Genomic DNA, 72,089 nt, shown 5'->3' on the forward strand with positions numbered 1-72,089 from the left:
ACAATAACCTTTTTATTTCTCAAGTTATCATGATGAAATTTTTAGGACAGGCTCATGACATTAACAAATAAACAACCACCAAGTTTCATAAAATTGTGCATGCTAGTTCTCAAGTTACAGAAGCATATTAAATTGGTTTGTATAGGTCCTTTATATCAGGCCTGGAGAAATTGCGAAAGGCACTGGCATTGTGCAATTTGTCATGCTGATTCCTAGATAGGATCTTCAGGGCAAGACAAACCCCTTTTTCTAAATTTTCTTGCTGAAAAATACTGTCGAACCCGGATATATCGAACCCGAAGGGGATCACGAAATAGTTCGATATTCGATATACAGAAATCAGCTTGTGGCGGCACTTACAATGCGAAAAAACGATACCGTATTTGTCGTGTAACCAACCCACTCGCATAATGAACCCACCCTCCACTTTTGCACCCGAGAATTTGAAAAAAAAAAAATTCGTTAAGGCCAGCTCCCTCACATGCAAGCGATCTCAGCGACGAGCGGCAGCGACAGAGCGAAAGATTTCAAACTTGTTGGAACTGCGTCCCTCTCGCCACTTGAGCCACCGCTGCAGCTCAAAACAAGGTTTCTGTGTCGCCGCGGCAGAAATCGCGAGCGTTTTCGCTTGCATGTCGATGGCGCGCGTCACTCCATTTCAGTCGTCTCATCGACAGCTCATCTCTTGGCAGCGTGCCAAGGTGCTGCGCAGCGATAATGTCGGGGCGCGTTTATCTTTTGATAACTCTTGCGGTGACCAGAAGCGAACTTGGCAGAGTGCCCGTGATGGCTTGATTGCACAAGCCTGGTTTGATTTATCACGCTGCGCTTGGGGCGGGCGTCATGATTGCAGCAGCTGACAGCGTGCTTTCGTTGATTCATGCATGCAAGGGTAAACGACTCCCGCCAAAAAGAAAAAAAAAGAACCTGCCGCTTCTTAACGTTCGAACAGCACAACGATAAGAAAGGATGACTCACAAAAAAAAAAGAGAAAGAGAGCTGCCGCTTTTTAACTTCCGCGGGCGCCATAGCCATGTCGGCCGGGTTCGCAACACACGCTGGAGAAAGTGTCCGACGTCTGTCTGAAAACGGGCTGAGCTGGCCTGGTGCATGCGTAGCGCGTGCTGAAGGAGAGAGCTTGGCAAAAGAATGGGCACACTCATGCACATGGCTTGCAAACATCATGTGTTGGCGCGCGGGAAACGATAACTGCTGACGCATGCCTTTGGGGAATGGGCGCGGCGCTGCCAAGACCAGCCGTCGCCGAACTGTCCCCTCTCATTCCTTCCGCGCGTGGCTTGAAAATGTCACGCGGCAAACGGCCAAGGGTGATGCGATATCATCTTTGGGGAAGGCACACTTTCCAGTGCATGGTGCGGAGTTCAATATATCGAACGACCGGTGAAATTAAGTTCGATATATGAAGTGGCTTTTCTATACTTTTACATGGGATTTTCAAGGGGATATTCCGTGAGTTCGATATAACCAAAATTCGATATATCCGGGTTCGATATAACCGGATTCGACTATAGTAGCATAGCACTGGATTTTTTGTTATCAGTTAGACCTATGTTGAATAATCAAATTAATTATGACAAATTCCAGACATAATATTTTGAATACATGGGCTTGCCTTGCCCTCAAAAATTTATTCAGGTACAGTCGAGCCTACTTATAATGGCTCCACTCAAGATGAACACTTGCATATCACGAACACGTCCGATGCGACTGACAAAATATACATTATGGCTATGGCGCTCTGTCTCGGGTACAACGAACATCTGTGCGGCTAGCCGATCGGCTACAGCGAACGCCTTGGTGCCACGGACCACTTTCCACATGCTGATATTCGTCGATCCTGTGCTCTGCAAGCCACGACAATCGGCATTCTTGATTCCCCCGCGGCATTTCGCCCGAGGCATGATGGGTGGTGCAGACGCAGCAAGCAGCTTCCTGGTTTATCTCTTGCGGCATTTGGCCGGAGGAACGAGGAGTGGCCCAAACGCGGCAGGCGACTTCCCGGGTTATCTTCTGCGGCATAAGCGCCGAAACGAAAAAAAAAAACGCTAGCCAATCCTGCACTGAACGTGTGTCACATCTCGAGGCATCGTGAGCGACATTTGTAATTAGGGGCAGTCAATTAAAATATTGTTAAGTCAGGTGTAAATTTGAACACTAAATTTGGGGCTGTACTAAAATTTTTCAGAGAGGAAATCTGGAAAAAGGGAATTGTCTTGCTCTGTGGAAGCTATCCAGGAGTGACCATAACAAATTTCACATTTTGCAAATTCTCCAGGCCCGCCCCTAGGGACCTATGTAAACTATCTTGATATACTCCTCTAACTTGAGAACAGATGAGCCCAGCTCCATGAAACTTGGTAGTTCTTCAAATATGTGTACTATGATCATACCCTGAACATTTCATTCAAATACCTCAAGTGTACTGTGATAGTCATCGCCATCGACATGCACCTGTGCGTTGTGCGACGAAGAAGAAGTACGCTGGGCTCGCCGTTGCAAGGTCCTGTCCTCACAGCTCTCCATCTGAGCGTCAATAAACGCCCTATTACAATTAGCGGAGGTGCCGGAAACGATCCCACCCAAACTGGAACTGCGAAGCCGTCCACTACCCTCTACGACCGCCATGCAAGACACTTCGACGCAGCCGGCCGTTCCACCCACGATCATGTGTGCTGGCGTCGTGCGCCAGCGTGACCCTTGCCTGTTCAGCGGCACGGCCGATCAAGATGTCGACGACTTTCTGTCATCCTATGAAAGAGTAAGCACCTACAACAAGTGGGATGACTCATACAAGCTCAGTAACGTCATATTCTATCTGACGGACGTGGCGAACCTCTGGTTTCGCAACCATGAGGCTGACCTGTCATCTTGGTCGACATTTAAAAAGAATTTCGCGGAAGTGTTCGGCCGCCCGGCAGTGCGTAAGCTTCGTGCCGAACAACGTTTACACGATCGTGTTCAGCGCGCTGATGAGACCTTTACCAGCTACATAGAAGACGTCGTTGATCTCTGCAAACGAGTCGACCCGGCCATGCCGGAAGCAAACAAAATCCGCTACATCCTCGAGGGCATTTCTGAGGACGCCTTCCAGATGCTGGTAGCGAAAGATCCCACCAGCGTTAGTGAACTCGTGAAGCTTTGCCAGAGCTACGACGAGCTCCGCAAGCGGCGCGCTTCTAGGCGCCGCTCCAGTGTGTGCGACGAAGGCGTATCCGCATTAGCCCTGGGTGGTTCGCCAACTTCTGAAGGGAGCCCGCTGAATCAAAAGATCAAAGATTTTATTCGTGAAGAGGTCGCACGTCAAATCTCACTCCTTCCCCATTTTCAAGACTCGGGCCGCCTCGTTCCTGAACTGGCTCCATCTTTGGCCCCTGCTATACGCCGTGTCGTGCAAGAACACGTCGCTGATGCCTTGCCGTCCAACCCCGTGGTGCCGCCTGTGACGGCACCTCTCACGTATGCCCAAGTAACGGCTAGGCCACCACCTTCGCCCACGTCTGGCTCCTATGTGCAGGTCCCTGCCTACCGTTCACCGCCACATGCTGAGCCTTCGTTTCAAGCCCCACCCTCAAGGTTCCGCCCACATCCTATGAAACCTTGGCGTACTACGGACAACCTTCCGATTTGCTATGCCTGCGGTCGGCCGGGCCATGTTGCGCGCCTTTGTCGCCAGCGCCTCCAACCTTCACAGCCTGACATTCGATTTTACCCGTACGATACCGACTCACGCTCGCAAATGATTCCGCCCGGTTCTCAATTTGTCCCACAAGATCGCCAAACCTATACCACTCGTCGATCACATTCTCCTCGGCGCCGATCGCTTTCTCCAATGCTGCGACGTTCTACCAGCACCGTTGAGGGAAACTAACAGTCGCAGTTCCGGGGGCAAGAACTGCGCTTGTTTCGAATTCCTCAAGTCCTCCATGCCGTCCCGCTAATGTTATCAAAGTTTCTGTAGAAGGCGTCACAGTTCTCGCTCTCGTCGATACCGGTGCAGCCGTCTCCGTCATCAGTGAAGCGCTCTGCCGTCGAATTCGCAAAGTGACCACTCCGATTTCCGACTTTTCGCTCCGCACCGCCTCATCACAGCACATTCACCCCTCCGCATCTTGCACAGCCCGTGTGCTCATTCAAGACGTCTTCTACCCCATCGAGTTTATTGTTCTGCCGGACTGCTCGCATGATATCATCCTCGGATACGATTTTCTATCGACTCATCAAGCCGTTATTGACTGTGCTCGTGCACAAATTGCCTTCGCCCCCCTCTGTGATGCCCCCTTCTGTGATACCCCTCCCCGCACTGCAAAACTTCTCGTCGCCCATGACACCGACATTCCTCCGTTCTCTGCTGCCCTCGTACCACTGTCTTGTGAGTGGGTAACTCCTTTGACTGCGATTTTTACACCTTCCGAAGCCACCTCCCGTCATCCCTGCCTCCTTTTTCCGTTCGCTGTTCTCGAAATTCAAGACGGCAAGAGTGCACTTTACGCCTCGAACCCATTTTCTTGCCCAGCAGTCCTGCTCCGTGGCGAATGCATTGGACGTCTTGAAGAGCTTGATCCCAGTCATATCACCACTCTTGCTGACTCAACCCCCTCCTTCGACGTTAGTCTGTGCTCTTGCGATGTTGCGACCGCTTCGACGCCCTCCTACGTTTTCCAACATGCTATTGATGCTGATCTTCCACTTGCGCAACGTGATCAACTTGTCGCCCTCTTGCAGAACTTCGCTTCTTCATTCGACTTTCCTCAAACTGACTTGGGCCGCACGTCTGTCGTAGAGCACACCATCGACACCGGTAAAACTGCACCTTTGCGCCAGCGCCCCGCCCCTATCGCGTGTCGGCTTCGGAGCGCCAAGTAATTGCTGATCATGTGGACGACATGCTCCGTCGGGGTGTCATTCGGCCATCCCACAGTCCCTGGGCGTCTCCAGTTGTGTTGGTACCTAAGAAAGATGGCTCCTTCCGGTTTTGTGTCGACTACCGCCGGCTCAACAAGATCACGCGCAAGGACGTCTATCCTCTGCCACGCATCGATGACGCACTAGACTGCTTGCAGGGCGCCGAGTTTTTCTCCTCGTTGGATTTACGATCTGGCTACTGGCAGGTGCCAATGGCTGACGCTGACCGCTCTAAAACTGCCTTCATCACACCAGATGGATTATATGAATTCAACGTCATGCCCTTTGGGCTTTGCAACGCCCCGGCCACATTTGAACGCCTCATGGACACTGTGCTTCGTGGATTCAAGTGGCGAACCTGTCTTTGCTATCTCGATGATATCGTAGTCTTTTCTACCGATTTTCAATCCCACCTGCTCCGACTGAAGGACGTTCTCACTTGTCTCGCTACAGCCGGCCTCCAACTGAATCTGAAGAAGTGCCGCTTTGCTGCTCGCCGACTAACAATTCTAGGTCATGTCGTTTCTAAGGATGGCATTCTTCCCGATCCCACCAAACTTCGTGCAGTTGCCGAATTCCCACGCCCAAAATCACTGAAGCAGCTACGAAGTTTCATTGGCCTATGCTCCTACTTTCGCCGCTTCATCTTAAATTTCGCCTCTATTATTGCTCCTCTCATCCAGCTCCTCTCCGGTAGCTCCGACCTCTCCACATGGACACCTGCTTGTGATGACGCCTTCAACACTTTACGCCGTCTTTTGGTTTCGCCTCCCATCCTCCGCCACTTCGACCCGAATGCGCCAACTAAGATTCACACTGACGCTAGCGGTATTGGGATAGGCGCCGTTCTCACCCAACGCAAACCTGGTATCCGAGACTATGTGGTGGCGTACGCAAGCCGCACCTTGACCAAGGCAGAGTCCAATTATTCTGTTACGGAAAGAGAATGCTTGGCCATTATTTGGGCCATCGGCAAATTCCGTCCGTATGTCTATGGCCGACCATTTTATGTGGTCACTGATCATCACGCTCTGTGCTGGCTGGCGTCCCTCAAGGACCCGTCCGGCCGCCTTGCTCGCTGGGCTCTTCGCCTCCAAGAGTATGACATTCGTGTCATATATCGCTCAGGCCTCAAGCATACTGACGCGGACGCTCTTTCGCGCTCACCGCTGCCTCCCTCTTCGTTGCCTGATGAGATCTGCGCCTACGATTTGTCTTTGCTTGCCACTATTGACATGGCCACGGAACAGCGGCGCGACCCGTGGATATCTACACTTCTGGACTTTCTTTCAAGTCACTCTCCAGGTCGTCTGTCTCGGGCGCTTGCCCGCCAAGCTCACCATTTTTCAATTCGTGACGGGCTGCTCTATCGCCGCAATTATCTTCACGACGGAAGGAAGTGGCTTTTAGTCATCCCCCGTCATCTCCGCGCCGAAATTTGTGCTGCTTTCCATACTGATCCCCAGTGCGCCCACGGCGGAGTGTTGAAAACCTACACGCGCTTGCGTCTACGCTTCTTCTGGCGTGGAATGTACCGCTTTGTCCGCCATTTTGTCCGCTCCTGCCAGTCTTGCCAACGCCGAAAAACTCCTCTCAAGTCCTCTGCTTCGTTGCAGCCGTTGCCCTGTCCTGCCCGTCCGTTTGATCGTGTCGGCATAGATCTATACGGTCCCCTTCCTACAACTTCAGCTGGCAACCGCTGGATTATCGTGGCAGTGGATCATCTAACCCGCTACACTGAGACATCATCATTGCCCTCTGCTTCCGCACGCGACGTGGCTGCCTTTATTCTGAAAAACCTGGTTCTTCGCCATGGTGCCCCTCGCGAACTGCTCAGTGACCGCGGACGCGTTTTCTTATCAGACGCTCTTGAGGCTCTCCTGAAAGAATGCCGCATCATACGCCGCACCGCTACCTCGTACCACCCTCAGACGAATGGACTGACAGAACGTTTTAACCGCACTCTCGGTGACATGCTGGCTATGTACGTGAACACCGACCATTCCAATTGGGACCAAGTTCTACCGTTTGTTACTTACGCATATAACACCGCGACACAGGCCACTACTGGATTCTCTCCATTCTTTCTCCTTTACGGGCGCGAGCCACCCTGTACTATGGACACACTTTTTCCCTACCGCCCTGACGTTTCCGAATCTTCCCCGCTATCCGATGCCGTCACGTACGCAGAAGAATGCCGTCAGCTCGCCCGCTCTCTCACAACAGAAAATCAGTGGCAACAAAAATACCTCCGTGATACCGGCGAAGCTTCGCCATATCTCCCGGACACACTGGTGTGGCTCTGGGTGCCCTCCACAACCCCTGGCCTTTCAAAGAAGTTTCTTGCTCGCTACCACGGGCCATATAGGGTCCTCCAGCAAACATCTGCAGTCAACTACGTAGTTGAGCCCGTCACGCCCTCTGCGGACTTGCGTCGCCGTGGTCGTGAAACAGTTCACGTGAACCGATTGAAGCCATTCTATGACCCCGCTGTGCTTTCCGCGCCATAAGTCGCCAGGATGGCTCCTTTTTTTTACCCGGGGGGAAAATGTACTGTGATAGTCATCGCCATCGACATGCACCTGTGCGTTGTGCGACGAAGAAGAAGTACGCTGGGCTCGCCGTTGCAAGGTCCTGTCCTCACAGCTCTCCATCTGAGCGTCAATAAACGCCCTATTACACAAGAAATAAAAAAGTTGGTGTTCAAGGGTAGCCTCCCCCCTTAAGGGGGGGCACGGCTCTTACGAAAAACTCGATGGTTTGAAAGTGACATTTTCAGAATCTCTAGCTATTATTCTTTTAATTCGCCAGGTTTTATATCTCGCGGTGCAGTATTGGGGCCACAGAATCAATTTATAGCATCACTGTCAGCTGAAATTTGCGAAAAAAACTTTTTTTTCCGAGGCGCGTAGGTCGTTTTCTGCACGCGCGATAGCAGCCATCTTGGTCTTGTTGGAAAGAGCGCCTTTTCCCATTTCCCGCCACCAAGTGCCTCCGCCGGCTTACTGGTGACGTTGAAATCTGAGCATAAAAAAAGTCCAAATGCGCGGTTCTATTCGTCGAGCTAGCACACGTGATTGAAAAGCGCGCTGTGATTGGCCGCGCAAAGTTCCCGTCGTCTGCTTCTCTGCAGGCGACGCGTTTCTCCTTGTTCAGTCGTAGGGTTGTGACGAGTGCAGCACGATGTCGGAAGCAACGCCGAAGTTTGCCACTAGTCACGAGTTTGGCAAAAAGAAGAAACGATCAGCCTACAACTTCAAGAAGCGCTGTTTCTTCGGCCGGCGTCGAGAATAGTCCGTTGCCAACAGCAAGTGATGCCGAAGCCACGGACAGTACCGAAGTGGACTTAGGCCTAACCGGATCGCCGACGAGTGAATGCATTCCAGACGACAGCAGCCGCATTCGGCGCGACATCGAAATATTGCAGCGTACGGAGTTGTTGCAGAGAGAAATGGAAGCCCAAGAAAAGCTACAAGTTCTTTCTTCAACACCGGCCACCAAGCGAAAGATGGATTTTTTCACTCGCGCTGACGACGTTGCAGTTGCGCCATCGGACATCGAGACGGGCTTCGTTGTCGTCAGTTTGGACTCAGTGAACGCGTTGATGTCGTTTGTGAAGTGCAAGGTGTGCGGCGGTAGCGTCACGGTAGGGAAAGGTGAACATGAATATGGCCTCGTCATTAAGATTATTATCGAGTGCGCGTGCTGCAGTGATGTTGCGTCGGCGTGGAGCTCGCCCCGTGTGAACGGAAAAGAGAAGTGCATCCCGTTCGTTGTGAACGTCCTTGCTGCGCGCACGATGCAAGCCACCGGGAATTGACAAATGGCACTCAATGCCATTTTTGCACCATGAACATTTCGCACTGTGGCATCCACAACAAAACTTGGCAAAGGTACGGAAGAAGAAGCTGACGCCCGCGGCAGCTCTTGCTGCCGAGAAGCAAACATTTGGGTGTGTGCAATCGGTCCGGGATCTATATGATGAGTTGTAGCTTGCGAATCCCGGAAACATTGCTGTGTCATACGACGGTTCCTGGATGACGCGCGGCCACTCATCCTATATCGGCATCGGCACGGTCATCGAGCTGTTACAGGACTGGTTCTCGATTACGTGGTCCTGAGTAATTTTTGCACTGGTTGCAAGCGTGCCCCAAGCGAAGATGCCCCGGCATACAAGGCTTGGAAGGAGACCCATGCATGCCAGAAAAACACCACCAAGAAGGCTGATGAAATGGAAGTTGAGGCTGCTCTCACCCTCTTCCAGAGATCACTGCAATGGCACAACCTGAGATACACCACCCTACTATCAGATGGTGACAGCCGTGCTTTTCTTGCGCTGCAGGATGCCCGGGTGTATGGGTACATTTCAGTTGAAAAGAAGACTGTATCAACCATGTACAGAAACGGATGGCCATGAGCTTGCAAAACCTCATCACAAAACATAAGGGCCCTGGTTTGGAGAGCCTTGGTGGTAAAGGCAAACTGACCGTGGACCTAGTGGCAAAGTTGACAAGCTCTTATGGCTGGGCCCTGAAGTCTCACAAGGGTGATGTGCAAGGAATGAAGAGAGCAGTGATGGCCACTTATCGCCACATAACATCAAATGACTTGGTGTCAGACCACAGCTATTGCCCACCAGGACCGAGCTCTTGGTGCCGGCAAAATGCAGCAAGAGCTAAGGGTGAAACAGCTCCTAAGCACCGCTACAGTCTGCCTCAGCATGTATGTGAGGCCTTGTTGCCCATTTTTGAGCGCCTGTCTGATGAAAGGCTTCTTGAGCAGTGCCAACGGGGCAGCACTCAAAACAGCAATGAATGTCTCCACTCCCTAATATGGTCACTGGCACGAAAAGACAGCATGCCTCACTGTTCACGGTGCAAGCTGCTGTGGCTGAGGCTGTTATGAGATTTAACGCTGGTTGCCAAAACTCCTCTGCAGCAATATTGAAAGAGCTGCACCTCAACCCTGGGACACCAAGCATGAAGCGCATGGCAGAGAAAGACCACCGCCGAGCAGTGGCATCTGCAAACAAGTGCAAGACCACTGCGGACATGCAACACGCTTTCAAAAAATGGCGTTTGGGTGGCCATAGTCAGTCTGAGTACATCCCTGGTGCCTTCTAGTCACTTACATTGCAAAATATCACAATATTTTCTCGGCATTTTTGATTAAAAGAGAGCCAATCTCTTTTCTCTCGTTTTCTCAAAACACCGATTCTTGACTTCTTGCTTATTTGCAGAAGCGATATCTCTGCCTTCATTGGAGGTAGAACCATAATTTTTGTTGTGGCATGTAGCTAAAAGTGCAAAGCACACAATGTTAGGAGCAGATTTTGCAATTTACGTTTTAAAAATTTTTAAATTTTGCTCTAGGTCAGACAGTAGGGCACCCACATTTGAATGGTGTACTTTGAAATGCTATAACATCGCTAATATTTGTTTTATCAAAAAAGTGCTCCTAACATTGTATACATTATGCTTTCTAGTACCTAGCAAAGTGTCAATATGTATTTTTTTTTAGTGTGGTTACTTTTTCATTGTTTATACAAATTGTGAACAATTAATTTTATCTATCTTTTGAACTAATTGGCCAATTGGAAAAATAGTTACATTTTTGAAATCAGCACAAGAAACGGAATCAGACTACCTAGTTTTATCAAGTTTGGTCGAAAATTAAGAAAAATAGCTTTAAGCGCCATGTCCCCCCTTAAAATATTTTGTTGCGTTTTTCTATTTTGCTATTTAAGTCATTTTTCTTTTTTCGAGGTTTGACATTTGTCAGTAACGCTCAGTTGGTTTTGCAGCTTATATATTGGATACTTTAGTGTAGCACCAGCTGAACTCAGTAGTGACAAAGGAAATGCAGAGGTACAAACATTGAAGTAGTTTCATGTTATTTTTACTCTCAAACTTATTTTGTTCATAGTACACTTTTCCATAGTAGGATAAACCTGAGTTTTCTAAACAAAGTTTGAAAAAAATATGTTAAATCTAACTGGTCAGAAATTTTGCTTTCCCAGGACCAGTTTTAGATTCAAATCGATCATTGCAAGATATTGTCACCACTATCGAAAAGAGCCATTTTTTTCTCTTCGAGCTGTCCCATAGTGTCATTTATTTGATTTATTTTGAGCACTTGACCATGACATCACCACGCTTGTGATGCTATAGTTGCTGGAGTATAGTTTTAAAAATCACCATGTGCTGACCATTTGGCTCAGAAATGGAGAAAAAAACATGGTTTTCAAAATTAATTACAAGTCGCTTCATTGTAAGTTGTACTTTTGGCAAATAATGGTTCGGAGTGTTGATTCTACACACTGAACACATTTATAAGCAACCTCTAAACCTATTTCTTGTTCTCTTTAATCCCCGTAAGCTTATAAACCAGTTCTGAATTGTTGCATTTCTCATTTTCAGTGCCTAAGTTTAATTCAACTCCCTCAGGCTCTTCTCTGCAGGCAGGTTTATTTTTTTTGTGAGTGGGAAGGTGGAGGCAATCCTTGCCGGCAGTATTCTTGTCTTGAAATAACAGACCAATGCCACTTGTTCCTGAGGAGGCTTAACCGTGTATCTGAAAAAAGGCTGCATCTACACCCTCTAGGGTGCCGTAGCGAAGTTACAATCTATGCAGAGAGCATCTGTGAAGGGCAGAAAGAAGTCCAGAAACTTCAGTCATTGCTGCTCTTTTATTGTCAGTGTACGATTGCTCTGCAACTGATTTCATATCTGCTGATCTTTCTGATTTGCCTGGAAGACTTCCATTTTTTGACTGAACTTCCCAATTGTGTGATCGCTGCCCTAAATCTATCAATAAGTCACCTCTGCCCTCATAAGAATGCTGTGCAGGTTTTGACTGGTGACGGTGTGGTGGTTGTTGGCTGGTGGCAGTGCGCAACTGTATGTCGGCCTATATTCGGTGCAGCCGCAGTAGATGCAGCATCTATGCTGGCCTTGTTTTTGATCTCAATTGAATAGTGGCCTCTCATCATGCTTGACATGGAAGGGTTGTTTCCATGGCATTGCCCAAAGCACATGCCACCTAATTCTCCTGTATCACATCCTGCTGCATGCCTCATGTTACCGAGCTGCGCTATCCCCAACGATGGTGGGATAGCTCATCTTTTGGAACCATTGTGGCCAACACCGGTCGTGGACAGAATTGTGTGTAAAAGGGCTAGTAATGGTTTTACATTAAATAACTAAAATGGTGCACTAATGGCACTGAGAGAACACAGTGATGGCGTCGCGCAAATCGATTGACTGCAGAGATGTAGTAAGAACATGCAGCGGCAGCATGCAGATATCTCGGTGCAGCACACCTCTAGGACTCACGTTTATGCTGCCTGTTGTTCGTTTGTATATTTAGGTTGGGACTCATTAGACACTGCCTGATAGTCAAAGTCCCCCCCGCCTCCCCCCTCTAGAATGCTGAATCATTAAAGCAGCCTCCCCCCTGTAGAAGCCGGCAAAAATCTTCCAATTTTCGGTCTCACCAGGTTGCCAGATACGCAGACAATCACTGCTGGAAGGTCTACACATGACTAGGAAATCTTAGACATGTAAAAAGCTACCTGAATTAACTGCTCTGCCTCTGTCATTTGGGTCTAGCGAATTTCAAAATGCATATGGCTCCAGTGTGAGCTGACCTTTTGAAGCTTCAGATTTTCACCTTCATAGAGCAGAAATTTTGATTGATGGGGTTACATCCAGCAAGGAGACACCCGCCTACTTTTTAAGGCAAAAGCCTTTCTAGCCTCATGGACGAAATTGTGGGTGCAAGGGCTGTGTGCGAGATGTGTGCGGGATCTGTGCACTAATGTATCACTTGTCAGTCATCCTGATGACATCAGAAAATAAAAATCCTGTGTCCACCAGGAATTGAGCCTCTATCCTTCAGATCCCTAGCCGAGTGCTTTAGCCAACTGTGCCATGCCCGAACTCATGAAACACGCATCCTATTCCTCCTTGTATACCATGAGGATGATAGTAGCAGTGGCAGTGATGTTGCAATTAGTGATAATGACAGTGATGGCAGTAGCAATGATAATGATGCATTTAGTTGGTAATGATAATGAGAGCAAACATGATGGACTGTGTGCAGTAGCAACACTCTGGCTTTTGGATGCCTGCAGCATAGATTCCAGTGTGCTCCTAATGTTTTTTTTGTGCTCACACTTTGTGACCAGATGTGGCCTTTCTGTGACTCCCAGCTGGAAGCTTATTGCCAAAACTGTTGGTTGGTAAACCATTTTTTTTTGGTGGTATTGATTTTGAGGCATGAAGTGCTTTCAGTAGTGATGCCACCGGTCGCGCTGAAGGTGTCTGTCTCTACCACCACCTTGAGCATGTAATTGCTGCACAGTGCCAGCAGCTATGGTTTGAGGGCTAGCTTCTCCTCAAAGGCAGCCACCATGCACTCCAAAGTAAAAGACTGCTTGCCTGGGACCCCTAAATGATACCTAGAGAAGGTTTTGAGACACTTGGCAGCAATTTTTTCTGGCACTGCAAAAGGAGCTGCTGAGCCAAAACACATCTCTTCCTCTGCAGTGGAATATAGTCGCTCTGCTTCGTCATTAGTTTTCTCATAAAATATTAGCGTATCTACGGTGTTTGTTATTCAAGGCATTATTGTTTCTAACACAACGGCCAGCTTTTAACTTTACGAAGCCTCAAAAACCAAGAAGGAGCACTCTTGATTACAAACAGTTTGCCAGGCACATCTTATAAGTAGGTTCCATGGATGGTGTCAGCTACACCAGTGACTGAGTTAAGCTGCCAAGGAGATGGCAGCTTGCTAGGCAGACAGCTGCACCTTTGTGTGGCCAAAGTGTATGCCACAATGACACAGTTATGAACGCTCCATCTAATCCTTACAAAGAAAACATCTCGGGGAATACAGCATACGATCTGGGTCATCTTCAGCACTCAGGTTCAGTGGCTGAATTTACCTGGGTACCACAGTGACTTATTGCAAGACTCGCTAAAACACTGCTTGAGCACCATCACCCTAGGCTCATAACTAGCAGTCACCAAAAGAAGGCTTAGGTTATAGCGATTCACTGCACTGTTAATTGGCGGCAGGGTTGCTGAGAGAAGATGGGTGCCAGGTATCTTTTTCACACCTTGCCAAAAAAACTTCCTGGAATGTTCCATTACTGCAGGGTTATTGTTCCATTAGAAATCAGACAGTGAATATATGGTTGCCTGTGCTGTCATGTCCTGCCGTGGCAGCAGTCTTTCTCTGCTGTGCTCACGTTGTGAGTGCATGACCTGTTCCTTAATGGTGCAGGATTGTATAGAATTTACTGAGATGCAGACATGTGCAAAACATTGCTTGGTAGTGACTTCCAGAGCGTATCAGCATATCTGCAGTGGTGCCTCTCCACTTTGAGACTGGACTTCTAAATACACTAGTGTTATTCCAGGAGCTTGTCAATTTGGTTTTGTTCTTGCTGGCTTCGACCCCGTTATGTGTTCAATTTCTGAAACATGTTTGAGGAAACAGCTGTTTTTTGTGTCAGCTGTGTTTCAATGAGTTGTTTCTGCTCAGTTAGTGGATATTAATTGTATGAGAGTTTAGACAATTTTCTTAAAGAAGTGTGCCTATTAGAGTGTATGGGCAGGATTCACCTGGCCTGTTGATTTAGCCTGTTAAAGGATTGCTATGCTTGATCCAGCCATGGTAATCTTGGAATCAATTTGGAAGCAGTAGCAAAGTTTATTTTTCCTTCTCTGACATGGTTTACATGAAAGGTTTCCCTTGTACTTTTAATCGGCACTCTTTTTTTTTTTCTTCTCTCGACCTTGCCTGGATTGTAGCACTAAATTGAACATTGTTTTTATATGCAGTTTGCACCTAGCCACATCATCAGAGGTTGGGCGAGCCTACTGACTGATTAGAGCAACCACAGGACACACTGACCACACCACCTTCGAGGGGTGCCTGCCAGGCCAGGGCATCTGCTTGCATGAAAAGCTCAGCATCTGAAGGGGCCACCGTTTTACAACCTTAGGCAGAAATTCACTGGACTCTGCTTGGACTGTGTGACCACCCATCAGGTGCCACAAAAGACCTAAAACAATTGTTCTTCATGTTGGCACCATTTGTTGCTGCACCATCGTGCAGCAGTGGTACATTTTAACATGGTTATGTTTATTGTGTCTCAGTCAGTAAAAGCTGTTTTGCTAAGTTCATTTGTTGCTTATGCTTGGTTTTACATGGTTATGGCTATTCTGTCTCAATCAGTAAACATTGTTTTGCTGAGTTAATCTGGTGGTTATGTTTCTTGACCATAAATTGCATGTGAATCACACAGACAACATTCTTAGAAGTAAAGTTTTTGTTCCTCACCAGTCTTTTGATAGCGCTGTACATACTGCCTTTGTTTTTCCATTTGTTTCTGCCCCTTATCCATGAAATTGGCTTCTATTGATTCCTGGGGCTGCTATTGTCTTGCTTGTTGTTCACATCATCATGCACGATTATACTCTTGTCAGACAACCCGACTGACCTCAGGTTAGTCTGTGCTGACACGATAAGCAGAGCTAAGGCAGAGAGTGGTCAAGTGTGCCTAGCTGTGACTGCTATGTCAAGTGACATTTCCCTCTGCCTCTGGTGCAGCAACTGTGGTGGAGTAGCTTGCCATGCCACCTTTTTTGCTTTGGTTTAACTCGCTTTGCACATGTCAAACACTCGGGTTTAAGTGCTGTGCAGTTGTGCCATTCTGTGCCAATCTGACGTGTTGCACTAAATTTTGCCAAAATGGTAATTTGCATAATAATTGAGCATCTCAAGTATACAGCACCAAATTGAGTTGATAATATTGTCAGTAGGGCAATACTTTATGCTCGCTACAAAATAAAGCAGCTGCAACCATGACAGTTTGGGTCACTCATGGTGTTTGTCCTAAAGATGTTAATGCCTGGGCTTTCACAAAAGTCTGATGGCATGAACCTTTCTGAATTGAAATTAATAGCAGCTAATCAATTCCACTACAGTTTGTTGTAACGGCCATTTATGTATTTCTTTTTCATGAACCCGAGAAAAAATCTAGACCCACTGCACTCCCAAATAATCTCGTTACAAGAGACCCTGTTACAAGTGACACTCGGTTATAAGAGACATTTGAAAATACTTTGGTTGGTTTTCCTATGTTTTTCATGTTAACAACATTGCATACAAGAGACATACGGTTACTAAGGACAACTTTTTCAGGTCCCTAGAGTAAATTCTTCACTATTTAGAAGAGGCACAACCCAGGTGTACTCATGCAATGCAGTTGAAGCGTACTAACTTGTACAATATGCACTTCAGATTCCCTTAGCTAAATTCTGTTCCATATCAGCATCCCTTATATTGCAATATATCAAGAACTGAGGAGCGCTTCCGCATGATTGGAAAGTCAAAACGACCCCACTGTTTCAGCCACTGGCATAGCATTACTGTCACCTATGAAGCAAATCAAAATGCATGAATGACATCCACATTTTTAACTCCTTGCTGTTAAAATTTGATCACAAGATGAAAGCTGAGAATCCTGATATCTTTCTTTTTGTGGACAATGCTTCTTGCAGCACCAAAGTTTTCATGTTCAAAGCCACCAAAGTTATTTTTCCCTCCAAACTCCACACCCTACCTTCAAAAGGCATTATGCACTCTGTCAAGTTGCTGTACATAACAAGGCTGCTAGAATGCCTGTTGCTCGACAGGCAGCAAGACTGTACAATAGTAATTCATGCAAACTTTTGCTGCTCAGGTGGTTGCAGATGTCTGGAATAGCCTAAGAAGTGAAGCTGTGAAAACTGTTTCAGACAAGCAGGCTTTAAATGTGGTGACATAATGTAAGAGGGCCTGTATATGGATACTGTGGAAAGCTTCCTTGATGATGGTCGGTCAAATATTTAGGGGAATCCCCCAAGGTGGAGTAGATTTGTAATAAGGGAGTAATTACTCATTGCATCCACCCAAGCGCAGCCATACGGCTACAAAGGAAAGCTATACAGCTTTCTCAGAAACTTCGTAGTTAAAGAAAAATTCGTCCTGATCCGGGAATCGAACCCGGCACCACCGCCTTTCCGGGGCAGTCGCTCTACCGACTGAGCTAACCAGGACGGTCAGCAGATCAGATGGTAGGGCGAGAGCGAGTTGATCTATAACTCGAAGTGGGAATATTGTTGGTCAAATATTTAGGGGAATCCCCCAAGGTGGAGTAGATTTGTAATAAGGGAGTAATTACTCATTGCATCCACCCAAGCGCAGCCATACGGCTACAAAGGAAAGCTATACAGCTTTCTCAGAAACTTCGTAGTTAAAGAAAAATTCGTCCTGATCCGGGAATCGAACCCGGCACCACCGCCTTTCCGGGGCAGTCGCTCTACCGACTGAGCTAACCAGGACGGTCAGCAGATCAGATGGTAGGGCGAGAGCGAATTGATCTATAACTCGAAGTGGGAATATTGTTGGTCAAATATTTAGGGGAATCCCCCAAGGTGGAGTAGATTTGTAATAAGGGAGTAATTACTCATTGCATCCACCCAAGCGCAGCCATACGGCTACAAAGGAAAGCTATACAGCTTTCTCAGAAACTTCGTAGTTAAAGAAAAATTCGTCCTGATCCGGGAATCGAACCCGGCACCACCGCCTTTCCGGGGCAGTCGCTCTACCGACTGAGCTAACCAGGACGGTCAGCAGATCAGATGGTAGGGCGAGAGCGAATTGATCTATAACTCGAAGTGGGAATATTGTTGGTCAAATATTTAGGGGAATCCCCCAAGGTGGAGTAGATTTGTAATAAGGGAGTAATTACTCATTGCATCCACCCAAGCGCAGCCATACGGCTACAAAGGAAAGCTATACAGCTTTCTCAGAAACTTCGTAGTTAAAGAAAAATTCGTCCTGATCCGGGAATCGAACCCGGCACCACCGCCTTTCCGGGGCAGTCGCTCTACCGACTGAGCTAACCAGGACGGTCAGCAGATCAGATGGTAGGGCGAGAGCGAATTGATCTATAACTCGAAGTGGGAATATTGTTGGTCAAATATTTAGGGGAATCCCCCAAGGTGGAGTAGATTTGTAATAAGGGAGTAATTACTCATTGCATCCACCCAAGCGCAGCCATACGGCTACAAAGGAAAGCTATACAGCTTTCTCAGAAACTTCGTAGTTAAAGAAAAATTCGTCCTGATCCGGGAATCGAACCCGGCACCACCGCCTTTCCGGGGCAGTCGCTCTACCGACTGAGCTAACCAGGACGGTCAGCAGATCAGATGGTAGGGCGAGAGCGAATTGATCTATAACTCGAAGTGGGAATATTGTTGGTCAAATATTTAGGGGAATCCCCCAAGGTGGAGTAGATTTGTAATAAGGGAGTAATTACTCATTGCATCCACCCAAGCGCAGCCATACGGCTACAAAGGAAAGCTATACAGCTTTCTCAGAAACTTCGTAGTTAAAGAAAAATTCGTCCTGATCCGGGAATCGAACCCGGCACCACCGCCTTTCCGGGGCAGTCGCTCTACCGACTGAGCTAACCAGGACGGTCAGCAGATCAGATGGTAGGGCGAGAGCGAATTGATCTATAACTCGAAGGGGGAATATTGTTGGTCAAATATTTAGGGGAATCCCCCAAGGTGGAGTAGATTTGTAATAAGGGAGTAATTACTCATTGCATCCACCCAAGCGCAGCCATACGGCTACAAAGGAAAGCTATACAGCTTTCTCAGAAACTTCGTAGTTAAAGAAAAATTCGTCCTGATCCGGGAATCGAACCCGGCACCACCGCCTTTCCGGGGCAGTCGCTCTACCGACTGAGCTAACCAGGACGGTCAGCAGATCAGATGGTAGGGCGAGAGCGAATTGATCTATAACTCGAAGTGGGAATATTGTTGGTCAAATATTTATGATGAAGCTTGGGCGAGCATCGAAGAGACTGCTGAGGTACCAGAATCTTTTGAGGAATTCGTATCTGCAGATGTGGATCTTGAGTGCTCCGGAGGAGCTTACAGACTGTGCATTCTCGCGCAAGTAAATGGCACATGTGCCATAGAGGATGACTACGAGGACATTTCAGGATAAAAATGTCAGCACCTGAGGGTGACAAGCATATAAGAGTGCTTCAATGATATCAGAGCAACAGAAAGGCTTGTAAAGTGAAGTGGTTTACCTCCAGAATTTGGGAAGGAATACACTCTGCACTCACAAAAATACATACTAGTATGAATAACTTCTTTAAGCTTTCCTGGACAATTTCCTGTTAATACGTGTGAATGCATTTATATGCTGATGTGCAGTAAACTGATCTACACAGTGCTTTTAAAATTTTTGGTTACAAGAGACCTTGCTTACAAGAGATCTTTTTCGGGTCCCTTGATTGTCTCTTGTAACAAAGTTTTACTGTATACAGAATCAGTTTTCATGCACTTATTGGTCTCAAGTAGTTTCCTTATTTTGACCCCTGTTAGTTCGGAAATTCACATAATTTGAACTAATAAAATGGTCCTGGCCGATGCCCATGTAGGTCCATGGCATCAGACGCTGGTTATTTGAACATCAGTGAGCCCGCTCTGGCTATTTCGAACAGGGGATCATGTTGAGGTACAACACGTGCCGATACAGATCATTGGAGTAGGCCTCCTCAAACCTGAAGCAAATGTAACAGTTGTGCCCGTGCACATTGTGCGCACTGTGGCTGGTATGTCGACCAAAAATTTGTCATTTCCAAAATAAAGCTGATGTCATAGCTTTTGAATTTGTTTTGGGACATGACCATTTTTTTTTGTTCTTGGGATAGTATCCTGCCTTGCTCGTTTGGAGGAAATGTTTTTCAGATAGCCTCAGTGTGGACAAACAGCGAACTCATGTTTACAGCCTGTATTTTTGCTACCACTCATCTTGCCACATTCCTCAGGGTTTGGGAGTGGTAAGAAAAGATCACAAATATTGGTGCACACAAGAATGCAAAACAAAAAAAAGGAACAGAATAAATCATGGGGCATCTTTCATAGATACCGAACATTTGAAAACCTAATATTTTTTAACAGTGCTACAGCAAAAGCTTGGCATATCCACTTCAGCGCTGAGAAAACATCCTAGCAAAATTACGTATTGCCAATAAATAGTCATATCCAAAAAAATGTTGCAGCAGGTACATAAGTTAAGTGGCACCTAATCTTCCTTCACTTTTCCTCTTCTGATGGCCCCGGGTGTACAAACCAGTATAGAGGAGCAAGCTAATATATTGGAACATTCTACCACAATTTCAAGTTACTCATAATACATCGAATCTTTCTTAAAGCATGAAAGAACAGCTGAGAAAAAAAACTTTCAAGTGAAAACCAAGACAAGGAGTACAATAGCGTAATTGCAACCCAAGATCGATAAAATGTTCTATCTGCAGGTAAACAAACTGCACCCAGTTATGACGAATACATTAGAAAATGCTTGCCAATCTAACTTAGAGTTTAATAGAAGCACTTTTGAAATTTTCTAACAAAATATGGATTGCCAGAATACTCCGAGAGGCTTGGAAGAAAGTGATAATTATACCGTTCCTAAAACCAGGAAAACTACCAACATTTCCAAGCAGTTATAGGCCTATTGCCCTCGCCAGCTGTCTAGCCAAGTCATTTGAAAGCATTCTTAATATCAGAATAATGTTTACTCTTGAATCTCGTGATCTTTTGGACATCGACCAATGTGGTTTTAGAAGCACATGCGCTACAACAGACCATCTGGTTCACTTCGAAAATAGTCGGAGAGGCTTTTATGCATAAGCAACACTGGTTCGCCATTTTCTTTGACCTAGAGAAAGCTTATGATATAACCTGGAGTTTTGGGATCCTACGCTTCCTAGCCCTACTTAGGTATCCATGACAAGATGCTGAAAGTTCTGAATGGCTTTCTATCCAACTGTTCATTTCAGGTATGTCTTGGTACTACACTATGAAAAAGCTTTACCCCAAAAAATGGTGTTCCTCAGAGATCTGTACAAGTAAAAATGATTGCATTTCCAAAGTAACACCAAAATCTATTATCTACTCTGTCTACGTCGACGATCTTCAAATAGCTTGCACATCCTCCAATGTATCAGTATATGAGAGACAAGTACAGCTAACAATAAATTAGTGACATGGGCAGACGAAAATGAATTTCAGGTTTTCTCGCAGAAAACAGTGGCAGTGATGTTCTCACTCAGACGTGGAATACAAGCCAACCTTACTCTGCACCTAAACGAGACCGAATTACCAGTGAAACATGGGTGCAAATTCCCGGAGATAACTGACAGAAAACACATTCTTGCCTCACATCAATGCTCTTAAAGAAAAGCTACCAAATCCCTAAATATACTCAAGGTTCTTTCAAGCAAATACTGCTGGCCTGATAGAACATGTCTTGTGCGCATTTATCACTGTTGTGCGGCAATGTTTGGATTACAGTTGTGTAGGGTATGGGTCTGCAACAGTATCATATCTAAAACATCTAGACCCTGTACATAACCTGTTTGCGTCTTGCGTCTGGTGCATATAGATCTCCCATGAACAGTATATACATCAAAACAAATGTACTCTCTCGAATACACAGGAACCATGCTTACATTTTCATATCTTCTGAAAATATGCTCATTGCCAAAACATATATGGTACCTTATTGTCACGAAGTGCTCCTCCAGTGTATTGTTCAATAATAGATGCCAGTCAATCAGACCCTTGTTACTCTGGTTCGAGGATAGATACCGTGAACTAAGAATACTAAATTCCCTCCCTGATATTGCATCAAGGCACGATCCACTACCACCATGGTACAGCCCCCCATTGTTTGGGATTTCACATTAACTCGGTTTTGTAAACAGAAAACACTACATGAACGCATTTTGCAAGAATTCCTAGCTCTTAAAGAAAAGTATTTGAAATGCACACAGTTTTATACAGATGGCTCCAAGACAATAAAGCATGTTGGAAGTGAAGTAGTACAAGGAAAGTAGAAAAAAAGCAGTAAGGCTACCTCATTGTACAAGCGGTTTTACCGCTGAGTGTTACGCACTTGCAATAGCAGTAAGCAAAATAATCAGCTAGAACATCACAAATAGTATTATTTACAACTCTAAGTGTCCTTGTAACCTTTTACCATAAAAAAGCAGTTATGCCAATACCTGGGGACATCGTACACAATATATCAATAGTCTCTGATCAAGGATATAACGTTTTGTTGGGCACTGAGTCATGTAGTAATTAGAGGCAATGAGAGAGCAGAGATTTGCAGTACTCAAGCCCATGAAAAACATCAAGAACATAAATATTCTGTACAGAAACTGCTTGGTGCTAGTGCACTGCAAACTAAAGGAAGAATGTAGTGAAGGTAATAGCAAACTGCAATTGGTGAAGCCCATTTCGAGGAAATCCAAATCATGTCACCATCAAGAACCTTTCACAGGAGGAGCAGGACAAAACATCATTTTGTTCACTCAGCGGGGGGGACCCTCAGTCCAGGGTCCTGTTGACCGAGGCTGCAGTAATGGCACGGCAAGCCAGCAGTTGCTGGTGCTCCAGGTATGGGTCCTACAGGGCGGCCTCCCATTTTTTTATGCAGGAGTGAGGGAGTGGACAAATAGGGGTAACCTGGCACGCCCAGACCATATTTTGTAGAGCGTTGCCCACTCACTGCAATGGGGGAAGGGGTGCCAGATGTTTAGGAGTGGTGGTGAAAGAAATGTATTAGTTTGTAAATGGCGGTAAGTTGCTGCCTCTTGGGTAGATAGTTAGAGAAGGAGGTGATAGTGGTACGATGATACAGCCTGTAGTGTTCAAGTTCTGTGTATGTAAAGTTTGAGGAGGCATACGTGTGATCTGGGTCAGGGAAGGCTCGGGGAAGGAGCGCTCGAGCGTGTCGATGGGCAGCTTCATTGCCGGGCATCAACTGGTGTTCCGGAATCCAGATCACACTGATCATTTGCAGAGGGTTAGCGAGGAGGATCCAAAGGCTGGAGGCACTGATATGTCTGTGAAAATAGTCACGGCAGGTGGTGCGGGAATCTGACATTATGGTAGCTTGTGCATTAGTGGTGGCGGCCAGAGTGATGGCTGCTACTTCCCCAATTTAGTCGGTTCAATGCTTCTAAGGTGTGTTTTGCGGGCCACGCGAAGACCAGGACAAGTTGTTAGGAAGTGGTCTAGTGCGGCCTATAGCAGGGGCTGGGCAGAAAGGGCAGTTCATGGGAGCAGTCTGTGTGGTCCAGGAAGATTTTACAGCAGGCGTTAACGCAGCACCCACGCGGATTCTTCTCAGCGCCACCTCCTCAGGGCGAGTTAAATCGCCCGGAAAGTTTGATGCACACGGTGGGATTAAAGCACGCGTGGAGTGGTGAAAAAAAAGTACTTCACACACCTCTATTGCATTTTTATGAGTGTACATGCAGTGCTTAATGCTTAAGCTAACGCAAGAATTGCATCTCTGAACTCAAATTTTGAAGTGCACGCGTCGGGCTGCTGTGCTTTCGGCTGCCGGAACCGTGCGGAAGACGCGTAAAAGTCATTTTCCATTCCTCGTGGTGACGATAATAGCAACAGAAGGAAGCTATGGCCTCATGAGATCAGGCGTAAGATTTTCATGGCCACAGAAAACACCCGACTATGCAAAGTGACTTCTGTCTGCTTAAAAGGCCGTTCGCTTGCCCGGGATGATCTTTGTTTGGGCATATGCTATTTCATCAGCAAATTATCAAGGACGCTATGACTATGTAGCCATTACTTGTACTGTGGATGTCTAGTGAAAACTCACTGCCGTTTCGCGCCCCCTTACTTTCCCCGAACAGATCAGAACTGCAGTATAACGCGTGGAATCTATGGTGTCACTCCTCAGCCGGTGCCATACATTGCGATGATGCCGCCTATGTCAGCAGATTCTAGTTCTGCGCGCCTCCACAGTGGGCCGCCACCGCCGCCTTCAATGTAGCAGCGTGCCGTTTGCCTTTGCCTGCCTTCCCCTTCACTGCTGTATTCTCGCCATTGCGGAGGTTTTGTTTTGCAGTGGGCAGTGTGACCCAACGAATTGGGGCTTCTGATACGAAGATGCCACCCCGATGACAAAACCATATGCTAGGCTGCCGGACATGCTTACGGGAAAGGCGCCACGAATTGAAAGATATGTGGCTCTTAGAAAATAATGGGAGCAATATAAATCCTCCCTAATGGATATAAATACACGATGACCTGATCACATCAATTACACGTATACCATCCTAGTTTCTCAGTTGTATTTTATTCTATGGCCTTGTGGAAACAATAAGCCAGGGGAATTCGTGCAAGCAGGGCCAGCTAGTCGGATTGTCGACATGCTGCATCAAGGAAGCACAGAGCAAAATACGAATGTGAACAAAAAGGAGGACCAGTAGTTAGGAAATAACTTCATTCAACGGATTACTAAGCGTCCAGAATGCGCTGGCATATCTTTTGACCACAGCCAGCATATATTATAGCTGAAGTGATTAGAGGCTAATATTTCACAGTACTAGGTATGTTGCTAAATAGAGTCTAATGAAATTGAATTGCGAATCTTGTAAAGCCTGCTAACGCAGCGTCGCCGCGAGCAAACAGCTTACTCGGCACAAACTTCCGCGACAATGGGGACTCAGCTATTGTCAATTCAACTTTACTGCTTCTTGAGCAAGCTCGAAAATATGACGGCCTGTGGGGCGATCATTCATGACTTGAAAACCACTGTACACGGCGCAAAGATGACAACACAAGAAAACAAAAAAAACGGACATGACACATGTTGCGTCCTTTTTTGTGTTCGTAATGCAGTTCCCATCGCATGAAAGAAAAACACTCCGTGACCACATTTTCGAGAAACACTGTATACGGCGCAAAGAAGACAACACAAGAAATAAAAAGACACCATGTGAGCATGTGCTGTCCTTTTCTTTATTGTGTCATCTTCTTAAATATGCGCCGTATACAGTGGTTCTCGAAAATATATATGTTCACGTAGTTTGTTTGGTTTTTTTTTTTGTGCCATGAACTGCATTCAGGCAGCAAATTAATTGATGTATTCAGAGTAGTAAAAGACATGCTCCAGCGAGAAATCGGATGCTTAACACATATCGCCTCTCTCAGTTAAGGTTAACACGGGTGCATACTTTTTGTCAAGGAAGGAGTGGAGTCGCCGTTCATCAAGCCGAGATGCCTACTAAATGCTTGTTTTCACACTCCTAGAGCTCCTGTCAGGTCCTTCTCTATCGATCAGAACACTGTCTACACGAATACAGCTAATTTGCAATTGTACAGTTATCTGAAAATTTTCAGATTCAACTGCTGATAATGAACGGAGGATGCGCAACTGCAAGCTTTTAAGATGTGTTCAATAATGACTTGTGGCATTGTGGTAATTTTTATACGCCTTTCTTCCATAGCATCGACAGTAAATTCACGATCCAGAAGGCAGGCGCGACAAAAAGTTGATGACAGCTGCGGCCTGTTAGGAATACAGATACAGCTTTACACGTTAGCCTAGCCAGGGTGGTACAGTGGTAAGATGCCCGACCACTGTCCGGAATTCCCGGGTTCGAACCCGACCTAGGCGGCTGCGCTTCGATTGAAGCGAAACGAGGAGGCGTCCGTGTGCTGTGCGATGTCAGTGCACGTTAAAGATCCCCAGGTTATAGTGAACTACCCAGGTGGTCGAAATTACTCCATAACCCTCCACTACGGCTCCTCTTTCTCTCTTTCCACTTTAACTCCCACCTTCCTCCCTTCCCTTACGGCGCGGTTCAGGTGTCCACAGACAATAGTGTGACAGATACTGCGCCTTTCCCTTCCTGTGAACTAATTTAATTTAATTTAAACACGTTACCCGCGCAAACCTACGTGTCTCTACTCTTTATCATCGCGGCTGTGAATCACAAACCTCAGAAAATGGGGCTATCGAACGCCGCAGTCATTTTCATACAAGCGCCTTAATTCATTTTCGCCAAGGACGCCGCAGAGAAATCGGACGCCTTTGCAGTTAGAAACCTCTTAGTTCATCGTATAGAACCAGTAGTAGCACAACTTGCTCATATATCCAACCTCTGCATAGCTACACATGCAAATCTAAAAGGTGTGGATGACGACGGTGCATTTTTCTAAACCGAGAAGGCCGCGGTCGCACGAACGCAACCCCTCAACCAGCAGAACGCTACATTGAAGTCTCCGGTGGCGCCACCTAGTGCACGTAACATACACTGCGTCAGGGAAGGAGCCCCCGTGAGCCCACTACCCCATTCTAGCTCACTTTAACGGAGGAGTCTCGCAGCGTTGCACCTAATGCAAACAAGTTCCGCTGAACGCGCACAGTGACTCGTCAAGTTTTAAGAGGCGGCATCCAAGCTTACTGGTGACATTATTGCCCGGCAGGCTATAAGGAAGACAATATAAAGCAAATAAAGAATATATAAGTGAGTTAACCTTATTCGTGAGCTTTGTATTGCATCATACCCGATTTTTTTTTTGTAGTTGTTGGAAGATATTGCCGCGAACCCTTCAAAACTGTATTTGTTGTTTTTTTAACAGCCGCCGCCATACGGCCTTATCACTCTGATTCTGGATCGCGTATCAGTTCGGTATTTGTTTTTTAATGCTCGATGTCGCGAGTCACACCTTTATCAGTTTCGTTGTCTGTCCCGAAGATTCTGGACACTCGTGTGTCTTTCTACAATGTTCCAGCTTGTGCTGGTAGCTGTTTGCGACGTTATCTAGATTGTTCTGAGCAGCCTTTAAATTGAGCGTTGACGAGTGTGACGGGCATTCTTTGTTCGACGAGCACGTTTGTTGCCGCCGTCGAGTTGCTTAGTTCTTTTGCGGGCGCAAGTCAGCCCCAATAAAGAGTTAATTCAGTACCATCACGCCTGTGTCTCGTTTTGGCGTGTATGGCCTTGTCACCACTACGTGACATCTGGTGGAGGTGCTGCCTTTGATCCTTCAAGCGAAGACCCAAGCCGTGTTCCTGTCGCCCTGGAAGACCAGCCTACAGGTCACCGAGCCAGCCGCCGACTTCAAGGCCTACAACCCGAACACGGTCTGTTGCCTGACCCCATTCGATCTCGGAAGGCATCGACGCTGACAATGGCCCAGCATACAGCACCGGTTATTTTCGTCCAACCCCGTGAGCCCCTCTGCTTCCATGGACGACCGGATGAAGATGCTGGAGTCTGGATGGACCTTTTCGACCGTGTGGCAGAATTCAACGGCTGGAACGACGCTGTGAAACTCAGGCAGGTCTACTTTGTTCTTCAAGGAAAGGAAAGGAGCCTAGGCCCTCCTTCAGTCAAGACTTCAACTTCCTAACGAGCCTGTCCTGGCGTACGTTGAGGAGATGAAGCGCCTCTTTCGCCGCGCCGACCCTAACATGACTGAAGGTGCGAGAGTCAAATTTTTAATGCGAGGCGTTAAACAATCGCTTTTTGCAAGTCTTGTCCGAAATCCGCCAAAAACCGTGGCTGAATTTGAAACGGAGGCGTCTACTATCGAGAAGACGTTAGCCACCCGGATGCGCCAGTATACGAGCGACCACGTCAGCCGGACTGCTCAACCCACTACCCCGGCGCATCTGCAAGCGAACAGAACCTTCGGGACCTCATCCGGGAGATCGTGCGAGAGGAGCTCCGCCGATTGATGTCATCATCGCAACAACCCCAGGTGGCGACGCTCGTGGACATCGTCCGTGAAGAAGTCCAGCAGGCGCTGGGCGTTCCTAAAGCGATGGCTGCGACAGTTCCAGCACAAGAGGCAACAGCGATGAACTACGCTCGCCCTGCGCCCCGACGTGATGACTTTCCAAGCCCTCGACGCTACCGTCCTGTTCCTGAAGAAACGAGGGAGCCGAGATCGGGCACCAAGGCCCACGTGCAATGCGAGGACGCGAACAAGTGACCTTGAAGTTGATGTCGACGGCCGCAAAGTCACTGCCCTAGTAGACACCGGAGCTGACTATTCAGTCATCAATGGACCGTTAGCCTCTCAGCTCAGGAAAGTTACCACCGCTTGGATGGCCCGCTGATTCGCACCGCAAGTGGCAACCTGATTACTCCATCGGGACGATGCACTGCAAGAATAACCGTAAATGGGCGTATTTACTCCAGCAGCTTTGTGGTCTTGCAGCAGTGCTCCCGCGACGTGGTTTTAGGCATGGATTTTCTAAATGAACATAAGGCTATCATCGACCTGCGATCCAAGCTCATCAAGCTCTCTGCAGACAAAGCCATTCCTGCTACGACGACTTCGACGCAACACATCGCTCTAAACGTCCTCGATGGAGAATTGACCGTGCCGCCCCGATCAAGCGTCGCAGTCTGCATAGGTAGCGCAAATATCGAAACCGCTGAAGGCATCGTCGAAGGAAATATCCAGTTGCTCTTAGGACGAGGTGTCGACATCGCAAGAGGCAGCGAAATTCCGGAGAGGTCAAGCTCAGACACTGGTAACCAACTTCACTGAAGAATACCGGCATCTCAACAAGGGCACGACGATCGCTTTTCTCGACGAATTAGCGGACCTCAAAGATGCATTCACCCTCCACGACCAAACGCTGGAAGACGCACCGGACCAATTCCGTCAGCCCACATTTGACATCAACCCGGCATTGACCCACAGCAGGAAAGATCAGATTCTCAGTCTTCTTCGAAGCTACGGAAAGTGCTTCTCGTCGGTACGACAAACACCACTGGCCAAGCACTGCATTATAACGGACGAACACGCCTGACCTCTGCGCCAAAGTTCCTATTGTGTATCGCCGCGAGAACGCCAGGATATACGCGATCAAGTTGAGGAAATGCTGCGTGATGACGTAATCCAGCCATCGAAGAGCCCCTGGGCGGCACCAGTCGTTTTGGTGAAGAAGAAAGACGGCACACTTCGCTTCTGCGTTGATTACCGCTGCTTGAATAGCATTACTAAGTAGGATGTCTACCCGCTTCCTCGCATCGACGACACACTGGACCGGTTCTGCAATGCAAGGTACTTCTCATCGATGGACCTGAAGAGCGGATATTGCCAAATTGAGGTCAACGAAAGAGATCGCGAGAAGACCGCGTTCATCACACCGGACGGTCTTTTTGAGTTCAAGGTGATGCCATTTGGCCTCTGCTCCGCACCAGCCACATTTTAACGAGTAATGGACACAGTCCTGGCAGGCTTGAAGTGGCAAATTTGTTTGGTATATTTGGACGACGTTGTTCCCTAGCAAAAAAGACCAATAGGGAGCGTTATTGGTTCTATAAGAATCGGTGTTGGTTCTGTAGGTATTCTATGTGTTGTATCTGCATTTCTATAGGACTTATGCAGAAACTCATAAATCTTATAGACTGGTACATATTTGTCCTAAAATCTTATAGACTGGTACATATTTGTCCTATAGGCAATAGTATTGGTTTCATAGGTTTATCTGTGCGTTGTATAAGAAAAGTATCAGACCAGTGTAGAAGCCCATACAAATTATAGGCTGATACATGCTTGTCTTATAGACCACTACATATTGGTTAATGTGTCTGATACATCAGTATGCCTTTGTTTATGGGTCTTACATGCAGGATCAGTCAGTTGGAGATTTTAGGTCTTTTTCATTGTTTCCATTTCCATCTCGGACAAAACCCCAAAACTCACGCATTCACCCGTTTATTGAGTGTTGCCGTAACGTACAATATTAGCCGCAATAACAATTGAGAACGCCGCGACACAAAATATTCTCACTGAATTCTGCGCGAGGTCTCAACAAACCGGTTGGAGCCGCAAGACGCGCGACGCTGTTGCTACTGGATCACTGAATGGAGATGGGAAAGCACGCGGATATAGCACGGTTCTGTCGGGGCCCAGCTGAGTCACAATCACCTACATGTGCAGAGCAGGGCGGTGAAATGGATTGAGAGGCGCGCGTCCAAGCAACTGCAACCGCCGCCGAAGCGAGAGGAGTCGACATCGAGCAGGCGACGAGTACGGCTCGAGCCGCCGCCGCGGTAGCGCGAGGCCGGCGGTGCTTCGCAGCGGAGAGGTAGTTTTCTTTCTCTCACTCCTACTCCCGCGCAAGCGTTCCCGTGCTGGCCTCTCTCATTCTCCTTTCCACCTCTCCTCTGGGCGTGCATGCGCAGCTCCGTAGAGGCAATGGCGCGATCGCTGATCTGGCTGGCGGCAGTTCGCAGTTCGGTCGGTGCCCTGTGTTTATAAGTTTTCGCCGTTTTTCGGGTTGCTTCTCGAGGATATCAACGTTCCAGCGCACATTCAGCTTTTGATCAGGTGCGTGTGCATCACTTGCCTTGTCAGTGTATGATGTGGCTTTGCGTTGTAGAATGCCGTTGCCTGCACGCAAACAAAGGAATTTGAATCGCGTGGTGTGATATAACGCAGCGCCGAGTTTGAAAGTTGTCGGCACGATTTCTTGAAAGTATTGATGGAACTTTTTAGCGTTAATCTGTTTTTGAATGTCATGCGCACTGTGTTCAAGTGGCAGAACCTGTGGTGAGGCGCAAGCAGCTGCCTCGGCGTTCAAGTCCCTATCTGCCTCCGCATGAATACGCGCGCAATCGCGGTTGCCGGTATATATGTGCGCCGATTTTTTGAAGTCGCGTTGGTGTCGCGCTAATGAAATCGCTTATTTTGCAAGCTGTACCGCAATTTTTTATTTCTTTCAGGTGCCTTAGTATTGGAGAGACTACATCATCGGGCCGAAGTCCGCAATCTTGGAATCGAGGGCTACCTGGACGCAGTCAATGTTTGGATTATGTGCCAGTATGCGTTGCCGCTGTCATTGTGGAATAAAATGCGTATACATGCACCTGCTGCGTAACTCATCCCTAGAAAATGGAACATAGCTGCCCTCTCCCTTCAGGTGTCCTGGGAGAGGTAAACACACGCAGGTACTCGATGAGACCAATATTACATAGGGCCTACAAAAACAATAGGCAGCCTACTGGTTTTGTAGGTCTATCAGATTATTGACAGCTATTGGTGTACTAGCATTACAGACCTATCTGTTTTACCAGATGCCATAGGACCGATAAAACCATAACCTATACGACCAGTAAACAATTGACCTATAAAACCAATACTCCAGCAGACCTGTAAAACCAATAGGCTAGGATACCCATACGACCAATACTCTGGCAGACCGATAAAACCAATATCAATAATCTGATAGGCTATTAGTTTTCTATTGGATTTTTGTGCTAGGGTTGTCTTCTCGTCAAATTTTGAAGATCACCTAAAACGACTGCAGACAGTGCTGGAAGCCATCAAGTCATCGGCACTAACGCTAAAAGAGAAGTGTCACTTCGCCTACGAAGAACTGCGTTTCCTAGGTCACATCGTTAGTAAGGATGGTGTTCGCCCAGACCCGGAGAAAACAGCTGCAATCGCACAATTCCCACCGCCTGTCCACAAGAAAGCCGTGCGCCGATTCCTTGGGTTGTGCGCCTATTATCGACGATTTGTCAGAAACTTTTCGCGCATCGCCGAACCGTTGACGCAGCTTACAAAGGCTGACGTACCTTTTAAATGGGAAGCGCGACAAGCAGAAGCCTTCGACGAACTTAAGCGCCGCCTGCAATGCCCTCCTGTGCTTGGCCACTTTGATGAAAACGCCGAGACCGAAATTCACACCGACGCGAGCAGTGTGGGAGCCGTTCTCGTCCAGAAGAGTGCCGGACAGGAGAAAGTAATCGCCTACGCGAGCAGGTCCCTCACAAAAGCCGAAGTTAGTCGACGACCGAGAAGGAGTGCCTCGCGATCATCTGGGCCACTTCTAAATTTCGTCCATACCTATACGGCCGACCATTCAAGGTGGTAAGCGACCATCACGCGCTCTGCTGGCTGGCTAATTTGAAAGATCCCTCCGGCCGCCTTGCCAGATGGAGCCTACGACTGCAAGAATTCGACTTGACTGTAGTCTATAAGTCGGGCCTAGTCGGGCCGGAAGCATTCCGACGCACTGCTTATCACGAGCTCCCGTCGACGCCCGCCCCCCCCCCCCCCAAGGGCGGTGACGACGATGCCTTTTTGGGACCGGTAAGCGCCAGCAGTTTCGCAGAATAACAGCGATCAGACCCTGAGCTGAAAGCGCTAGCCGATTACTTAGAAGGAAAGACCGCTTCCCCTCCTTTTGTGTTCAGACGACATTTATCTTCGTTCGCGTTAAGCACTGGCCTCCTCGTGAAGAAAAACTTCGCACCCACCAGGACTGCGCAACTTCTTGTAGTGCCTAAAAACCTCCGGCAGGAAATTATGCATGCGTTGCATGATGAGCCCACAGCAGGCAATCTCGGATTTGCACGCACGTTGCGTCGAATCCAAGAGAAGTACTACTGGCCGCGACTGCCTGCCGAAGTTGCCCACTACGTGAAGACATGTCGTGAGTGCCAACGACGCAAGACGCCGCCTATCAGACCAGCAGGACCACTAAATCCGTATCCGCCCCCAGACCTGCCCTTTCAACAAATTGGGATGGATCTTCTCGGCCCCTTTTCAGCTTCGTCTATGGGTAACAAGTGGATAATCGTGGCCACTGACTGCCTTACCCGTTACGCCGAAGCAAAAGCGCTACCAATTGGTACCGCGGCAGAAGTCGCCAAATTTTTTGTCGAACAAATTCTTTTGCGCCCCAGAAGTGCTCATCACGGACAGGGGAACGGCGTTTACGGCAGAGTTGACGCTAGCCATTCTGGAATACAGTAATACAAGCCATCGACGAACAACTGCGTACCATCCCCAGACCAAAGGCCTTACGGAGCGCCTAAACAAAACGATCGCGGACATGATCGCCATGTACGTCGACGCTGAACACAAGACCTGGGACGCCATCTTGCCGTACGTGATCTTCGCGTATAACACGGCAGTTCAGGAGACGACCAGAGCGATCCCGTTCAAGCTTGTGTGCGGAGGGAGCCCACCACGACGCTCGACGCAATGCTGCCGCACGTAACCAACGAGGACAACCTTGACGTCGCCGCCTACCTGCAGCCTGCAGAGGAAGCCTGACGACTCGCACGTCTGCGTATTAGAGACCAACAGCGCACCGACAGCCGACGGTACAACTTACGACGACGCCACGCAGAGTGCAACCCAGGAGACTAAGTGTGGATTTGGGCACCAATTCGCCGTCGCGGACTAAGTGAAAAGTTGTTGCGTCGATACTTTGGGCCATACAAAATCATTCGCCGCGTTGGACCACTGGACTATGAAGTCATTCCCGACGGAACGTCAGCATCACAACGGCGACGCGCACGCCCAGAAATTGTGCATGTTGTACGAATGAAGCACGCGCGTTAAAGAATCTGTGGTGTTTAAACTTTTGCAGTGGTTATGCTTAAGTTGCTTTGTTTTGGAGGGGGGTAGTAATGCCGCGAAACCTTCAAAACTCTATTTGTTTTTTTTTTTTAACAGTCGCCGCCTACGGCCTTATCACTCTGATTCTGGATCGCGTATCAGTTCGGTGTTTGCTTTTTAATGCTCGATGTCGCGAGTCGCACCTTTATCAGTTTCGTTGTAGCGCAAGATGCACCGAGATCTATCCCGAAGATTTCGGCCACTCGTGTGTCTTTCTACAATGTTCCAGCTTGTGCTGGTAGCTGTTTGCAACGTTATCTAGATTGTTCTGAGCAGCCTTTAAATTGAGCGTTGACGAGCGTGACGGGCATTCTTTGATCGACGATCGACGAGCACGTTTGGTGCTATCGCCGCCTCCGAGTTGCTTAGTTCTTTTGCGGGCGCAAGTCAGCCCCAATAAAGAGTTATTTCAGTAACATCACGCCTGTGTCTCCTTTTGGCGTGTACGGCCTTGTCACCACTACGTGACAATATACATGCGTTGGCAATGCACAGCTGCAGATAAACTGACCTTTTCTCCGAAATAAAGGTATTGAAATACTGTGTAAATGAAATAAACTTGAGCCAACAAAGTATGTAAAACGGAGTATACCCGAACAACCGGTTACAAACGCAATGACGTCCATATTGCATTAGAGCTCTATGCGCAACGACGTTCCCAAAAGTTGCAGAAAACTCGAAGTCAACTTATTTTTTTGTAAGGAACCGAGCCCAATACTTTTACTGAAATATTGCTTCTACTTCAAGTTCGCTACTAATTTCAAAGCATAATTAATGAACAGTTTCCTAACCGCTGTACTGAGGCGAACGTTTCCGAAGAATGAGCTCGCATGTTTAACGCACGCGTTTTTTTTTTTTTGACGTTTATGCTGCACACGCATGGTTACGTTATTATTCCTGTCTTTTGAAGCTTCTTGAGCAGGATAGGACACAAATTTGTTGAAATCAACAGTTTATGTGTGCCCCGAGCACGGCTTCATCTGTAAGCGGTATGCACGAAAGACTGCGGCGCGTCGTCTGCTAGCGCTGCCCCATGGACCCCTTGAGAGGGCGCTCGTGTAGTTGTCGCTACCTTTAAAAAATTAAAAAAATGGAGGAGCCTTAAACGAGGGTGGCATTAGAATCCCTAGAAGTATTTGCTAGTCTGCTGTCCGAGCGGGGTTCCCTATGGAACCGGTTGGCCGCTTCCCGGATGAAAGCGCAGGGGGCGCTGTACGCACTCGGAGCGTGGTCGCGTTGTGTACGTGGTGCTGTGGCGGTTGTGCCGTACTGCGAATCTGCGCCGCGCTGATCCGTTGGTGCCGTGACAAGGCTCGTGTACCACGTGCACTTTTTTTCGCTCGCGAGCCGGAATTCGCGCAAATTAGCTAGCATGTGTGCAAGTGTGCCTTTTTTATGGATATGTGATCGCGTCATGTCCAGAAAACAGGGTAAGCGTGATAGCACGTGTTTCTTGCCCGGGTGCAAGACCGGGTAGCGCTCGTGCAAGGTGAAATGTTCTCTCTTCAGGGCACCGAAAGACGCAGGGAAGAGGCAAGAGTGGGAGCGCAACATCAAGCGCGGCTGCAAAGGCAATAACATTGTTTATTGTCTCAGCTAGGGCATAAAGGAATATGCAAAACGAAAATTAAAAGGCGTAATAAATGAAAGAAAATAGACTGCTGTGTTCTAATAAACTTCAAGAGAGAACGATGATAAGCCCCTTGCGTGCAAGCAATGTACGAAGATGGGTTGCTCTGTGAAAGGCCCACTGCCGTCAGGTGCCGATATTGTCGGCTTCAGTGGCGGGCAAACCCACAAGTGGTGAATATCTTCCTCATTATTTTGTGAATTGCAGACAGGAAATCCTGGACGTTGATATAAATATCGGTATATATAAATATCGGATGATCCGGATCGGGGTTGCCCTCACATTACTGTAACACGAATAAGCTAGTGTCGACGTTTGTGAGCGGCACTTCAAACCCTGCTTTATTGAGCGAAGTTTTAAGACAGGTAAAGGTAATTGAGATTCCATGGGATATGTTACGCAACTCACGAAGGATGCCATCTCAACGCTGTTTCCTGACACTCCAAAATACTTGTTGAAACCCCTGCCTCTCAAGAGAAAGGAGCGCAACTTGTACGAGCAAAAACAGTCAGCAGGGAGACCTGCAGAGAAAGAAAAAAAGTGCACTGATCCTGAAGCATCAGTGGAGCCAGTTGAAGAATACAGCGGTGGTGGATCGTGTGACGTGAGCCTGCTCCAGGAATGCAGAAAGCTGCATGCCACCGCCACTGGGGACAAATGTCGATCTTTCTGATGTTGAACAATGAACATTCGCATTAGTGCCACTCAAGCGAGGACGAATCTCCGGAGGCAATTGCCATCGGCGAGTTCTGTTCCATCGCAGTGGTGAAGCTGCCATGAATGCTGCTGTGTGCATTCGAGGAAACAAAGTCAAGGAGATAGCTGTAAAGTCGACAGAAGAGGTAATTAATCTTATTCAGGACATTGCGAAACTCAGCTTGTGTCCTGGCAGCGGATTGAAGCCTATTACCAAGACCTTTCCCACCTACAATGGGCGTTGCTTAATTTGCGACGAACTGTACCATTATTTCTGATGCAACATGCATATAGCCTGCAAATACTTGCGAAAGTTAACTCAGAACTCCCTGTCAAGAAGAAGAAAAAATTAAGAAACAGACTTGTATGTCTCGAGCAGTTTGTCGTACGAAGGACAAGGTGGCAAAGCTGGTAAAAGCTCTAGCTCGGTGAAATGAAAAATGAAAATGAACACCTTCAAGGACAGAGTTTGAAAGAAGTGTTAACGCTCTTCCTCTCAACTAACCGCTAGCTGTTAAAACATGTTTTAGGGGTTGCAAAACGGAAGTCAACAAAAGTGATGGCATATTCTGATGAGTGGCTACTAGGCTTCCTAAGTACCAAAGAATGCCTATCAGCAGTTTGCCTGAAGCGCGGTGCGATTTGAAGGGCTCGGGTTCCCATCTTGCGTGCTTTAATTGTGCATGCATCCGAAAGTTTCTAGTTCTACATACGTGTTATAACTTAGCTAAACGTCCGAAGAAGTTAAGATGAAACTATAGCGTGAATGAAAACGCCGGCGACAGCGCTCTGTTGCTCGCACACATGGTCCTTGGAGCCTAGAATGTGCGTCTAGTATAGTTGTCCATGCAAGCGCAATTGTTTGCACAAAATCCTCAGAAGTCTTCATTACAATACGGCACGGCGGTAGCTTCAGCAGGATAATAGGGTATAAAAAGCAGCTTCGTTTCTACATCGGCTCAGGGGCATGCGCGCAAAACTTCGCTCACGAAAAAAAAAGTCGCATCCGTGGTTATGCCAACAACTCGGCTGCGAGTTCAATATTACGACTAAACTGAAATCAAAGACTAAAGAGTGGCATCGCATGTACAAGGCACCTGACAATGAGCATGCAGCGAATGCATTTCGAAGCGCATGGGCGCGCGCGTCGTCTGCTCCGTCAGCAGTGGCGCACTCCGGTTCACCGCAGCGCCACCGCGGCGATCATTCAGCGGCAGCCCCCGCCGCGGCCGGCGGACGACAGACTAGCAATATTTCTAGGGACCCTAGTGGCATGGCGCCCCTCTGGAGGAAACAAATTACGAGCCTAGGTAAAGAGCAACCGAGGATGTCAAAGAAAGTGGAATAAAAACCGGCTTCTAGTCCTTCAGGACTGCGCGATCAACTGGTTCATGACGCCTAAAGCAAAATGCACCTCCTCCAAAGTTTCTGCCTCCTTAAGGCTGTAAATACAGTTTATCCAGTGCAGTGATCGAGTTAAAACTGACGGGATGCCGAGCTAGGCGGCGACCTTGGACTATCGCCTTGGTGCACGCATAGATACCAAGCATGTTAGCATATGAAAAAAAAAACGTAATCGCACAAGGGGCCCACGACATCACCGGGAAACAGCGCATGTCCCAAGGACTCCATCATTTCATGGTCCGATGCAGGACGAGCTGAGGTCACATATTTCATACGTACAGCTTTTGGGATAACTTATAATTGGTGCCTATCCTGCGTTTATCCGGGATTCACCTCGTCCCAAACGTTCGCAGGTACCCCAAGGGTAAACTGAAGCGCTGTAGGTTTCATATGCAGAAGAGATCGAAATCAAGGGCCGCAGATACGTCGTATAGAGTAATGAAACAGCCCCGTAGACCCGCTGCAGAACCACATGCAGCTTTCCGGATTCACAGAGTGGCTATTGTCACCGTTCTCCGAGCTTTCTTTCTGAAATAGAGGGAAACCTAATCCCACAAACAAAGTTCGCCGCTGCACCCTTTTCGCGCATCTCGGCTCGAGCAGCGCTAACCAGCGCATGCGTCCAACCTTAGTAGCATTTAAGACGCATTTTCACGAAGTTATCGAGTGCGGTAATTACAGATCCAATTTTCGAAGCAAGCGGTGTCTAAGTGACAACACTAATGTGGCGAGCCGCCGTAACACGACGAAAGCAAAGCAGGCTCTTTGAGCAGTAATGGCAGGACGTCGTCTGCTACTTTACTGCAGAAATGGGCACCACCGGCGTAGTTGTTGGGCGCCATGTGGGCGCAATGTACACCAAATTCTGTTGGCATTTTTCTTTTTGTTGATGGTACGCAAGTCATACCTGTATATGGATCACCACGGGGTTTTCGCCCAAGACCGATAAATAAGTTTTAATTCAACTTTATTTTCTCGGCAGTTTCGGTTTCACCAACCGAGAAATGGCTATGAAATCACAATCAAGTCTAGGTCACGCGTGGCATTAAAAGCTGACATGACTCTTCTACTTTTGTAATTCTTGACCTTGAGGCAGGCTGGCTTCAGTGTTCTGGTGAAATAAAACAACACAGGAACGATTATGTCGCTGTTTTATTCATCCCTCACGTGACGTAGACTTTAACCTCACTGCCATCGCTCACTGTTGAAACTGGAACTAGCAAGAAAAGAAATTTGATTATAAATTATTCAGCAGCCGCAGGCAATGTAATGTAGTGTAATGTCTTACGCATGATTACAGGAGATAAAATACGAACTCAAAAATGAAGTGTCTACAAACTAAGCGTCTGGGCAAGCGTGCCTGTGTCATGTCCACCCGTCTATCGACAAAAGCGTGCAGCTGCATATCACGGCAGCTTTCAAGTTGGCGTACGCTAGTCGGAAAGAAAGGCGTGCCGGCTTACCGGCTGCGATTAGTCAGAGAACCTAATATCACAGTACGCGTAGCCGGAATTCGCAGCCGGAGAGGCGGCCAGAAGCGCTGTGGGGGTATTGTGACGCAGTAGCGCAAATCGGAACGCTGCCGCCCAACTCTTTCGTTTTCTGTTGGATGAGTTGAAAATGTCTTGATTACGTTGCTGTGTTGAATCGAAAAGCAATTTCCCTGCATGCGGGTAGCTGACTGATAGCCTCGCTTATGATTGAGAGTTCTGTTGTAACCTTGCGAGACGAGAGGACACGTCCAGCGCACGCTCCGTCCGCCGACATCCTGCGTGCCATCTGCCCGTCTGTACGCCGTCAGCGCGGGTCGGATCTCACCTGAAGTGAGCACAGGCGCGCTTTCTCATCATTCATAATGCGATGCGCCGCTGTGTTTACATGATCCGCGCAAGTCGACTTTCCCCTTTCGATCTATCCCCTTCTGGCGGATTAATGCGGTGCGTTTTCCTGGTACGTTATGCCTGTTTACATGGGTGCGATTCCCTAGGAATTTAATACGACGCGCTCTTGTCGCATTCATATAAACGTGGCTAACCTCCGCATATATGGAGTGTCGAACTCTCGAGAGGCTGTTGAATTTAATGGGAAGGTCCTTCATGAGGAGGTTGAAAAGTAGTGCTGAAGGTACATCGCACCTCGGAGGAAATAAAATGTTTTGATGATGATGATCATCCCCATGTCGTCTGCTGTTTGCGGTGTTGGCTGCGTTCTTGCATGTACGCCCTGGACGGTGGTCACTCAGTGCTTTTTTCTTCACGAAAAAGAAGCCTGCAGTATAATGAGCGACCTTAGTGAGCCGCGTACTTTCTTTATTTCAAATATAGACAAGGGATTACATTAGACACTGGTGTAATCTTGTTTTGGGCTCCCGTCATGAGATTGTCGAGGAGGCCGAAATCGATGTGCGCATGCGGTATTATTTAAGCATACAATCAAGCGCGGAATACAAATAAGTACTCCTGCATATAAAAAGGTACATGCTCAACGTTTCTTTCCGCCGTTTGCTCCGCAGAAGAGGGGAGGAGTTAGCGTTATGTTGCTTATTGCTGAGCTATCACCTGTCGCTCATTCGGTTCAGGACCTCAGAGGAAAACCCAAACAAGCATACCTTGACGCGAGAGCACACCTTGCGGCACCAGAGAAGCAGACAAAACATTTTAGCGAAGCGGTACCTCTTGACTTGTTGTAAGGGCTTGCTAATCAAACTTCATTATTTCCGGCTAGTAAAGTATTTTTGCAAAACTATGTTCAGACTGGCAACAGACAGCGCATGAAAGCATGCGCCGCCGCCGCTACTTCAGTCCCGTCTTAGAGTAGGTTCACTGACTGCACCGAACAAAAGCCTTCTAGCCGCCGCCGTCTCCGTCTCGCCTCAACCGCAGCCGCGCTCGCGCGACTGCGACCGACCCCCGAGCCTATACCTTGCGTTTATCTAGTGCTTGTTTAGCAAATGACTCGTGAGTGCTTCAACGTAAATATACAACATTTAAAATTTATTGTGTGAGTCCTAATATCCAGCGGGAATGTGCCGATTCGCGGATTACGACTGCCCCCCCCAGCTTATTTGCACAGCTTTTGTGTATGACAATGTATGCTGCTTGTTCGCATGGCATAAATGCAAGCTAAGCTAGCAATGCGAAAACTATCCACTTCTAACACCAGTTGCACCTTTATTTGTTTATAAACTACAACAGCGCTGCAAGAAGTGCCGTAAATGCCATGCTCCCTGCATACGCCGACAGCTGCCGGTGCCGACAAGCGGTCGCATCGACGCTTCCAGCTGTATATTGCCGCCTGGTTTACCAGCTGACAGAGAAAGAAGAAACAGCTCCCTTTACAAAAATGAGCGTCTAAAGTAAGTGTTCCAGTGATTCACTTACGTAAAGTCAATCAATAAATGTCTCACAAAAAGGGCACGCAAATGTTGATATCCAGTCCACACCTATCAAATAGTGGCACTCCGAATTGTTGACTGGGTGCACTGATGTTGTTGACTGACAATTTGTATTGAAGTTGTTGACTCGGCACAGGTTGTCAACACAGCACTAATTCGGCGATTAATATTCATGTTGCTGACTGAGTGTGCTGCTGTTGTGGAGTTTACAAGTTGTATCATAGTTGTTGAGACTGCACACAAAATGTGAACCTTACTGTATAGGCATCCTACGTCAGCTACTGTACAGTAGTAACCAAGCGGCATATACGCAAATGATTCAGTTTACATGAGGCAGGTCTGATCAGTGACCTTTTTTATTTCGAAGAAAAGTTATTGGATTAATTTGACATTTGAACACAAGCACAAAATTCTCATTGCAAAGTGGAGAGAAAGCCACACACTGCACTGCTATGCAAATATACAAGCGACTAAGGGATTACTTCGTGGCGCAATAGGCCACATGTATCAAAACCAGGCATTAGTGAATGAGTTCCCTGGATCAGGAGCTACGGTTGGAGCCTTCTGGTGCAGCCTGACTCCCACCACACGAACCACATTACCCGGAACAGTTGTATACCGAATTTGGTTCGAAAGTATAACACTACGGTTTTTGGTATACAGATAATATTACATTTAATAAAAGGTGCACATTGAATACTTTGAATTACTAGTTAAAATGTGAACATATCAAGTTAGCGACCGAATTCTGGACTGCCTAAACCCTCAAATGAATCACATTTCGATTTGGGACATTTACTAAGGAGGACATAACTCTGTAAAGGGCAACCGCGAACAAACGAGAGTGGTACCAAATGATTTGTTGTGATGAGATCAATCTTAAATGATGCATTCTATATGTCAATCACGTGATCGTAGTTTCTCCGCTAGGCGGCGCTAGATGGCATATGCGTGAGTATATAGAGCCGTCTTCTCGGGAGGTCAATTTTTTTCTCAGCATGAAAAACGATAATTTATTTGTTAAGAGGCTATCGCATTGAAACTGATTTTATTATTTTTTTGCGCAAATAAAACGCGAAAAAACCCAAACATATGTTATCATTTGCAACGCGGTTTTTTGTGCCAGAAGGGTAAAGTGAAATAAACATGGAAGCAGACAAATAGCACTAAAGGAAACAAGAGCAAAATCACTAGCAAGAAAAAAGCTAGCGGAGTCGAGCTATGACCTAAGGTCTCCCTGAGATTTTTTGAAGATCATCCGTACATGTTTCAGCCAGACAACCTATAGTTAACAAAGTTTACACACATAATAGTCAATAACTATATGTATTTAGCCAGGTCAAAATATGGTTAACAAACTTTACATAAATGTTAGTCAACAACTACGCTGTTCACTAAAGGTAAATGCCCATTTCGTTTACTTTTGCTGACCACAGTCAACAACCTGTGTGGAAGCTGTTGACTGCACAAGTTCTCCACAGTCTGTCAACTCTTTGTCAATGCTCATTTTTGTAAGGGAGCTACGAGCGCTGACCACAGGGCTGTCTCTGTCAACTGAGCTGTGTCTATTTCAGATATTTGTGACATATTTGGTGGAGGTGCTGGGTGAGTCCCGCACTCCTCTCGACTTGGACTCAACCTCTGCTCTTGATGAGACACTCATCCTTCGTGTTAGCCGAACGAACCTCGGCCTGTCACCCGAGCACGATCGTTTGGAGTCAATCTCAGGGCCTGGCCTCCGAACTGCCATGCAAGGTGCGGCGCCGCAGCAGTCCGAGCCTGTCTCTGCAGCTGCCCCTCAACACACAGTGCAAGGTATTCTTCTTTACACCCTGCACCCTCCGCGAGTACTGAAGTCATTATACGATAAATCGGCGGAAGACGTAGAAGACGGAGCGAATCTCTGCTCTTAAGTACGTGGTACGAGAACCGCGAAGCGATTCTGTATTCCTGGTGTGTGAGTTTCGCCGTCGTATTCTCGAGGACAATATTAGTCCAGACCGCCGAGAACGGGAATTCAGTCTCGTTTCCAGATGCCAAATGAAACCATCACAATCCATGCTGAAGATATGACGCGACTCTTCCGCCATGCCGATCCCGCCATATCCGAGGACAAGAAACTGAGCCACTTAAGGCGCGGCGTAAAAGAACAGCTGTTGGCATTGTGCGCAGTCCTTTGGCTACAGTGGCTGATTTCTTGTCGGAGGCATCGACAAAGGAGGAGGTTCTTCAGCAGTGGGCCATCGCTTATAATAGATTATATTTCGCTGCATTGCCTATTGAGTCGCTTCCGGCTTATGGAGGCACCGGTGAATCGTTCCGCGAAGTCATTCGCTCTGTGGTGCGAGACGAACTGCAAAACCTTTGTAGTGTGCGTTAATCGCACGGTGCTTTTATCGCTGATATCGTTCGCGACGAGGTACATCAAGCCATCAGGCCTCAATCACTGGGTGATGACATACAGTCTCACCCAGCAGAGTGCAGAGTTCCAAAATACGCGGATGTTTTGGGACGTTCTGCCCCGTCATCGCCATTTGTCCCTGTACGACAAGCTGAACCGTCTGCTGAACCATCTGACATGCTCCCGATCGAAGGCCCCTCTGTTATCACTGTGGTGAGCCTGGCCATATCTTTCTACAGTGCCCCTATCGTGAACTAGGCCTGCAGGGTTTCCTCCCCCTCCTCCCCAGCGCGACGACAACCTTAAGGACAGCGACCCAGGGAAATTGAAGAGTATATTGATGCTAAATGGTGAAGAGTTGATGCTAAATAAAATTATTTGTATTTGTATGTCGCTGAACAGCATGTAACTTCTCAGCGGCGGCTGGCAGTCTCCTTATCTCCCCCTCTCCGCATCATCCCAGACTTTCTCACGTGGGGCACCTGGATGATCCCCGAGCCCTAGCCGGGGAAACTAAAGATTGCGACCTCCAGGGGTGGGGTCACTAGAAGTCATAGCGATGAAGCCCCCCCGACGACGCAGATGTCAGCTGCTACGGGGCCTACGAAAACGGCGACGTCGGAAATGCATAGCCGCCTGTCACTTGACAGGCCTGTAGCTTTGGATGGACACAAGCTAAGAGCCTTAAGAGTCTGGAGTGGACTTCTGTATACTGAGCGGCAAACTGGCCATGCGTCTTCGAAAAGTTATGACTTCATGGTCCGGTACACCGATTCGCACAGCTGGTGGACACGTAGTCACCCCGATAGGGCAGTGCACGGCTCGGCTTCTAATTCACGACACCATGTTTGCTTTTAGGTGCCTTGTGCTCCAGGAAAGTTCGCGCGACAATATACTTGGTGTGGATTTTCTGCGGGGGAATGGAGTTGTTATCGACCTTAGGCAACTCACCGCCATGTTTTCAACCGAGAACGCGGGTCGTGACTTGGTCATTCAACAGTCTTGTTCAGTGCTTAGAATTTCCGCGCACAGTGTTACGATTCCCCCCGGGCCAGTGGTTTTGTGCGTGTTGCCTGCGAACGTCCACTTGTTGGGGCAGTGGTCGCCGAGGAAAATCAGGTTTATTTACACACGGTATCTGTGCAGTCCGAAGCCTCATCCACCTTCATCAAGGACAATCAAAGGTCCTACCCACTAACTTTTCGAATGAACATCGACACCTATTTCGTTCTGCTGCGATCGCCTTTGCTAGCCCATTCGAATAAGCTTCAGCCTGCTCTGCATCCGCCACCATGAGCCCTCTGCCCGGCCCCCTCGATTGCATCGACATTAGTTCGGAGCTCTCAGATCAGTATCGTGATTTAATAGCTCTGTTGCAAGAGTATTCATCCGGCTTTGCATTCTCATCCAAGGTGCGTCAAACCACCGTCGCCAATCAGCGTATTATTAGGTCCGACGATGCCCGACCCATCCGGCAGCAACCTTACCGCATCTCCCCCAAGGAACGCGAGGCCATCCAAACACAAGTCAAGGAGATGCTTACGGATGGTGTCATTCAACCATCTCACAGCCCATGATCGTCGCCTCTCGTCCTAGTGAAGAAATAAGTCGGAACGCTGACGTTTTGTGTTGATTATCTTAAGTTAAATAGCATTACAGAAAGATCTTTACCCGCTGCCGCGCATCGACGACTCCCTCGACAAACTTTGCTGGCATCAGTATTTTTCACCAATCGACTTGAAAAGCGGTTGCTGGCAGATAGAAGTTGACGAATTGGACTCTGAGAAGACGGCATTTGTTACCCCCGATGGTCTTTACGAGTTTGAAGTACTGTCTTGTTGCCTATGTGCAGCCTCGGCGACTTTTCAGAGGATGATGGACTCAGTCCTCGCTGGCTTTAAATGGCAAATTTGCTTAGGTTACTTGGATGGCATCGTTGTGTTCTCCGAAATGTTTGAACAGCACCTTGGACATCCGAGACGTGTGCTGGATGCTTTTAGATATGCTTATTTCACTCTCAAGCCTGATAAATGTCACTTCGGTTACATAGAGCTGAAGTTTCTTTGCCATGTGGTCGGTGCCGACGGCGCCAAGCCCGATCCCTATAAAATTGTCGCCATAGTGAAATTCCCTGCTCCCCCAAACAAGAAATGTATAAAGCGTTTTCTAGGTTTCTGTGCTTACTACCGTCGCTTCATACCTGACTTCTCTCATTGCTGATCTGCTGACACGTGACGATACACCGTTTGTCTGGTCCTCCGACCAACAAGAAGCTTTCGAGTAGTTGCGCACATGGCTACAAACACCTCCTATACTTGCGCACTTCGACGCGACAGCTGACGCCAAGGTACACACTGATGCCAGTGGAACTGGACTCAGTGCTGCACTCGCTTAACATCAGGCTGGCATCGAAATAGTGATAGCGTACGCGAGCTGCACTCTTTGCCCTTATAAGGTGATAATCGATCCCCATTCCCTGCGCTGGAGGACGAGTCTTCGAGAATCATCTGGCCGTCTGGCCCGGTGGAGTCTACAGCTGCAGAAATTCGATTACATCATCATCATCATCATCAGCCTGATTATACCCACTGCAGGGCGAAGGCCTCTCCCATATTTCTCCACTTAACCCGGTTCTGTGCTAGCTGCATCCACTTGACCCCTGCGAATTTCTTAATCTCATCCGCCCACCTAACTTTCTGCCGCCCCCTGCTACGCTTTCCTTCCATTGGAATCCAGTTTGTTACCCTCAGCGACCATCGGTTATCTTTTCTTCGCACTACATGTCCTGCCCATGTCCATTTCTTCTTAATTTCTACTAGAATGTCGGTGACTTGAGTTATTTCTCTGACCCACTCTGCACGCTTTCTATCTCTTAATGTTACCCCTACCATTTTTCGTTCCATAGCCCTCTGGGTTGTCCTCAACTTAAGTAGAACTCTCTTGGTTAGCCTCCACGTTTCAGCCCCATAGGTGAGTACAGGCAAGATGCAACTGTTGTATACTTTCCTCTTGAGCGACACCGGTAAGCTGCTAGTCATAATCGATTACATAATTGCCTATAAATCTGGAAAAAAACATGAAGATGCCGAAACGTTGTCACGTGTTCCTATAGAGAACGCTGATGACGGGATGGATGGTGAGAGATTAAAGTCGTTTTCTTGGTGTGGTCAGTGACACGCAACTGATGGCACGACACCAAGCAGACGACGAACTCCGACTCGTTATTGACCACCTGGAGGGTCACGCTGGTGACGTGCCCCGTCACCTTTCCAGATATTTCTCTTCGTTTTATTTGCGCAACGGTGTTCTGTTCAAATGTAAGTCAAGCACTGAAAGTCGTCCCTATCTCCTCGTTGTTCCTCAGGTCTGCGTTATGACATCCTCTCGCTTGTCATGAGGAACCAGCTGTCAGACGTTTAGGTTTCGCCCGCACGCTTGCTCGAGTTCGTCAAGTTTACTACTGGCCAAAACTTGATGCCACTGTTCACCAGTACGTCAGAGGCTGCCGCCAGTGCCAACGCCGTAAGTCACCACCGCTCAAGCCTGCAGGTTTGCTGCAGCCAATTGACCCCCTGCTACTTCCTTCGACCAAGTCGGTATCGATCTTCAGGGCCCCTTCTTTAGGTCTGCAGCCGGTAATAAATGGGTGATAGTTGCAACCAACTATTTAACGAGGTATGCGGAAATGAACGCGGGGAACTTCTTCCGAGATCGCAAATTTTTTAGCCCAAATCCTCTTAAGGCATGGTGCCCCATCATATGTGATTACTGACAGAGGCGCAGCGTTCACGGCACAGCGTATTCGAGACGTGTTCGAACTCAGCCACACAAGCCACCGCAAGAATACAGCGTATCACCCTCAAAGCAACAGGCTGACGGGAATATTAAATAGGACCACCGCCAATATGATCTCGATGTATGTGGACGCGCAACGCAAGAACTGGGATGAATCCTTCCTCATGTGACATACGGTCATAACACCGTCATGCAAGAAAAGACTCGATTGACTCCGTTTCGTTTTATCTATGAAAGAGACGTCCAGATGATGTTGGGCGCCATGACACCATGTACTTCTGAAGGCAACTATTGGCACTGGAAGCTGAGGCATTCTCTCAACGCGCTGAGGAAGCGCGCCAACTGGCACGCCTCAACATTCATGATCAGCTGTCTATGGATGCGTGCCGGTACAATCTTAGACACCGGCACGTCAGTTATGCACCTGCACCTGGAGAGCAAGTTCGAGTTTGGACCCCAGTTAGACGCCCGGGACTGTGGGAAAAAATTATGTGCCGATACTTCGGTCCATACAGAATACTGCGCCGTGTAACGGACGTCACATATGAAGTGGTTCCCGACGGTATTAGTCAACCTAGCCGTCGCCAACCTCGCTCTGATCTTGTGCACGTCTCTCGACTGAAACCCTACTTTAGCCAGTTATGTGTGATGCAATGTCATGGTAATGTGGCGATGTGTGATACCGTGGTGTGACTCCGTGCGTTCATTACCTTGTACTGCCACACCTCACGCTTCCGTGATTTGTTTTGTGAGGGGAGGGAATAATGGCACCTGGTTTACCAGCTGGCAGAGAAAGAAAAAGCTCGCGCAGTTAGGAGCTACGAGCGCTGACCGCAGGGCTGTCTCTGTCAACTGAGATGTGTCTATTTTAGATATTTGTGTCATGCACGCGCTTTGTGACATAAGCAGTCGTCGATTTAGGGTCACTACTGCCAGAACTACACTCGATGGCCACATGCAACTGCTAAAGATTATGAATGCATGCTCCTTAATAGCTGAAACTGTACACCCGAACCCCGCGTGCTCGCGCTAGGCCTACTCGTCGCGGAACGGGTCGGAAGTTCGGCGCTGACTGACATTTCTGGCCAATACCAATGCTGATGAGAAGGGGGAACATAAAAAGTGTAGGCGCTTGTTTTCGATTTTGCGACACGGTTAAACTACAGACAAGCGCAGCAGTTTGGGCCGTTAACTCATTGAATATCAAGTTCTTGCTGGGGCTCCGACCTTGCCATAACAGATCGGGCGACCTTCCGCTGACCAGTTCTGTCTGCATTGTGGAGCCGAAAACCTCACAATACGGCGATAGACGACCATTGGTCATGCTGGCGCCGTCTCCATTGTAAAGCGACAGATCAGTGTGTCGATAAGCTAAGGAACCTAATCCTAGTGAAAAAACCGTATGAGTCACAATAACCTCATGCAGATTTCTCATACTAAACCCATATTAAACTCATACAAATCTCATACAATCTCATATATTTCTCATAAGTTGAATGATATTTGTATGATATTATATGAGATTTGTACGAGTTTAGTATGAGTTTAGTATAAGAAATCTGTATGAACTTACTGTGACACAGGGTTTTTTCACTAGAACTACGCCCACTGACTGACCGTGCCTTATGCTGGAGAAAACATACCTCATTTTATATCGTTTTTGTTGCAGTAACATCTCGATCAAACACTTCCGCGTGAGCGACGGCCACTGTGTCAATCACCCAAAAAAGAAAAAAATCTGTGCTTTGATATTCCACTCTGCATTGCAGACGATGTTCCGCATCCTATTTTCTTGTGACGTCACACGAGCATATCAAAATGACAGTCGCTCTCGGTGGTAGGATTTTCCCGATTTTTATTGCCTTTTTGTAATATACGCCGCACTAGGCACTAAAGCTTTGTGAGTAGAACCAAACGTGTATATTATTAACAGAAGTATAAAACCGCAATACATCGAGCGACGCTGTGATCGCCCTTTTAAATAAGTAACCACAACTGAGGCGACAATTCACAAAGTTAATGGGCAAGATGTTCATGAATGGCCATGACGAATAAGCTCCACTGCTTCAGGAAGAAGAGTGTTTGGTGTTTGTCTTTGGTGTTTGCCATCCAAGAAAGCCCGGGGAAATGCAGTTTTAGAGCATGTCACTAAACATTGTGCTGCTGACTGGACTAGACCTGATAATAGCCTGCTTGGAGTGCTCATCAGCGATTACGGAAGAAAGCCGCGGCCATTACTATAGACATTAAGCATATGTTCTACTACTTCCTGGTGCGAGACGACAATCGGAATTATTTGAGATTTCTGTGATCCCGCAACAATCTCAGCGATGACGCAGTGGAGCATCGAATGAAAGTGCATTTGTTTAGTAGTCGCCCAGACATGCGACTAGGACTGTACAATTTCTAATGACGAGAGCCATGTGGGAGACGTGGAATGTGCCCTTGCAAGTACTTGAGGAATTCGAAATACCTCGTATCTATGCCCCTACCTCACTCTCCGCCGCACAGCGCCAGGAGCTGCACATCTCTGATGTATCAACCAAGGGCTGTGGCCGCAGTGGCTTACCTCAGAGCAACATATCCAGGTGGTGGGTGCCATGTTGGGCTCATCATCGTAAAGATTAAGTTAGCGCCGTGCCCGGAACACACCATCCCTGGGCTGGAGCTGTGCGGTGGATTGCTGGCAGTGGAGCTAGCAGAGCTCATCAAACGTAAAATAGACACAAGACTTGATGCTGTAAGCTTTTATTCATACAGCAAGGAGGTCCAAGGTTACATACACAATGAGACTTAAAGGTTTTATGCGCATGTCAGTAACAGAATGGAACGCATCAGAAACTTGACACGCATCCATAGTATTGGCACTAGTTTCCGTCTACCCTGCGGATCTCGGAACCAGGTTCATGCCTCCAGCCAGAATGAAAGGATCAACCTGGCTGACTGAGTTCTCTGTAGTAGATATATGGTAGATATTTCGCTAGAGTTCAGACTCCAGAGAAATATCTACCTGGAGGTCTCTCCAGGTTAGCCCTCCCCGTGACTGTACCAGTGTTACCATCGTTGGGTGCTGAGTGCCAAAGGTTTGCATTCAGTTGTTTATGAGATTCTCCATGATTACCTAATTACAACTGATATATTAAATCTGTAACGCTTTTAAATTTCGTCGAGATGTTCTTCTTTCACCAAAATGTTATGTTTATCATTTTACTTTAAGCGCTTTCTGGTTTTTCGTTGCGAAATTTTTCGAAAGGACAAAACGAGGAAGAAGTGATCGGAGCGTGCCGAACGTGATGCCGGTCTCGTGCTTCTCCGCCCATCTGTCGGACATCATAAGGTTTGGGGTCTCAGCAAGAAGACAGCCGCCTGTCTGCGCCGACAGTGACAGTGCCAGGGCCAGCGAGGGAGGACCCCCAAGGCAGGCTGCCATGTCCAAACGCTTCGGGGACCTGGAACATCAGGGCGCGAGGGTGGCCGCCATGCTTCCGACACGCAGCAGTGCGTTCCTGAGCTCCGCCATTGCGGCGTTGACCATGGCAGCCACCTTCACCGCCGCAGCTGCAGACGGGCTGCAGCCGCACCGCCACCCGAACTTGCTCGAGAGGATCATGGAGCCCATAGTTCGCGAGGTCGAGATCTCCCGAATGGTCGGTCCCGAGAAGCGGTCGTTCCCGGATGCCAACGACTCGCTTCTGAACAAGGTAGGGACGCGCCCTAGTCTGCGTCTTATCTCTGCAATGCAGCGGATTTATTTCGGCTATATAGTTAATTATTTATGGGTTTAGCATCCGAAAGCGTCGCAGGGACGTCATAATGGAAATCTCTGGGGCAACATGGACCAGCTGGGGTACTTTACTGCACTGGGACATTACACCGGACGCGCAACTTGAATTTTAAGGGAAAGCCTTACTTTGCTGACAGTTGAAATCTTGCGTTGGCGCAGTCTGTACGCAAGATGTGCCCTTGAGATTCCGCGGGATATTGGCGCAATTCTATGTAGCCGTTTAAAAAATCATCCTCCACCGGGAATCGAACTTCTGCCTCGCGATCACCAGCCGAGTGTGTTAACCGAGTATGTCACACCAGGCGCCTGAGAAACTTAGCAAAGTTCTTGTTTAGCATTCCTGCGGTCTCCATGTCAACGTAAAAGCGCGACGACTGTGCCTTCATCCCAGTATCCTGGAGGGAGCGTGGCACACGCCATCACTACCGGGCGGAGCTACTCACCTCGAATCGATCAAAGAAAAGCCACTGTACTGCATTGTGTGATCGGCAGGAGTTCTGTCAAATAAACACTACAGTAGAACCAGCCCCAAAAGAGTTCGCTTTATCGCTTCAAGAGGTTTTAAATATATACTGAACAAATATCCAAGAATATTGAGAAAGTACCACAATTGCATTTTTAAGACATGAATACACTAGTACAGACGATAATTCAGGTTAATTTTGAGCGGGTGGATGTATTTTTGATGTTTTGACATGATTACACTAGTACAGACGATAATTCAGGTTTATTTTGAGCGGGTGGATGTATTTTTGACGTTTTCTGAGCGGCCGCCGGGTCAGAGGCAGCGCGCTTCCGACTGTGAGCCGGAAGATGTGACGTCACATCTACCCTCAGCAACGTCATGGCTCCGCGATCCTGCCGCCACCGCCCCCGCACCTGAAGTTGGTTGACCGGCTAAGTGTCGGTTCCCCCGCGTCGCGCTGTGCGCAGTGCGGAGAAGTGTCAAATGCTGCATACGAGGGAGGCCGAGGGGGATGCTACAATTGTTTGCGCGCTGGGAGGAAACTATGAATTGCGAGCTATAATACGAGCAGCAAAAAAGAGAGAAAAAACACGTTTGTCCGTGCGCTTTGTGAGCGCCACGGGGGAAAGGAAAAATGGACAGGTGCGACTGCTCGCGATGGGGGTGGCTAGGGAGGCATGAGGGAGGCAGGTACTTGTGACGTGATATCCGGTTTTGTCAGAGCTTTCACAGGAGACTGCTAGGTGCGGCGATATGAGAAATATTCATTAAAGTACTTACTTTCCGCTCATTTTTGTTCATAAAGTGGATTGTTTTGGTCACTCCCAATAGCTACCGTCTGTGCTGGAAATCTCGACGGCAATTTTTTTTAATCAGTATACCTTTAAGCGCTTCCTCGAACGCTATTGAAGCGGACGAACTGCTGACTCAGTAATGGATTGCCCCATATCTCTAGCGATATTCAGCGTGTTTCTTTTCTGGTTGTGCGTAAAGTGTTACCTGTGATTTATCATTGGCAGCGGTGAAGCTGGCGCCGAAGACCTATACCGACAATGAGTCCGCAAAATGTTTGCATGTCAATTCCAGTTTTACCTAGCCTCGGCCAGTCTACGCGAAATTGCATTAGGGCATCTTTATAAAACTTTCTGGATTCCAAGGGAAGGAAAGCGTAGCAGGGGGCGGCAGAAAGTTAGGTGGGCGGATGAGATTAAGAAGTTCGCAGGGGTCAAGTGGATGCAGCTAGCACAGAACCGGGTTAAGTGGACAAATATGGGAGAGGCCTTCGCCCTGCAGTGGGTATAATCAGGCTGATGATGATGATGATGATAAAACTTTCGGAGTCATTGTCATTTTCATAGCGACAGAAATAGGAGAGTCGGAAGAGAACACAAAAAAAGTAGAAGAGCTCCTGCATGAAGTGATTGCTCCCTGACCAGTGATCGTGGAGCACGTTCATTTACCAGTCAATGAGGATGTACAACCAGCACTAATGGTAATTTGGCAGTGGATCTAAGAGTAGGCTAGCTCAGAACGTTGTGCCGTATGATACAATTCTCAGTGAGAGTTCGCTGTGTTAGAGAATATTTGAAATGATCTGGACATATTGTTCTTACTGTGTCCGGCAGGGAACCTAGCCACGTGGAAAATCGACCAGGTTTAAGACGAAAAAGCGTCCTCTGGATTCAGGAAATTATCATTGCCTTTCCTGCCATGCAGAGTAGATGAAAAGCATAAATTGGGCTTATTACTGTGCCTGCCCTGTCACGTGGCTCTATTTCTCGGCTTAAGCAGTTGGGACGGGGACGTCATTTGTTACATTTGACGCTTTGTGTACTACTCGAATCACTCTGGCCTAGTGAGCTGATTGCGCTGGCAGACAGCAGGGGGAGCTTAGGTGCACAGCGATGAACGCGGGCTTATTGTCTCCACGAAAAACTGTAAAATGGATATTGATTTATGGGATAGCAAATGCACAGTACTTGTCACACTTTTCTGTGGACGCCTCACTCGTGCCGTAACATAAACGAGGAAAGAGAAAGTGGACGGCTACAAAATTATTTCGACCACTTGGGGATTTTAAGCCTGTGCTGTAGTGCCACTACCCATTGGCTCTTTCGCATTTTACCTTTATTGAAACGGGGCCGCTTCAGTAGCGTTTCAATCCAGGTACTGCGGTTCGATAACAGAGCGTCTTAACCACTGAGCCGCCACCGCGGGGGATCTCGAAAGCAGCGTTGAAATCTCGTGTACTACGCGCATTTTCCTGCTTGTCTGGTAGAACGTTCGTTCTGGCGGCTGCATCAGAACATTGACGGACGCGCAGTGCTGATGTTGAGTGCGGCAGAGGCAGCACTGCAGACTAAATGGCATACCGCGATCAAGAGCTCTTCAGTTTTGCTCCAACACTTGTCTCCTCTGGCCGAGCGTTTGAGGTGTCCACCGAGAAATAAGAGTTTTGCACCTTTCAGCACTGCGCCTTGAAACCAGAATGCAGGGACGAAATAACTCATTTGGACAGCACCTAGCTTTCGTATGCCGGTCCTGCACGAGTGCTGAGAGCGAACATCGTCTCCTTGAATCTCGTTCCGTGCCCGGATGTTTCCAGTTCGGAGCCCGGTTCACTGTAAATCAGGGACCGTATTAGTGGACATCGGAGTACGGATGTGTTTCTGGATTTAATTTTGACGCCACTTGAATACTGCCAACTACGGTAGCTAAAAGCAATCATGTCTCGCTTCTTGGTAGTCAGCGAACCGCGCCATAAGGAAAAGGAGAAAAGTGGGAGTGAAATTCTGCAGTGGAGGGCAGGGAAAAAATTCGACCGGGCTGCACATAGTGTGTAATAGTTGCTGGCAAGCGTTGTAAGCACGGGCCTCCGGGTTTCTTCCCTGTACTGTGGTCTCGGCAGCAAGAATGGCACCTCTGCGTTGCCAATCGATAACGGGGTGGGCCTCGCGCTGGGCTACATAACAGTATTGTACAATTTAGCCTTACATTTCCGACAGCGGGGACAGTGACGACCCAGGTACCGCATCTTCTATGGCTAGGCTGCGGAAGCGAGCTTTAGTTAAGCAGCTCATATACCTTCTCTAAACAGCTGTCATGGATGGCAAGAGCACCAGTTTAAACCAGTGGTGAGGAGGACCGCACGGCGCATCTGGTGGTCACGTGATTGCGATGCTGCTGTTAGTCGCTATTCGACCGTCGGCAGGCCGAAAGAGATTGCGCATAACACAGCTATGGCGAGGCGCAGATGAAACTGACACATGCGCATTATTCATATTGCGCAGATGAAGACTCATGGAGAATGGTAGGCCCATTTACGCTCGGAAAAAAAATTGAGAGCACTGCAGAACCTGCATAGAAGAAAGTTTTGTAAGCGTGAGTGTTGCTGCTGCACACCGTACATCAGGCACCACCTTACGTATCTTTGCTAATCTGTAAGAGCCTTTAGGTCGAGGCCAGGTCTCGTCCCGCTCAGTGGACATTTTTCATTCCCAGGCGCACGTTATTTGCAGTGCTCATGTACCTATGTATGAGATTGGGCGGGACGCCGTGGCTCTTGACGCGTGGCACTTAATTGTTCGCGACTTTGTTGCAGTGCTTCGGCAAGTGCTGGATTACACGGGAAGGCCACTCTTGAGGCATGGCATTTCACCACTGATTGCGCGTTCGTTTCAGTGCTCCTGCATGAGTGGGATTAGAAGGGAATTTACGCGTTGGGGTGACTAAGCACATATACCGCTTGACTACTGAGTTTGAACGTGTCCGTGGCGGCAACATTTTGAAGGAGGCGAAAAGCAAAGGTGGTCCGTGTGCTGCATGATGTCAGTGCTCGTTAAATATCCCAGGTGGCCGATATTATTAAGGTGGTAACCTTGTATGTCTAATGCAATGCAGCACATGTCGTCGAAGTTAGTATTGCCAAAAGTTACGTAACGGAACGTCATAAGCAAAGAAAGATTATTGGAGTAAATCGGTATATATTAGACGAGGCTGCAATATGTAGCAACTACAACTAACAAAGACCGTATATATCTTGTACTTTTCTCCACATCCGCTGTGGTTCGCTTGCGTCACAGATGGCATAGTAATTAACGCCATCCGTTGTCGAGCCGCCGAAGCGGTGAGAGGAACGACAGCACGCACCTTCTTGTGTGCACAACAGATACTCCTGGTTTGGTTTATGGAGTTTAGCATCCCAAGGTGACTCACGCTGTGAGAGACACTGTAGGGAGGACTCCAAAAATTTCGACCACCTGAGGTTCTTTAACGTGCACCGACAACGCGCAGCACATATGCGCCTTGCTTTTTACATCCATCGAATAGCGGCCGCCATAACCGGTATTCGATCCCGCATCCTTGGACATAGTAGTTGAGCGCCCTGACCACTGCGCCACCCCGGCGGGGTATATATACTTCTGGGAGGGTACCCTTCCGCTCGTGCCGTTAATGCGCTCACTTTGCTCTTAAAGTAGCAATATACGACATCCATGTGGCGCTAGATATGTCCTCTCATATCAAAAGTCTAACGCAACGTGACCTAGCGCATCGCCTATTTTCAGAGGAGGAAGAGGGCGCTGTCAGAAAAGCTCCGAGTATGTTCGGGTTCGAAGCCTACTGCGGCGGCCGCGTTTCGATGGAGGCGAAGCGCAAAGGTTTCCGTGCGCTGTGCGGTGTGAGTGCATGTTGAAGATCGCCAGGTGGTCGCAATTACTCAGTAGCCCTCCACTATGACTCCTCTTGCTCCATTTCCACTTTCACTCTCACATTACTCCCTTCCGATATGATGTGGTTGAGGTATCTGCTGAAAAGTGACGCATACTGCGCCTTTACTTTCCCGTAAACGAACTTATATTTACAGGGGGCATCACGGAACCAGTCGCGTGACGATCTGCAGTGCAGGAGGGAAAGTCATGTATACTTCATTAAAGGGAAGTTTTGGGCCAGTTGGTACGGCATTGTTGTGGGGAAAGCAAGCCGCGACTTCAAACTCAACAAAGTACAAGACAGGGGCAGGGCCTTTCGTCCTGTCCACTTGTTGCCCTTTCTACAGTCTGAAATCGCGGTTCCTTTTCCTCATGTATACTTATTTTCGTAATCTGCTGTAATACTGCGAAGGCTAGCGCTCTTGTTTGCACAGCCTGCGTCCGCGACCAAGAATGCCTTGCTTGTGGTGAGCGAAGAATAATTAGTGCCTTGCTTACTTGCCGAACACAATGCATACGTCGCAGTAAATCTCGTAACGTAGAGCAGGCGCAGGCACAAATTATGGTGTAGGAAATGCGTATAGTGTTCGAAACCTTCTCGTTCTGACTTCAGCGCGTCTCTTTGTTGTGAAACACTTGTGGAGCATTTTCAGGGTTGCATTTGTTTGAAGCAGTTAAGGCTTGAAAGCAAGCTTTGGGATCTAATCTCACAACGCTGAGCGAGCTTTCGCCTTTAAAGGTTAGATTTATGTCATACATTCTTGATTACAAAATTTTGAGCACAGGGTGGAGGTTCGTAGCCCTGCACTGCAACACATTTTTCGTTTTTCATTCTCACCTTTTTTTCTTACCTCGGCATTGTTTAGGTCTCTACCGAGAAGTGTGACAGGTACTGCGCCCTTTCGTTTCTATAAACAAATTTAGTCAACATTTTTAGCTTGCACTGAAATCACACAATACACGGATACCTTCGCAAAGGACTTTCCGAGCCGAGAGGGCTGATCGGGTTGAGGAAGTCGCAATTGTCTTCGCGGTTTCTGACCCCTAATGCCGAACTGTGATCACCGACTCGAGGTTCGCCTGTAAAAGTTATATGCGCGGTGAGGTGGGCACCCTGGCTCGCCGCTAATTTTACAATGTGGTCTACGATGAGACTAGGCGCCTCATGTGGGCGCTGGCCCATGAAGGACTACTAGGGAACGAAGCGGCAAAGGCCGCTTCCCGCGCGCTTATTCTACGGGCACCCACCCTCCGGTCCCCCGATGACGAGCTAGGCTGACCGCTGCTGCGTTTCCGAGAAATTATTGACGACTGCAGAGCTCGGCAACAACGGCACCACACTCCGGCGAATGGTCTGTCGAAGTCCAAGAAACGGGTTATGTGAGCGCTGCGACCAGCATCTACTGGTATCCGGCCCAGGCTGCTCGCTATGACCCAAACGTGAAACCCAAATCTTCGCGCTGTGAAGATAGTCGTTGCTCTTTATCCAACATAGGGTGGCCATGCCAATATAGTCCCTAATTTTCTCCCCATCCTACCTCCCCCAAAGAGACTTGAGAGGTCTTCCTCTTCGGGTGCTTGTCGGTCGGGACCCAAAAAGCTCTGGCCCGCCATGCACACGAGGCGGCTGGCGCACGTGGCGGCCCAGACTGGGGCTGCTGACCAACTGAGAGCGACGTTCACCATCTTCACCGGATCGCGTCCTCTTTCATTGCAAGAAATAAAACGTTTCACAAGCAAGCAAGCTCTAGTCGGGTTCGAACTCAGAAATCCCGACTGAGTAGCCGAGCATGTTAACCACCTAGGCGCCGAGGCATTAATAACGACAACCACAGCCGTTTCCCGGCTCCTGCAGAAAGGGCAGGGTAGGATGGCGTATCTCACTATAAGGCGCCTACAACAGGCACTCTACTCTGGCCAGCAATGACATAAATTGTGGGCACTGACCATTTGTGTTAGTATTGTTGGGAGGGCTGTGACGCTTTCCATGTGGTGTGGCCATGTACTTAAAATTCCCATCTTGCCCCTTCTTCCACTCTTCCCGTAAGGCATGGGAGACTATCATCCCGAAACGCTTCTCGTTGGAGTCTCAGCGGACTCCGGTGAAACGGGCGCGAGACAAGCCATTATCATGCGGCGCCTAGGACTGTGGATAACGACTATGTAGGCCACTCTGGCTCCCAAACCCCCAACTAATAAAGGTTTTCACCCCCGCTGCTGCCAGTTTTAGGGCACAGTGAAATATTTTTGGGTCGCCGGTATCTGGGTTGTTCTCGCTAAACGTAGGTTATTCCGAATAGTAGGAATGACTTCCGTTGGCGCTGGCAACTTGAAAATGCGAAACGTGTGTTCTATATATGGCGGCATGAATTTATGTTTATTTTACAACAAGGAACATGAATGTTTCCAAAGATTGTGTCCAGTCGCTTGAATGTTAGTGAAAATGTTTTTGGCATCATAAACTCGCCTTCCTTAAATTCTGTATTTTACTCATCTCTAACAGTTTCATCAAAGTGATAAACTATTCTTGCCCTCGCCATAATTGTCAAAGTTTATGTACTGTTCAATCTTACCGGATTATGTAGCCGTTAACAATAACGCGTTTGCCTCGCAGATAAAACTACAGCACGTCCTGATGCCTGACATCACAAATAGTGCCGCAGCATCGAATAGTGCCCACAGATCCAAAAAGGAGGTGGATAAAGGATCAGAAATCAACAGGGACCAACTAACTGGCAAGGGCAAAGAAGGACTTGAGTTGACCGTCGGCGCTCGCGCACGTCAGTCTCTGCAGTCTTCCGACATCAGCGAACCATCGTACGCGCTGTCCTACGTGGGCCAAGATGCCACGGGTTTCGACGCGATGAAGTTCTTCTGGAACAACTTCATAGCCGCGCCGCCCGTAGAGAACCCGGACTTCGTGCCAAGGTCATCAGCCGCTGCGTCTGGTCTCCCTAGCGTGATACGTTTGGAGGAGAAAGTGAAGTCAGGTAGGACCTTTGTCGAAATTGAAGCTAGAAACGCTCGCGTTCCTCCACATATACTGATTTCGCAAGTGTTGATCACTGGCTTATTGATTTGCGTTGGAGGCTATGAAAAAGTGCATATTAAGCATACATTTTTTAGTTCCCATTTGGCGACCACCGAAACTCATTCATTCGGGCGCCGACTTTTTTTTATCCGGGCACCGAACAAAGTTTAACGAGGCGATCGAGTTCTCTGCGCCATGGCCTTCGAAGTTCCTCCCGCGCGTTTAGAAACGAGCGTTCAGGGGTGATCTTGGAGGCCATGTCCGCCCTCAAAGGCTTCCGAGTCCTCCCTAAGGGTGGCGCCACGGTTTCATAGACTCAGTATTAGAACACCGCCAACGAACTCTAACGAACCGCCAGCGGACTTTAACCGGACGTCCGACGGACATTATTGGCCGTGTGGGATGTTATGCGTGTAACCATTTCATGCTTAAATCTGCTTTGCTTTCGGTTACGGGAGAGGCAGTATTCATTTTCATTCCAGACTTTCTAAAATAAAGGTTGCGCTGGCTGACTCTTTTTACATGCAAGTGATTTTATTGGCCTATGACTCTCTACATATATTCTTACAGTGGTCAGCGAATCAAACGACAGCAGCAGCGGGGAAAATGTGAACGCGACAGACATCAAGCCAGTGGCAGAACTGATCAGTGTCGAATTCGAGATGTTCGTTTTCCCGAACCCCGCATCCATTGCTACGAAGCAAAACGCCACAGAAGTGGGCAGTGCTGGTGGGATGCATTTGCCAGGAGGGCGGAGGCCTTTGCTTCAACTGCCGGCCAACCGCAGCGCCTACTTGATGGTGGATGCCTTTCCCGCCCAGTACGGGGTCGTGAACGCCGCCATCACACGCACCAGGTACGCCGCATGAACGAGACGCTCGTTATGTAATAGCGCTACTTTTCAGACAGGCAAGATAGTCAACCCAGAGGGTTGCATTTCGCAAAGTTCTGTTTATTTACCAATCGTGAAGTAAGTCCTGACAAAGTTGGAAAACAAAGGGCAATTACAGATGCGTTTACGGAGCAGCGGCTTGCCACTATATGGTCATCGCATTCGACAATCATAAGACAGTACTCCGTCTATGTGGCATAATCACAGCATGTATTTCCATTGCACAGACCCCGTAAGTATAGAGGCATATAACCACGACTAGGTAACATGTTTACCGGCTTGAAGACAGCATATGCTTGGTGTGAAAATGTGGCACATTATTCAGAATGCAAGGAGCGAGTACGAATGAATAACCAGAAGCTGGAGAGTGAATTAGAAGTCACGTTACAGGCTATTGCATTTAGCTTGGTGAAAAGTATGACGAATCGAATGCAGATCAGATATTCATGACTATGAAGAAAGCGCACGCAAGCACAACACACACACACACACACACACACACACACACACACACACACACACACACACACACACACACACACACACACACACACACACACACACACACACACACACACACACACACACACACACACACACACACACACACACACACACACACACACACACACACACACACACACACACACACACACACACACACACACACACACACACACACACACACACACACACACACACACACACACACACACACACACACACACACACACACACACACACACACACACACACACACACACACACACACACACACACACACACACACACACACACACACACACACACACACACACACACACACACACACACACACACACACACACACACACACACACACACACACACACACACACACACACACACACACACGCATGCATGCATGCACTCGCCGCTAGCGCTTGCACACTGCTATTAGGGATAGCAACTGTGATTTCAAACAGGATGAAGGCGAGATGTGTGAAGGATGAGCGCTAATTAGCGACTGAGGCCTATTAGACAAATACCTGTAGTAAGTAAAGGCGCATCAGCGCGTCATGAACAAGAATGACACCCAAGATGATCTTGTGAAAGGTGGGCGAAACGGATAAAGGAACAAAATAGCTCAGTAACACGTGCGTCAAAGGAAGGTTGATCAAAAGCAGAGGCTTTTATCCAGGAGCCACAGATCGCCCACTTACGTGTCAAGCCCAAGTTCTGGCACATGTGCCGCTTCCAAAATCTCTCTAGACTAGTTGTCTCCTTCTGACAATGGTGGCCTTATCCAGCAAAGGGTAGCAATCGTCGCATTATCGGCAGTGTTTTGGAAGATTGTCGCCATGGTCTGATTTCAGAGACCGGTGGTGCGGTAGCGCAGTTGCAGCCTATCATTTGCACATTGGATGGCCTGCCCAACATAAACTCTGCTGCATCGCAACAGGAACTGCTGCACCACATTCGTAGTGTAGTGGACATACTGTTGTTGCTCGGTCTTACACGCGACCATCGCGGACCATCCACCACGCGTTTACAGAGTTGGGATAGCTTGCAGGGGGCTGAAATACAAGTCGAATGTCCTGCTTACCCACTACCGTGTTCAAGTTATGGGCCATCTTGGCACATACGGCACGACTTTAAGAGGGGCTTTGTTCGAAGGGACTACTGGCTCGTGAACGTGCACCTTTTGCTTCAGCCTCCACATCAACAATTTGCCGCTGCCTGGAGAATGGGCAGTGGGAACCATGACTGCCGTGATTTGCGCACATTGCACAGAAAACTCAGCTGCTTTGCAGTAAGAATTCAAAAGGCTGACTTCAATCAGGTCGTGGCTATGCCTTAGTGAGTATAACAAGTTTATCTAGTGTCCGGTAGGGTGTAGCGCGACTGGGCTTAGGTCTCCCACGCATGGTCGTCGCGGTGTGGTATTGTCGGCGCTTCAAGATCCTGCAGGACGGCCCAGAGCTCGTCGCTGAGGCTAGAACTGCGCAGAGCGGGGAACCACCTCAACGAGAGGGTTTCGGGATGAACACCGGTTTGCTGCGTGCCTTGCACTCCCAGAGTATGAGTTTAGGTGTGTTTATATCTGTCTTGTAGACCTTGTTCCTGTTGGTGTTAATTTCAAGGTAGATCCTGTTATACTGCAACTAGTTCTATTATGTGTTTGTAATTGCCTCGATGCAACTTCCTGAAATCTGCAGTTTGTTGCTAGTCGAAGGGAAGGTCCGACAGGCCCCGTAGAAGGCTTTTTAAGTCACTGATGCTCTTCGGCCTACCTTTCCGCCCTTCTTCATCACGGCTTTCTCGGCCGGCACGATTTGCGAGGCAGCGTTCTTGCGACCTTTGTTAAGGTTGACAAGGTGCGGAGAGACGTCTCCCATGTGTGCGGGGAACCAAACGTACAGCGAGCGTTTCAGGTTCAATATTTGGCGTAGTTGCAGGAATCTTCTTTCGGCATAGTTCATTATGGCCGTGCGCCAGTCGCTGAAAACGACCCGAAATCGAGATCAGATATGGTCAGTGTGATGGCTAACTCTTCGGCCTCTTCCGCGTGTCGGGATTTTACGCTTATAGAGTAGAAAAGCTTCTCGGCAGTGTAGACGACCCCAACGGCGTATCGATGCAGCGTCCACTAAGCGCGCTTCCTTCTTTTTTTCTGTAATCTCGCAGCTGGGCCGCGGCTCTGGCCTATTGTTGCCTTGATTATACGTCGGGTGTACGTTTCGCGGGACTGGGGCAACTCAGATGACATACCTGATGTTCAGCGGGATTATGCTTTTGTCGCCGTGCTTGCGGTGGCAGCCGATTTCAAGCCGCTGGAGTATGTGTTGTCGAGCAACGGTGGTCGTGAGGCTTTCTAGTTTCGTTATGTGTTGTGCTCCTGCAGCTTCGTCCGACTGTGTATCTCCAATTTTAGCAGAACCTCTGTGCTGGTCTAGTACGGCAGTCCGAGCACCATCTTGTATGCCCTGTATAAAATCACATCTATTTTGCTCTCCTTCTTGTAACAATTGTGAAAGGTGGCGATTTAGGCTGTGCGGCATATGACGAAGGAGGGCACAAGTTGTATCAGGCTGTTCTCCTTCATGCCACTTTTCCTGGCTACTCTCTGTAGAATTCTTATGCATTGGCAGTCTTATGTAAGATCCGTTTACTCTATTGAATTTGATTACCATGCCATGCACTCCAGTTTTTCTTTTACGATGGAAATGGTTCCGCCGTAATTTGTGTTTACCTGATTTGCTCATGTTTTGTCTTCTGCTTCGACCCGTTGGGAGGTTGTCCCTTCTGGTGCGGTGGTAAAACAGAAGATCCAATATCTTTAGCGGGCATCGTAGCCCCGTATTTCACAGCCATTTATTCACGACATCTATCGCTGCCTGCAGCGACGATTCGATTTTGCCATCGCTTCCATGTTTGACTCAGATCGTGATGTCGTCGGTGCACCTTGCGATCGATGTTTTCAATTTTTTGGCGTTTACGTGCAAGACCGCTCCTTGTGGGGCGTCGGCAGCTCGCAGCGTTCGCTCTTCAAACCTGATGTTTCCCTCCAAGAGAATCGCCCTTCTGGCCGAGAGAAAAGTTTTATGTAATTATAAGTCTTTTGCCGATGTTCGAATGCGAGATTTGGGTTAGGATTGCCGGATGGGCGACCGTGCCGAATGCGTTCTCGAGGTTAAGTCTGAGGGTGGCTTTGGTGGAACAGGTCATGGGCCTTGCTGTACAGGATCTGATATCTGAGCTGGAGAATAGAATCCTGCGTCGAGAGGTGAGGCCTAAACCCAATGAAGATGTGTGAGTAGGCACCACAAGTTGGATGTGAGTGCTAACTTGATTTGGGATGCATTACTATTAATTGGCCCACCACTAGGCGAGCGAGATTAGCCTCAGATGCTCCAAGCCTTGCCGAGTTTCGAAATGAATATTATATTCGCTGTATTCCACTGCCTTGGCAAGGAGCAGCTGTCTCCATCATTCGCTGATATTGTTCTTGAGTGTCAGTGGAGTCGTCCGAAATTTTCACGTGCTATTGGTGACCCCGTCTGGTCTGAGGCCAATGTACCATTAAGGTTGCGTAGGACCACAGGAATTTCTGCGCTGCGAAATCTTAATCTAGCAAAATTTTGGGCTTCTCCTTGTGCAATGCTTGTGTGACAGGAGGCCTCCCCGGAAGATGCCTTTGGCACATTATTTTCGCCACTTTCTACGCCCAATTTCTTCATTTCGGTGCATCAGTCTGGCTGCAGTCCCTTTGGTGCGACTTTGTGTTATTTACTAGACGCTTGAGTAATTTCCACCTTTGTTCTGTTGTGTAAGTGTCCGTCGAACAAGTTGCAGATCTCATCCGACTGATGTTCACATCGAGTGCCTCAGTTGTTTCTATTGGGTTTGGCAGCCTTCTTGCTCAGTTTCCTGGTTAGTCTATGACCTTTCTATCTGGCGCGGATGGACGCATTGGCTTCGATTTGGGGAGCGAGGCGACTTTCCATCCTGTCCATCTGGACTCGGTCATGATCGTGTTCAGGGTGTTTCTGGTGTCGGCGTTGAGTCCTGCGTCCATTTGTCGATGTCGTGATTGGAAGCGCAGTCTTGCCTCGCCTTTCTGACTGATTGCAATTCGGTTCACTTCAGTTTCTGCTTGTCTAGTGTGCACTTATCGGAGGTCGAGAGAACGATATCCTGAATGATCGTTGCCCAAGTCGACCGACGTGTTTTACAAGGTGACGGCCTTGACGTTCGTAGTGAAAGAGAGATCGGGAATGGTGTTTCGGGTAACTGCATTTGCCCTCCTCGTTGGGTTGGTGGGATCGATGATGCGTGTGAGGTTGAGGTGTAGGAAATCTTGACGAAGTTTGCCCTTCAGCGTGCTGCAGTTGTAACCCAGGGACAATTTGGGGCGTTAAAATCTCCTCTAATCATGAGGGCGTTGTTTCTGATCAGGCACAGCGCTTTCTTAAAAAAAAATGAGCGCTGCATTTGGCAGTTAGGACTACTGCAGGGATTGAGGACAAATTGGCTCTATTTCCTAAATTTGTACGCTATTAGCTAGGCAAAAATGTGTTCAATCCTAACTCTTTTTAGCTCATGGACGATGGTCATCATCTTCATGTCAACAAGAGTTGACAATTCCCTGCCTTCAAGCTTGGGGAAAAGTTTCTGGTAACCAAGTACGGATATGGATATACCTGTCCTAATTAGATTCAAGTGGCCGAATGGACATGGCAAAATAGCCTCAACGAATGTGATATACATACCTAACAGACATGGTCTTTTATAGTAAAACAGTTGCTTGTTTAAAAACTGTGTACCTTGTCCTTTCTGTTCTTCAACAGTGCAGTTTAAAGAATAGGAACATTAATTGAAAACTTCAAGCACATACCCTGCAACTCTGTCACAACACGCTGAACGGTTAGCCTTAAGAACCAAAAATATACATATCGAAACGCTTTATGAACACCAAGAATGACGGCATGTACATGGAGCTGGAGTTAGCAGTCAAAGCTAGGCAGATAAATTTGGCATTGGACAGGAGCCGCACACAAACCGGTTTGTGGATGAGGCATACAAAGAAGAGCATCAGCGTTACCACCTAGACGGAGTGGATGTAAAAATGCGGTGTTTTTTCTCTCAAATCGAACAGCCAGTCCGTCTAAAGTCGTTGATCGTTTGGGCAGCGACGAACTTATATTGCTCGTGTCTGATAAAGAAGGTAAACTTGCCGTCCTCCTAAGCAGCCTATTTCCCGCTAAAGTCCTTGAGGCTGCAACGAAGAATGTCAAAACAATGAGACTAAAACATCTCACGCCAAGCAGGCTGCTTTAAGTTCAAGGCATTTCAGAACCATTGCCGCGTTAAGGGACGGGTTTTAGAGTTATGGGGGTGCTACCTCAGTATATCCCTTGATAAGATTCAAGATAACCTTGTTACCTAGAAGCGGGGCGTTTGCATTGGTTCTGACTGATTGCAAGTCGGTACACTTGAATTTCTGCTTGTCTAGTGTGCACTTATCGGAGGTCGAGAGAACGATATCCTGAATTTTATGATCGCTGCCCAAGTCGACCGACGTGTTTTACAAGGTGACGTCCTTGACGTTCGCAGTGAAAGCGAGATCGGGAATCAAAATTCATAAATAAGGATATGAATCCCTTCTGCCGGTTTTGCGGGGAGAAAGACAACTTCGAGCATATGATCTGGGCGTGCAAAGCCCATAAGCCTCCCTCAGAACTCTTGCCTGATCCCTCTAAAGAAGTGTGGGACAAGCTAAGGTCCAGCGATGACCATGGCATTCAGTTCAAGGCCGTTGAATGGGCCGGCGTTGCCAAAAGACTCCACGGCTTGCGGCACGCTAGCTGTTTTCCCCTATTCCTCCCACTTATTGTGAGTAAAGTTTTATTAGCCTCAGCCTCAGCATTGGTTCGTTCGTGAAGCCTGTCCTGAGCGAAATTTTCCTGGGTAGCTTTGACTGCCAGGTGTAACTCCAGCTAAACGCCGCCAGTCCAAGATAAGTGTTTAGATATGTGAATTTTTTATTCCTTTATGCTGACCGCTCAGTGCGTTGTGATACAGCCGCAGGTGGCGTGCTGGAAGTTTTCAAGCAATGTTCTCAATTTTTAAACATGTTTTAGAACGGAGTATTCAGTTTTTAGATTTGCAACCTTCTTTTACTGTGAATGATCGTGTTTGCTGGGCATTATGCCGCGTTGCAAGAAGTCTATTTTGCCATTTTTTTACTGCAACTGGAAAGTATTTAAGAGAAGCGTAGCCATGACCTTCATAAGACAAGCCATTGCTAAGTCTCAATTCTCATTGCAAGGCAGCTGAGAGTTTGCAGCGCCTTGTGTACAAATTGCAGCTGTCAGGGTTTCCACTACCCACTCTACTGGCAGTGGAGGAATCGTTGATGTGGAGGCTGAAGGTGCATGTGCAAGAGTCGGTAGTCCCTACGATCAAAGCCCCGCATGAAGTCATGCACTATGTGCAAAACCAGGCTCATAACCTAAAGAGGGTGGTGGGTAAGCAGGGAATTTGACGTTTCAGCCACCTGCAAGCTATTCTAACTCTGTAAACGCGTGGCGGGTGATCAGCGCAGTGTCGCGTGTGCGATAGAGCACAAACACCAGTATGTCATATGTGCTACAAACGGGGTGCAGCAGTTCCCGCTGCTATTCGGCAGTTTAAGTTGGGCAGACGGGAAGGCTGCTACAGTAATACCGGTCTCTGAAACCTGACAATGCCGCCAATCTTCCAAAACCATACCGAGAATATGATGATTGCTATCCGTTGCTAAATAAGTCCATCATTATCAGAGGGGGAAAACCTAGAGTAGAAAAGGCGATCTCGGAAGCCGCACATGTACCCGAGCTTGGGCTCGACAGTTTTATTAGCGGGCCATCTGTGACTCTTTCGGATAAAAAAACCCGTTTTTGATTAACCTGTAACATACGTGTTATTGCGATTTTGTGCCGTATCTTTTTATCTCACGCGCTTTTTACGAGTCGTGCTACGGACGTTTTTTTCTATATGCCTCTGTAGGTAGTTACTGCTCGTCCTCTCTACTTCTTGTCTTTTCCTGTTAGAAGTCGCAGTTCCTGTCGCCTACAACAATGCCAGACCAACTCACTTATAACACCCCCCCCCCCCCTCCCACCCCACATGCATGGTGCATTTGATAGGCTCCTCGCTGGTGTGCCCACTGGTGCGGGATCGAATCCCAGCCACAGCGGCCACTTTTTGGTTTGTGTGATGTCAGTGAACATTAAAGAATTCCTGGTGGCCAAAACTTTTGGAACCCTCCACTAGGTACGTTAAACTTAATGAACTAATGTAAACATACACATACACACAAGCACACACAAAAAGCTACATACCAAGCAGCTGTATCTTATAACGAGCGATGACGATGAAATAGATGGGTGCAATCTTGAGAGAAGCGAACAAGCGCGAGTTAACAGCATCCACTTAGAAACAAATTAAGAAAGGAACTTCCTCAGGGCATGAAACAGGCTAGACAATACATCACACCAAGAAGGACGGACAGAACTCCAAGACATCTGTCGATGACGGCGATAGTCAATAATGCAACATCTCAGCGTAGCTCTCTAGGTATTTAGGTTCTGCAGTATGCTGAAGTTAATATGTCTCTTATAAAGAAGGCAGCCTTTTACCATCTGCCGTCGCCGCCAGTTCTTGGACGGGCTTGCCCTGAGTGGTGACGCGTGACGACGCCTGGATGCGTTTCTTAGGTGCAAGATCGGCTTTCAAATTTATGCGCCCGTTCATGCTCTTTTCTAGTCATTAAACTGCTTCTCAGTTATATCAAACATCATCACAAACATACATTCCCTGCATTCGTAAGCTGCCAACGTATGTGAAATATGAAGGGACATAACGGTTCGCTTTAAATCAGTAGCCTGAACGTCGCTGCATGGCCTAAGATATTATGGTTAAAGCTGGATCCAAGGTCCCGGGTTTGATTTCCATGTTAGCTTCCCATCTAACAGCAGCGGATTTAGCAGCTCGACACTCTGGCCATCTATACCGCCTTCATGCCTGCAACCAATGTGCCTTGCCGCATTCCACGTGCCGGAAGCACTCTTCATTTTTTGGTAACAAAGCACAGCGCCACCGCCTTGTCCTTTTCCTCTTTTTAAATTGCACCTTCCCTTCTCTGTCGCTGGCTATCTAGTTCTCCAAGCACCACAGCGGAATATTTCGAAATGATTGCAAGTTTGCAATGCCTCCGATATCTTGAGTACACGTAGGCTTCTCATCAAAACATAGGGCGTTATAGCGTTAAGGGTCCCTCAAGACCTCAACTTTGCTATTTACCACACCACACTGTCTGAGCCGATCCATGTTTCATATTACCATTGCGGGCTGCGAAAAGCCAGCAGTATCTTGCGCCACCGGTCGGCCAGTGTTAGCAGTGATAGGGCTTTGATGTCAGGGTTTCAAAGCGCAAAGAGAGAATAGAAACCTGCGCAAGCGCTGCCTTCAGGCTTTGTTGATGGAAAGTCGCACCTTACATAGGCCGAAGGGTCAGGAACGTGAAAACGACAATTCCAAAATTCATAAAGAAAAAGCATCGGTTTTAATAGGGTCTCAAAACATCGCTGGGCGGCGTTGTGGATTCTGATGGACAGCACCATCTGTCACAGGCCAATACAAACTGGTACGCTGCCGGCTCAGCTCCGTGCATCAGCAGCGTGCACCGCGCGCTTTCTCAAGCACGTGCAGGTACCTTGGCGGGCCCGCGCAGGCTTATTGTGATATACCGCCTCCATTCTGACTGGATAATTGGGCGAGCTGCCGCAGATTTCCATGAAGGAAACTTAATTACTCACGTCTGCAGTACAGAGCAAGCGGCAGGCAGCGATGAGTGAATATTGATCGTGAAATGAGCTTACTACGCGAGCGAGAACAGTGCAGGAAGTGCATCGCGAGGCAAGTCCGCTATGTAATTATAATGTCATATATAATATTGTCACGATGTTGGTCACTGGGGCTAGCTTAACTGAGCCGGTACAGGCGAAATTCCACGGTCCGAATTTTAGGTATCTCCTGCAAGTGCGGAGCCGATTCACTTCGTCTTTCGCTCCGAGCCCACTTCAACGTCTTTCGCTCCGAGCGCCCCCTGGCAATATGTTTAAAATGGGCAATTTTCAGCACTGTGAAATAAAGCGGTTCGCTCTGACCATCTCTGGGCTAAAGCATGGGATCTATGTACGCTTTTGTTCGATATTACGGGATTACAAAACCAAATCGTGCTTCGAAGAATATGTATATAGCCTGAAAGATGTTTCTTTCAGACTATTCTTGCGCACTGATAGTGATTGTGAAGTGGACTGGGACTGGCAGACTGATTCTTCGGCACCTCGTTTATTGTGAAGGCGACAGACCTGACCCAGAGAAGATCGCTGCCGTAGTGTTATTTCAAACACCTCATAATATAAATTAACTTCGAATTTTTCTCGGAAATATGTCATAATTTCACCGCTTCATTCCCCGTTTTGCAGACGTTGCTCATCCGCTCACGTGCCTTTTCTGCAATACACTGCCACCGAGTGGTTATCCGATTGCAATCTTCTTTCCGCCCAGTTTATGTTTTTACTAACATCGCATCCAATTCTCCCGCATTTCAGCCCTTCTGCCCCCACGGAATTGCACACTGACGCCAGTTGTATTGGCATCGGCGCTGTGCTGATCCGACGTTATGACGCCAGTCGCTCCTTAAGCAAACCTGAGCGCAATTACACAATTACAGAGCAAGAGTGCCTCGCCGTAGTCTTCGCCGTTCAGCAGTTCCGCTGCTATTTTTACGGACGTCCCTTCGCAGTGGCTGCGGACAGTCATTCTCTGTGTTGACTGATCAACCTCCCTTATTCGTCTGGCCATCTTGCGCGGTGGGCAATCGGTTTGCAAGAATTATATTGTACATTGTCATACAAGAGCGGGCGCCAGCACACTGACACGGATTGCTTCTCACGTTTGTCGCTTGCGACAACAGAAGGCGACGCCGACAACATTGCGGTATTACCTCCGTTCCCTAATGCCCGTACAGTCCGCACTGGGCAGAGGAAGGACAAGAATCTGAAGCCACTTTTACAGCTTTACAAGACTACACAGCTTCCCGTCCTTTTTTTGTGTACGTGGCGGGCTTTTGTACAAGGACTATTGTGCCGCCAGCCTCCGCTATCTTCTGGTGGTACCTGACAGCCTACGATCCTCTGTTTGGTGCGCCATGCATGACGATCCCGCATCGGGACACCTGGGATCTGCGAAGACACTCCATCGCACCCAGAACGAGAAGAATTTGGCTAGCTGTGCATAGTGTGCGAGTCACAAACGTCCCACTGGGCCTATTCGTGGTCTCCTACATCCTGTGAAGCCATCCAGCTCTCCTTTTGAGCAGGTCGGGTTAGACGTATTGGGGCCCTTTCTCAAATCTCGTGACTGCAACCGATGGATCGTTATTTGCACTGATTATCACACGCGTTATTGTGAAATGGCAGCTCTTCCGTCGGCTACAGCACACCAGGTCTCCCTCTTCCTATTGCACTTTGTCATACTTCGCCGTGGACCATCACGAGAGATGATCAGCGACCGAGGTCTCCAGTTCACCGCGGACGTTGTGGAAGAACTCCTTCGCTTGTACACAACATATTTTTGACACTCCTTACCATCCTCTAACAAATTAACTGACCAAGTGAACGAACCGGACAATCACCAACATGCTTTCCATGTACAGGGTGATCCACTTCTAGCTATAACATGGCCACTGCTTCCAAAGCATCATTGCGTCCGACCCGGCCATTCCATAAAGCTAGGCGGCAGGCCATGCGAAGCATCACCTCCGCGTCCCACTGTGCATATATCGCTCTGCTTCGATAAGTGCCTGCATCCAACGCAATGCTGCTTTGAAAGCAGTGACCGTGCTATAGCTAGAAGTGGATCACCCTGTACATAACCGGCGACCATAAGAATTTGGACTATGTCCTACCATTTCGAACTTACTGGCACAATACCGCTCAGCAGGCAGCAACACGATATAGTCCGTTTTTTATTCTTTCTGGCGGGCTGAAAAGCCCGCAGTATAGCACGCCTGAGAACTGTCGCTTCACAACAGCGTTCGAAATCCTGCTACGACGACCATCATCGCCACGTCGCCTATCTCCCTGGAGAGTATGGCTTTGGCGTCCAACGCGGAAGCATGCTTTAATCTATAAAGTGCTCGCACGCTGTATCGGCCCCTACGTGATTTTGAAAAAAAATTGGTGATCTTACCGTTTGGATTGCGCGCCCTATCAAAACTGGCCGACGTTCGGCACGCATTGAAGTTAGCCACATCGCGTGACGAAAACCTTGCCATTATAGCCCTGACGGCTAACTTGCCCCGCGGCTTCATCTGCTACGGGAAAAGTGTTACGGAGATGAAGTCTCGAGCAGTCGAGAAAAATGAAGAAGGTAGAGGAAAGAGAAGTGACGCGCCCCGTTGAACCTTGGCTTGTGGCGCTAGCGTCACTGTCCGCTAGCTGTATAAATCTCGCTTGCAAACTCTTCACAAGGTCTCCGTGGTCACGTTACGGACGTGACAATATTTTCGTTGTTGGGCAATTAGCGGAAACCTATAAAAGTTTTTCGGAGGCATGTTTTCTAAAAAGACCTTGTTCTTGGATATTTTCTCGGTCGTTTTGGAACTTCAAAGACAGGCGTCCTTTAGGGCACATTCACGCATTCGAGTCGATCGCGGATGTCGCACACTGGATATCTTAACTGGCTGGTTTCAGAGCACTCGCAATCTTCCAAAGCAGAGAGCGAGAACTGAAAAGCGCCGAAATAATCCAAGCGCGGGGAGCGGGACGCAGAAGAATTCTCCACCTTCATTTTCTAGGCGTTGTATTAAACCATTGTACTTTCGATACCTCTCCAAGACATCTTGTCGATTGGCAACATTTTCGAGTTCACAGAGGGGGGTGGGGTTAATTGGCTTTTTTTCGTTTCCACAGAGATTGCGACACGTCTCAGAACGACGCCACGCAGTTGGAAAACAGGTCTTGCGGAAACGTTTCCAAAGTGATCTGCATAGTCTCTCCTGTAAGCCTAGACACAATACTACTTAGCATC

General features: G+C 48.0%; 7 non-coding genes across 7 annotated transcripts; all 7 read right to left on the bottom strand.

Annotated features, from left to right (window-relative positions):
- Nucleotides 1-16,962: 16,962 nt before the first annotated feature.
- Nucleotides 16,963-17,036, bottom strand: TRNAS-GGA (transfer RNA serine (anticodon GGA)). The gene has a single exon. It is a non-coding gene; the product is annotated as a tRNA-Ser (tRNA).
- Nucleotides 17,037-17,247: 211 nt separating this feature from the next.
- TRNAS-GGA (transfer RNA serine (anticodon GGA)) lies at nt 17,248-17,321 on the bottom strand. Its single transcript has one exon. It is a non-coding gene; the product is annotated as a tRNA-Ser (tRNA).
- Nucleotides 17,322-17,532: 211 nt separating this feature from the next.
- TRNAS-GGA (transfer RNA serine (anticodon GGA)) lies at nt 17,533-17,606 on the bottom strand. Its single transcript has one exon. It is a non-coding gene; the product is annotated as a tRNA-Ser (tRNA).
- Nucleotides 17,607-17,817: 211 nt separating this feature from the next.
- Nucleotides 17,818-17,891, bottom strand: TRNAS-GGA (transfer RNA serine (anticodon GGA)). The gene has a single exon. It is a non-coding gene; the product is annotated as a tRNA-Ser (tRNA).
- Nucleotides 17,892-18,102: 211 nt separating this feature from the next.
- Nucleotides 18,103-18,176, bottom strand: TRNAS-GGA (transfer RNA serine (anticodon GGA)). The gene has a single exon. It is a non-coding gene; the product is annotated as a tRNA-Ser (tRNA).
- Nucleotides 18,177-18,387: 211 nt separating this feature from the next.
- Nucleotides 18,388-18,461, bottom strand: TRNAS-GGA (transfer RNA serine (anticodon GGA)). Its single transcript has one exon. It is a non-coding gene; the product is annotated as a tRNA-Ser (tRNA).
- Nucleotides 18,462-18,672: 211 nt separating this feature from the next.
- TRNAS-GGA (transfer RNA serine (anticodon GGA)) lies at nt 18,673-18,746 on the bottom strand. Its single transcript has one exon. It is a non-coding gene; the product is annotated as a tRNA-Ser (tRNA).
- Between the last annotated feature and the right edge of the window lie 53,343 nt (nt 18,747-72,089).

Source organism: Amblyomma maculatum, chromosome 7 (genome assembly GCF_055883805.1).
Source record: "Amblyomma maculatum isolate TAMU_Amacu chromosome 7, ASM5588380v1, whole genome shotgun sequence".
NCBI classification, from domain to species: Eukaryota; Metazoa; Arthropoda; class Arachnida; order Ixodida; family Ixodidae; genus Amblyomma; species Amblyomma maculatum.